At 45.1% G+C, this 72,089-nt stretch overlaps 1 protein-coding gene across 1 annotated transcript; it reads right to left on the minus strand.

Annotated features, from left to right (window-relative positions):
• Nucleotides 1-16,099: 16,099 nt before the first annotated feature.
• On the minus strand, nucleotides 16,100-51,364 carry LOC116819667 (exocyst complex component 3-like). Its single transcript, XM_032771604.2, has 11 exons — nucleotides 50,391-51,364; nucleotides 42,339-42,930; nucleotides 40,263-40,374; nucleotides 36,105-36,179; nucleotides 30,976-31,076; nucleotides 27,973-28,065; nucleotides 26,741-26,873; nucleotides 19,844-19,954; nucleotides 18,557-18,712; nucleotides 17,471-17,592; nucleotides 16,100-16,284 (listed from the first exon to the last, which is right to left on the minus strand). The coding sequence occupies exons 1-11, from the start codon at nucleotides 50,635-50,637 to the stop codon at nucleotides 16,101-16,103; spliced, it is 1,926 nt and encodes a 641-aa protein (XP_032627495.1). The 5' UTR covers nucleotides 50,638-51,364; the 3' UTR covers nucleotide 16,100.
• Between the last annotated feature and the right edge of the window lie 20,725 nt (nucleotides 51,365-72,089).

Consider the following 72,089-nt stretch of genomic DNA (forward strand, 5'->3'; position numbering starts at 1 on the left):
GTCCCTTCTGCCCTTGGAAATTATGAAAGCTGTGAATGTCTAGGGCAGAAGTTCATCTATAGTAAGAAATGCTTTTTGAAAATGAGGAGCTGACATTTCTCCGGTCAATGTATAAGCAGGGTCTGGGTTCTACCTTGTCCCAGAAACATATCTGCGAACAATGAGTTGCTCTCCACAGAATAACTTGATCATGTTCTACTGTTCTCTATATCCATAATTACGATTTGCAAGTTGCAGCATATTACATCTAGGTGAGACTTTCTTTCTACTTGATTTTAAACCAGCTCTGGTGAAGCAGAGTTCACTATAAGCAAGTTCTCTTCACAGAATGCCACACTGACCTGGAATATTAAATACATATTGTGCACAGTGGATATAGTGATGCATTTTTAAATGAAAAAGATCATGTATTCCTCCCTTCATTGCACAGGGGGAAAGTGGAGTATTAAGGCCGGGGTACAATCATACAGTGCTGGAAGAGAAGGCTGCCCTATTTTGAGGCAGTTTATTGTATTCTGTAGCTCCATCTAGTGGATGGTTTGCAATTTCACTTCAGTATCGAAGTTGTAGTATCATATGGATGACACCAATAGACTGGGCAGGCTTCCAGTACGCCCTATGGATTAAAATGTAAAGTAATATGTACCAATCATGCATTCTTTTCCACTGATTTTAATAGAGCCTTGTTTCCACTTGGGAAATTTGGACCCCAATACACCGGAAATGCATCATCTCTACATACAACATTTCTCTGCCTGGTGCCTAGGAATTCTCCCCACCACCTGGAGCCCAGCTGACCAGAACTTTGCTCTGAGCACAGTGAACCAACATGCAGTCCTCCACTGTGTCAATTTCTACTGGTGCAGATGACAAGCCTTCGTATAACGGCCCCAGCAGGTGTGGAATAATGAACAGTGGGTGCAGAACTTTTGGATGTGCAAGGCCATATTCCCGGGTCTGTGTACTGAACTCGCCCCACCCCACACCAAAATGAGAGCTGCACTGACAGCAGAGAAGCAAGTGGCAATTGCACTGTGGAAACCTGCAATGCCAGATTGCTTCCTGTCAATTGGGAATCAATTTGGAGTCAGGAAATCTACAGTGGGGTCAGTTGTCATATAAGTGTGCAGGCAGGGCCATTAATCACCTCCTGCTATGCAGGACTGTGACTCTTGGAAATGTGCAGGATGGAGTGGATGGCTTTGCAGCTATGGGTTCCTGAACTGTGGTGGAGCAATAGATGGCATGTATGTCCCAATTTTGGCACCAGAGCACCTTGCTGCAGAATACGTCGACCGAAAGGGCTGCTATTCCATGGTTATACAAGCATTGGTGGATCAGTGGGGACACTTCACCAACATCAGTGTTGGCTGGTCAGAGAAGGTGCATGACACACACACATCTTTAAGAACAAAGGACTGTTCAGAAAGCTACAAGCAGAGACTTTCTTTCCTGGCAATGTTGAAATGCCAAGTGATCCTGGGAGACCCAGCCAGTGTGTGGGTTCTGTAGTGTCTCTTGTAATAGACCGAAGATGGGACTCAAATGTGGTACCCATAGAAGGGATGCTCCACTTGGGATATTGTAGGCATTGAAGTTATTATTAATTCTTTGTATTACAGTAGTAAACGAGGCCCCAGTCAAGATTCAGGCCCCATTGTGCTGCATGTTGTAAAAACATAAAATAATAGTCAGGCCTTGCCCCAAAGAACTTGTGCAATCTAAGGCTCTGATCCTACAAGCTAGGGATGGGCTGTGCTGGAGTCCCGCTGACTTTAGAGGAACTCTGTGATGGCCGAGGGAAGAACGGCCATACTGTGGGTGGGGAGAGAGGACTCCCCTTAGCCCTGGGGCTGTGGCGGGGAGAGAGGCGGGATCTGCATTAATTACGCCCTGGTTTTTTGTTTCTATTGGTGGCGCACATCCGCACATCACCTTGATATTGGTACTGCACATAACAAAATTCATTCTGTACCTGGATGGAAAAAAATGAGCAGGAAATTTGTCATGGAAAGCAAAACTTAAGATGCTGAACTCACTCCCCTTGCGCCCCGAAAGTTTGAGGCACTACATTCCCACTTCTGCTTGGGATTGCTTGTTCTCAAGGCCAGTCACAGCACCAGCCATGGTGAGTATGGCTCTCTGACTTGAGGAAAACAGGAGGGAATTGCTCAGGTGCCCTATACTACTAGAATCATGTAATGTCACTGAACACTGGCACCATTGTCCACAGGCGGTGGTGATTTTGGCTGATATCTCACACCTGAGAACAACAGAGGCACAGCTGCTGATGGTGTCCCAAAGCTGCCCAGCTCTATATGCTGGTAGCCTGCGTAATGCAATGGTTCCTGCTGAAGTTATCGCTGAGGGTGTGGGAAAAAGTCCTACCACGGCAGAAGAAAAAAAGTAGGTCTCCCCAGAAACCTTCAGCAGAGCACCTCCTTGAAAGTTTCATCAAGATCTCCCCAGAGGCTTCACGGGATATCCCACTGCACATAAACAATCTGCTCCTTGTGTCCCGCCTACTCAAGAGGGAAGTGAAGAGCAGATAGCAACTCTACCTCCCCTGGTTATACCACTACCTCTTCTAACACAAGTAAATTAATAAGTCCAAAGATGTCTCTGGCTACTGTCAGGGGCCATCCCTGATACTGAAAATTAAACTACACACTTACCCGAGAATCGAGATTCCTTCCCCTGCAGCAGGCTTGCTCGTGCTCAACTGGCTGGACCTGCATTGGAGTCAAAAACAGGCCCTGGCTCATTGTGCAGCTGGATCCCATGGTCACCTGTCCCTCATATGCCTCCTCCTCTTCCTTGTCCACCTTTTCCTCCTCTCTGATCACAACAGAGCCCTGTGATTGGGCTCCTCTGAGGTATCCATGGTGCTGTGTTGGGATCTCTGCTGAGGACGGCATACAGATCTCTGTAAAAGTAGCAGGTCTGAGGCTTGGCTCCGGATTGATTGTTAGCTGCTCTGGCCTTCTGGTTTGCCTGCTGCAGCTCCTTGGCTTTCTCGTGGCACTGCTGCTGGTCCCTGTCATAGCCCTTCTCCTGCATCCCCTGAGCAATCCGCTTGTAGTTGTCCACGTTTCTACAGCTGGATTGGAGCTTTGTCTGTAGAGTCTCTTCTCCACACCAGCCCAGGAGATCTAACATCTCCTGTCCACTCCAGGCAGGAGCAGGTCTGCAGCCTACGGTCACCTGGATAGTTGCACTGAACAATGGATGGCTACTAGGCGTGCTCACCAAGTCAGGAAAAGAGATTTCAAAAATTCACAAGGCTTTAAATGGGGGGCAGGATTCCCTGGGCAGCGGAGTTCACAATGGTGACCAGATTTGTCAGTTTGAAGCACTGTGGGACAGCTGCTGGAGGACAGCAAGGGCTGATGTAAGTAAAGCAGTGTCTACACTGCATCAGCCTAAGTACATCAACCTTGGCTCTATGGCACTCGAGGAGGTAGTGTTAAATGGACATAACAAGACACACATGTCAGCAAGAGCCAAATGTAAGTGAAGACACATGCATAATTAGGTTGATGGCTAACTTTGTAGAGTAGACCAGGCCGAACACAGTGAAGAAGGCCTGAAGGAACAATAAACATCCATTTATAAGTGGAAACAGAACAGCAGATGGCACCCAATTGAAGTCAACCTTATAATCTGCTCCAGGGGCTCTCTGTATTTCACTGATAGGCCAGACGTGCCTGCCGTGAGCAGGTTATGGACAGGAGCGAACCCAAACAGTGAAATGCGTATTCTTTCTGGGCTGCCCTCTGGGGAAATAGATTTAAATTTTTCTCAATCAGAATATTTGATTCTTTGTTCTTCCAGTGGGATCAAATGGGGTCTCGGAAGGGACTGTTGTCATGCAAATGTAAATGTGTTTCTCTTGGAGAAACTGAGCTTTCCCAGCTCTGTGACTCATCACTTTCTCCCACACTTCAGCTGCTGCTGCTGGCTTGTCTGCACCTGCACTTTCCAAACTATGCAGTGGGTTTTGTCTTGTATCATGATTGATAAAGGAAAGTTTACAAGACAGACAGACACCATGTGATTTCCAGAATTGCTTCTTTTCCTGTACACGTCATGTCATAGGTGCTGACTCTGTGGGTGTTCCAGGGCTGGAGCACCCACGGAGAAAAATTAGTGGGTGCTCTGCACCCACCGGCAGCCAAGCTCCCGCCCTCCTCCGCCTCCACCTCCTCCCCTGAGTGCGCTGCGTCCTCACTCCTCTGCCTACCTCCCAGCATTTTCTGCCACCAAACAGCTGTTTGCGGCATAGCAAGCTCTGGGAGGGAGGGAGAGGAATGGGAATGTGGCGCGCTCAGGGGAGGAGGCAGGGAAGAGGTGGGGCCAGGCTGGGGATTTGGGGAAGGAGTCAGAATAGGGGCAGGGAGGGAACAGAGTCACCTGTTCGACAGAGTGACTTTTTTGGCACTTTTGACCAATCTCTGCTCAACACTGACGTTACATTAATAGATTCAGAGAGGATAATGCCAGCAGGGGCCACCGTGATCTCCCAGTCTGACCTACACAGCCATAGGACTTCCCTGAAGCTCAACTTGCAGACTTCAGGAATTGCTGCTGCTGGAAGTGGACACTCACAGAAACAAGAGACAATCCGAACCCCTGTTTTTACAAGGTAACTTTCAGGCTAACACATCATCTGCTGTTTCCTTATTGCCTCTTTATTATTATAGCAAATTCTAGTATCTAGTCAGCCCAAAGCAGGCACCCTTTGGAGACTGGGAGTTGTAATAAAAGGAATCATAACCTGCTAGTCCTCTCTCCTGCCCTCTCCAGCTCCACTAGATGGCAGCAATTGTGTATCTTTTCCACTTCTTTTTATTGCTCTCATTGCACTTTTGTAAGACACACACTAAATCAGGGGTAGGCAACCTATGGCACGCGTGCCGAAGGTGGCACGTGAGCTGATTTTCAGTGGCTCTCACACTGCCTGGGTCCTGGCCACCGGTCAGGGGGGCTTTGCATTTTAATTTAATTTTAAATGAAGCTTCTTAAACATTTTTAAAACCTTATTTACTTTACATGCAAGAGTTTTGTTACATTTTAACATTTCTATAAGTCTATAACATATATGACTGGCACGCCAAACCTTAAATTAGAGTGAATAAATGAAGACTCTGCACACCGCTTCTGAAAGGTTGCCAACTCCTGCACTAAGCTTTAAGGCAACCTTTAAGCTGTGTTTTGGGCTGTAGAGTGTCCTTCCCCTCCTGGTAAATAGTTGTCTTTATCACAATTTCTAATCAAAGGGCTCACTTTTATACTCTGCTACTTCTGGAATCTACCCTACAATGATGTCCTGGGGCCACAGCTCCCCACAATTTCCAGTTCCTCTTCCTTTGACCATATTAATCAAGCTGTGACACTCTGGGGACCTTTCCCAGACCTGAAGAGCTCCATGTAGCATGAAAGCTTGTCTCTCTCACCAGCAGAAACTGGTCCAATAGCAGATATTATCTCACCCACCTTGTCTTTCATATTAGTCACGTGTTTTGTAGAGTGTTTAACATTACTAACTTCTGTGGATGTTTGTTGTAATAAAGATTAGTTGACTTTGCACTCTTAAAGTGTTGTAATAACATGAGTGTATCATCCAATCTGGCCTTTCACTGTCTTGTCTGTCCTGTGTGTTTACAATTCTCCCCTGTCAGGAGACTGATGACTGGTCTGAGGTTTTCTGTTCTCAGCTGTAACCTGATCTGCAAAGTCACAGCTAAAGACAAAATCTGAAAGAAATTTCCACACACAAGTTATTCTGGCCAATGTGGTGACAGACGTGTCATGATGTTTGATTCACTAGCTCCCTGGATCCTCTTTTGTGAGATGGGGAGCAGGGGGAATCACAAATTAGTATAGTAACAATACCTGCCTCTGACAGAGTCCTTGTTGACAGTAAATCTTAAAGCAATAGAACCCAGTAGCAATAGAACCCAGCTCTCCTGCACACAGGCCAGTTTCCTATTCACAAGGCCACACTGCCAAGGGAATTGTTCCTAAAGAGGTACAACTGCTATGGGTCTTTTTTTCTTCCCCCAGAGGATGTCATATGGCTGATGAAACTGAAAGGCTGACACACACTTGCCTTAAGCACTATATTCTCCTTCCCCATACATCATACTGCCTTGGCAAAGCTATTGAATAAAGCCATGATGTGCATATGGCTCTGAGCATCTCACTAAGCCTCTATTGAGATCCTCTGCCTCTAACTTACATCTAGAAGGTGCATTAGTGCTTGCAGTACAATTCAGGGGAGTTAGGGTATGTCTACACTATGAGATTATTCCGATTTTACATAAACTGTTTTTTTAAAACAGATTCTATAAAGTCGAGTGCACGTGGCCACATTAAGCACATTAATTCGGTGGTGTGCGTCCATGGTCCAAGGCTAGCGTCGATTTCTGGAAGCGTGCACTGCGGGTAGCACCCCATAGCTATCCCATAGTTCCCGCAGTCTCCCCCGCCCACTGGAATTCTGGATGAGATCCCAATGCATGATGGTGCAAAAACAGTGTTGGCGGGTGATTCTGGATAAATTTCATCATTCAATCCTTCCTCCGTGAAAGTAACGCAGACAATATTTCGCACCCTTTTCCCCTGAATTGCCTGGAAGAACACCATAGCATGGCAACCATGGATCCTGTTTTGCCTTTTGTCACTGTGACCATATGGGTACTGGATGCTGCTGACAGAGGCGGTACTGCATGCTACACAGCAGCATTCATTTGCCTTTGCAAGTTAGCAGAGATGGTTACCAATCCGTATTGTATCGTTTCTCCATGTAAATTGGCAATGAGATGACATTATCGGTCATTTTGCACTGTTGCAATTAGAAATTGGTGATGACAGTTATCAATCATTTGTTACCATCTGCTGCTGTCATGGGTGCTCCTGGCTGGGCCTCGCTAAGGTCAGCTGGGGGCACATGGACAAAATGGGAATGACTCCCTGGGTCATTCCCTTCTTTATGTTTTGTCTAAAAATAGAGTCAGTCCTGCTTAGACTATGGGGCAAGTTTACTAGAGAGCCAGAAGCACAGCCGCTCCGGGCCAGAGCCCCAGAGATCCTGCAGAAATGATGAGCTGGCTGCTGTTCTAGGGGTGCCTGCAACAACCTCATCCCGTTTGTTTCCTCTTCCCACACCCTCTGGGCTATCCATGGCAGTGTCCCCCATTTGTGTCCTGATTATTAATATAAGAATTGCAGGAATAAGAAAACACTGGACTTTTTTAGCAAGATAAAATTGAGGGTGGCGCCTCCAGCTGCTATGATGAGTCCATGGAGGTACAGAATATCTTTTCTTTAAGATACGAAAGGGGGGGGCTGATGGAGCTCATGCTCCAGCTTGCTATTGATTGAGGATGGTTACCCAGCATTTTTGCACATCATGCCAGGAATGACAGGGAGTCATTCCCATTTTTACCCAGGCGCCTCCGGCAAAACCTCATTGAGGCCAGCCAGGTAGCACTTGCGTGTGATGACAGTTTCCCACCATTTTGACGCTGCCATTAGGAAAAGGAAGTGAAAGGGATGCTGCTTCAGTGCTGAGCACGCGTCTGCCAGCAGCATGCACTAGACATACAGTGACATTGAAAAATGGCAAGAAACGATTTTTTCCCGGTTTCTTTCACGGCGGGGAGGGTGTAAAAGACGAGATTTACCCTGAAGCCACCCGACAATGTGTTTCACCCTACAGGACTGGGAGCTCAGCCAAAAAATGCAATTGCTTTTCGCGAGGACTGCGGGACTGTGGGATAGCTTGGAAGTCCTCAGTCCCCCCTCCCTTTCCTCCATTGAGCGTCCATTTGGATTCTTTGTTTCCATTATGCTTGTCACGCAGCACTGTGCTGAAGTCCCTGCTGTGGCCTCTCTCTGGCATAGCCTTGGAGGACTTTTTCAAATGCTTTCTCATTTCGGTCTTCGTGTAACGGAGCTGGATAGAACAATTTGTCTCCCCAATACAGCGATCAGATCCAGTATCTTCCATATGGTCCATGCTGGAGCTCTTTTTGGATTTGGGACTGCATCGCCACCCGTGCTGATCAGCGCTCCACGCTGGGCAAACAGGAAATGAAATTCAAAAGTTCGCAGGGCTTTTCCTGTCTATCTGGCCAGCGCCTCCGAGTTCAAATTGCTTTCCAGAGCGGTCACAGTGGTGCACTGTGGGATACCACCCGGAGGCCAATACCCTTGATTTGCAGCCACACTAACCCTAATCTGACATGGCAATACCGATTTCAGCACTACTCCTCTCGTCGGGGAGGAGTACAGAAACTGGTTTAAAGAGCCCTTTATATCGATATAAAGGGTCTCGTTGTGTGGACGGGTGCAGCATTAAATCGGTTTAATGCTGCTAAATTAGGTATAAACATGCAGTGTAGACAAGGCCTCAGTGGGATACCGCCCGGAGGCCAATACCGTCGATTTGCAGCCACACTAACCCTAATCCGACATGGCAATACCGATTTCAGCACTACTCCTTTCGTCGGGGAGGAGTACAGAAACTGGTTTAAAGAGCCCTTTATATCGATATAAAGGGCCTCATCGTGTGGTCGGATGCAGGGTTAAATTGGTTTAACGCTGCAAAATTCGGTATAAACATGTAGTGTAGACCAGGCCTCAGTTTCATGGCATCTCAACTCTCTTGTGAGCCAAGGATAAATCCTTTAAGGTGGTCAGCATAGCTCATCTGACTAACCTGGAGGGTCAGAAGTCTCTTGGAAATACAATGTGATTCGTAACTACACTATGTCACCCCCACTGATAATTAAACGGAGCCCCTACAGTAGCTGTAAGAGGGTTATCTGCCAAGTTATTCTGGGAACAGACAAAACTAGAGCTGGTCTCAAGGCACAAAATTCAGATCCAGCTCCCAGCAGCCCTATATGAGCTTGCAGCCTCTGTCTGTAGAAAGCCCCTCCCAGGTGGGGAAGGTAGGCAACTGGTAACAATGAGGCAACAAAACCCAGTAACCCTTTCCCATCACTGAGGACTCAAACCTGTTAGCTGGGCGAGTGGTTTCAGATTAACATTGTCAGCCTGTCACTGGGCTGTTTCACATGCCTTCCTCAGCAGTTCTTAGTAGACGCTCCCTCGGCATCCCACGGGATTTGTATCTCTATGAATGATATGGGGTGGAATTGTGCTCACCCACACAGAGCTTAAGTATATGTGAAATGTACAGGCGACCTACAGGAGTTTGAGGCCCTCTAGCCCTTTAAGTAGTGAACAGAGAAGATGCACAGCTGGGCTGTGACTGCAATGTACACCACCTTCACTGGGATGGGAACCAGTTGATCAGCACAGTTCACTGCCAGTGCCCTTTCCCATCCCCAGCCTGTCCCCTGTCCCAGAGCCCCTCCCTGCTGCCATAGAAAGATGTTGTGGCAGTGCTCCATGGTACACAAGGGGCACAGGTTCCCCTCCTTTGGGGCCTCCTGCCAGGGTTTGTTTGTCACACAAGCAGTGCAGGAAGCTGAGTTATTCTTAGTCCGTGCAATGGCTTTGGCAAACGCAACCCTGGTTTACTGTAAAAATCCTGCCCCGCCACATGCCCCTCACCAAAAATCTCCAGTCCCAATGCTGTGCTCTAGTTCCAGAATCATGAATTACAGAGATGGTTCCAAAAAGTCTGTCACAGCAGAACGTGAGGGGCTCCACCTCCAGCCAAACAGCAGCCATGGAACACACACGAGGCATTGTCTTTTAGCAATCAGTGATTCTATTCCGTGCAAGTCACAAGAGGAAATGAGAAAAAAGGATCTCTCAGAAAAGCTGAGATATTTAAACCTGTTTAAATCCTAGGAACCAATGTTATCTCCCTTTTAAAGTCCTGGTGCCAGTGGTCTCATGGGGTGACTTTAATGGGAGCAGAACCCCTGCGCCTGATGTAGGGAGGGGCTGAACAGCCTCTGTTCCCATTGACTGGTGTGAATTGAGAGGAGGAATTCCTCATCCACTGCAGCACCTATATCCCACACAAGCATCATAAGCCCCACAACCAGTGTATCAGGGGAGTGGAAGCAGTTCATTTTCGGGGGAGTCTGGAGTGCTGAGAGCTACAGAGATTCTGTGCTGCCATAGACCGTGGAGCAGCCCCCTGGCAGCTCCGGGTTGCTCTAATTTAGCTCTAAGGTACAGGACGTCCTGGCTGCTTTAAAATTTATCAGCAAGACAAGATGGAGAAGGTAATATCTTTTTATGGGACTTTCTTCAGATCTGGGAAACTAACTCAGAGTGTCACAGCTAAGCACAAGAGGGAACACCTTGTTTAGCACAGTCAGTTAATACATATTGCAAGGGGCCATTCCAGGTGAAGTGGCCTGTTAATACTCCAGTCATAGGAAGGGAAGGGGGGAAGGGCAGCTGAAGGGGGTTGTTTAGTGGATTGTAAATTGTAATAAGCCATAAATCCAGTGTCTCTACTATTCAATCCATAATTTTAAGTGTCTAGCAAAGTTATGAATATAAGCTCCCAGGCTCATCATTTGAACGTGCTGTGCAGGTTTCCTATGAGGATGAGGACTGGCAGGTCACACACAGAGTGATCACTTTGTGAACAGTTTTCACCCACAGATGATAGGGTGTTTTTGTCTTTTATCATTTTTCTGTACGAGTTCATCTGAGTGCATAGCGAGTATCTCATTTCAGCCACTTAGTTGCTATTGGGGCATTTAGTGCACTGGATGAGGTACACCACATCTTGTGATAGGCCTGTATAGGACCCAGGCAGGGCTGGCTCCAGGCCCCAGCGTGCCAAGCACGTGCTTGGGGTGGCATGCCGCGGGGGGTGCTCTGCCGGTTGCCAGGAGGGCAGCAGGCGGCTCCGGTGGACCTCCCGCAGACATGCCTGCGGCAGGTCCACCAGAGCCACGGGACCAGCTGACCGTCTGCAGAAACGCCTGCGGGAGGTCCACCGGTGCCGCAGGACCGGCAAGTGGCAGAGCGCCCCCCGCGGTGTGCCGCCGTGCTTGGGGCAGCGAAATGGCTAGAGCCGGCCCTGGACCCAGGGATCTTGAAAGGTGCATTGTCGGGAGTGTTGATCATTGTAGAAGCAGAGATATGTTTGCAGGTTTTGCATCTGTTGCTGTGGCAGGGTCTGGTGCTGCTTTGAGTAGGTGTGTCCTGGTGTGTGGGAAGCTTGTTTCTGATGATGAGCTTTGAGAAGCTGAGGGGGTTGTTTGAAGATCAGAAGAGAGGTTCAGGAAAGATTTCTTTCAGGATGGGGTCCTCATCAAGTATGGGTTGTAATTTTTTGATGATACCCTCTATGCATTCCATTGTGGGGTGGTAGGTGACAACTAGGGGTGTATGGTTGGAGGCGGGGGGTTATATCTCTATTGAAGTATGTTTTCTCAGGTTATTTGTGTGGCCCATTCCATGATGTGATCTTCTTCTCTGGTGGAGTGTCCTTTGGTGCTTCCATTGGCCCCTACGCAGTCCAGAAATAACAGAAAAGCAGGGCAGTTAAAGCCACCCTTGTCCCCTATCCTCCTGGAAGCACAGCACAGATGGGTTTAAATATGTCACAGGATTATGTCTAGAAAGTTCATAGGATTGAGATCTTTATCAGATCAGGGCAGATTCACCTCCAAACTCTGCAGTCCAATATGCGGCGAATAAGTTTAAGTGTGCATTTTTCTTCATTTAAGTTTTATTTGAATATTTTATGGCTCCATTGTAAAATAAGAAGAGAAATTTACAACGAAGATATATTATTTAAAATAAATATATTTCCCATACAGCTATATATTACGTAACACGTTGTATATACATACACAGACAGGACTTACTTACATTACACTGTGTTCCAATACATATCGGTTCCCAATTTACATGTATTTATTTAGTAAGCATAAAACCCTTCTCTGAATGTGACTATCAGATAGAGTAGAAGCAACTAATTATCAAAATTTATTTGGAAGAAATCTTTCCAGTGCTGTGGAATGTATTTTTAAACCAACTACAATCCAAGGGGTTTTGTATGTTTTTATTTATTTTCTCTGTAATGCTTGTTGATTTAAATATCAATAAACATGGGCTCACTATAACCCTGTCTCCAAGAAATTGTAGGTATAATGTATTCCCCGCCCCTGGAAATAAATCCATAAATCATAGCACAGAAGGATGACTACTGTGACTGGCTTGACATACCCAGCAAAATTCAGAGCCCAGCCCTGTATATTTTGACAAATGTCCATATTTCTTTGTGTGGCAAGAAGTTTGAGGCTGGATGAGCTGGGTGCAACATGCAGACTGTGTTGTCTTCCAACCTGTGAAAGTGGCAGAGAATTTTTTTTAATTGCTTTACTGAGTGGCTTATAAGCCAATTAAATATTTAGCTGGACTAAAAATTGCACATTTCTCTAATACCTGGACCATCTTAAACTTTAGAAACTCTGTTTTCAAACAGAGGAGTCAGCTGTCTTGGAAGAGTAGCCAGATTATTGACTTTTGTTAGAACGCTCTTCCTAATCTTTTAATAGCTGAAATTGACTTTTATGATTTTGAAGTTCTCACAATTCATTCAAAGCAATGAAGAGTCTATTGGGGATTACATCATTTGGTCAATGGGAATCGAAGACGTGCTCAGCATTGTACAAGACAAAAATTATATTAATACTCCCCCTCCCCCATTTCCTGTCCCTGTGAGGCTCACAAAGTAAAGGCACCATTCTGCAAAACCTTACAACCCAAAGAGGTGCTTACTACTCACCCCAGTAGTAGGTATTTGCATGATTGGGTCCTATAACACAGACATAGATCAGGACCAATTACCTCCACCAAAGCTCCCCTCGCATCTACCCTTGACAATTAGCGATATGGGAAGGACAGGGTGGTTGTGAGCCCCTGAAACCTGTTTGCAATCCCCAAAGAAAGATAAGGCTTTTTTTTTTCCTTCATCCAATTGTTTAATGTTGGGCTGCAGAAGGTATTTGGTCTTTACAGGCCTCAGCGAAGAACAGGTCTTTAGGAGGAGGTTAAAAAGGGAAAGGAAGGGCCAGCTGCCCTTGTATTGGCCATAGAGGAAGGCGTGAAGATGTGCCTGGAGAAATAAACTCAGAAGGCTGTGAGTGGAGCTGTGCGAAGAATGGATTTTCTGGTTCGTTGGCCATTCTGGAAAATTAAAAACACCAAACCGCTTGGGTTGAACTGAAACTGTTCAAAATTTTTGACAAAACAAAAAAAGTTGGGAAAAAATATAGTGTCAGGTCAAACAAAATGTTTGTTTCACTGCTGACCATGTCTGACTATTTTACACATTTTCAAAACAGTCATTTTGAGCTGAAAAATCAAAATGTTTCACCTTTTTTGAAAAGAAACATTTTGATTTTCTCTGAGTCCTTTTTAAGGGATTTTGTTTGGTTTTCTCACCAATTTGACCAAACCGACACAAATTCAAGAAATGTTTTTGAGTCCCTGAAGAGATGGGGCACATTGGATGACTGACATGGAAAGGACAAGGGCCATGTTAACAGATCAGATCCAAGGCATAGGCCAGGGCAGAGCTGCACAGGGAAAGGTGAATTAAGAGTTCAAGCTGAAATGGCAAACAAGGGAGAGCAACTTTTTGGTATGGTGTTGTGCCACCTGTAGACTAGTTAATGAACAACCCCTGTAACTCAGCTGATGTTTGTTGGTCCTTGAAAGGTCACTTAAAGCAGATTACATGGTAATTCTAAAGTTGTTTGACTTGTTTTTTAAAACCCACATATTTGCCTACTGTGTCTCACCTTACTTGGAACAGGTCTATTGGGACTACTTGTAGAGTGAGGTACCATTCACCAGGAGTAAGGCAGCAGAATCTGGCCTTTAAAATCTAGTTTATTGAAAAAATGAGCTTTCAGACTCAGCAAAGAGCACAGATGAGGGTTCATAGTTTTGTGGTGTGACACCTTTTAAAATTTCATTTGGATTTAGGGTACTTTCCCCCAAACATCTCACAGGGCAGCTTGATTACAAGTTTTTCATATGCACAAAAATCAACCAACTTGCTTCTCTTGTTCCATTGATAATTAATCATGAGTACGCTGAACTGTCAACAAAACAGGGGTGAAAGGCCATGTTTGAGGAAGCTGTCACTGATGCAGAATGGCTGCCTATAAGAGTTGAAGAGTGTCTGATATAGCAGTTCTTTTCTGCATGGCTAATTTGTTTACACTTGTCAGAGAGCACCAGAATGGCAGTGACCTATATTAACACAATAGCAAATGAGGCGTTGAACCAAATCCAGCTCTGAGATTATGACCAGCCTATACATGGGCAAAAAGAAGGGCTATTATTTTCCCATACTGTGCTTCTTGTCTATTCACATCTGAAAGCAGTTCACACCAACCCAGAGGATTAGCGGAAACAGCTATTTTAATTGTCCACTGCACATGAGATTTCCACAGCAAAAATTCCCACGTTAAAGAAATTAGAGCTTTACAGCAGGGGAAATTTTCAGTAAACTGAGTTATATGAATGGAAAGCCAAACTTAGCTCTGAAGCCAGTTATAAAAATGAAGATACTAATTGCACTATGTCCACAATCCATTGCAATGGGCTACTAGGGACTGAGAGAAGTTCTGTGCTATTAGTATGGCTTTCCATTCAAGCAACTGAATGGGACACAAAAGCTACGTGCCACATCCTGCTTCCTCTCTGTGGGCGCACAAGGCCCCAACTGCTGTAGAAATGCCAGCTGAGCAGGATGCTAGTTGGTAACCATGTGCCAGAAGGGTTCCGCAGCTCTCTGCATGCCGCAGAACATGCTACATAGTGGCTCTCTGTGCAGGACTGTGGAAAGGAGCATTGTGAGATAAGTGGGGAAATGGCAGGGGCTTACTGACCCAATCGCCTACCAAAGCAAGATGTGGCTCTGTCCGGTGCTTCTCTCCCTAGCAGCCATAGCCCAGCTAAGCAAGAATCTAGCTGCAGGTTTCAGGGAGGATTCTACCCCACTAACCATGTGCATTCCCCCTTTCAGTCGGACTTTGTGCAGGGAACCACAGTTTGGGTTTATGTGATCTTCTTGTCATGAACACTCTGGCACATGTTCTCGCATGGCCTACGGGTTGTTTTCAGCAGACAAATACTGTTTGCTATTCCTCGTAACTTTCAAGTAGCTGTGATCTAAGATGTTGCCTGATGATGATGATGGAGCCTTTGTGATCCAGGCTTCTGACTTTCCAGTATTAGACTTGAGTGAAAGAAAGGAAATGTTTGTGAAACTGAAATAAAACAGTGTGTGTGTGTGTGCGCGCGTGTGTGCGTGCACGCACTCTCAGTACAGAGCGAGGAGATAAACCTACATGGGGAGAGGGTTCTAAGCAGCAGCCAAAGATTTAACAAGATCCTATGGCGTGAAGCTGAAGCTAGACAAATTCAGACTAGAAATAAGACGTAAATTATTCCAAGTGAGGGTAACCAACCATTGGACTGAGTAGGCATTGGCCATCACTTGAAGTCTTTAAATCAAGACTGGATATCTTTTTAGAAGATATGGACCAGTTCTTCCAGAAGTTATGCAGGAATCATGGTGAAACTATCTGGCCAGTGTTAAGGAGGAAGTCAGACTAGATGACCGTAAAGGTTCCTAATGCCCTTACAATCTATGAATCTATGAACTCTGTTGAAATGCATTGGACTAGGGGAGATTTATGGAGGGACCAAATGGAAAAACATTAAGTATTTGTTTAAAAAGAATAGGGATTGTCACTCCTAAGCAGGGCTGGTTGGACTGTCCGACCAGGCCCTGTGCTCTGCGATTCACTCTGCTGTCTCCAAACAGGAAAAGAAAATTAGACAAGGAGCCAAGAGTTCTGGGTTCTATTCCCAGCTCTTCCACTGACCTGCTGTAACTTGGCCAAGCCACTTAAGCACTCTGTACTGCAGCTGCACTATCTGCAAAATGATATTTAAAGACACTCAGAGATCTACAGGTGGAAAATGCTATTCAAGAGTTAGTAATGCAGATTTGTATTAGAAATCTAAAAAAGTGGCATTACAGTCACAGCAATTATTACATTATCTAGCTATAAATCTATTTACACACACCTATATGCACATGTACTCACACACACTCACCTTTACTAACAGCAGAAGCAGCAGCCGCAGATGCCATATTTTCCAGTCTTTATTTCTATCGCTTCGAAAAAGGAATTGTGTCCTCTTTCAATTCCCACACAATTATCATAAACCACCTCCAACACAGCATTTCTGTCTGTCCCATTGAGAGATCCCTTGATGTCCAAGATTATATTCAGATGTTCTTTCCTTTCCAAAAGTACCAGGAATCAGATCAGTAAAACAGAGGAGACAAATATGTCTGCTTGATAAGACCCAGTTACACAGGGCCAAGACCAGAGTCTTAGAAACTGTTAAACTCCAACTGCTGATAAACTGGTTTCTAACACCAGTGGCCACCCAGCATGTTATACCTGTATTTAAAATTATGATCTCACCTAGCCAAAGCTGCTCCTGACCCAATTCTCTGCTAAGAGCAGAGCAGGACTGTTTGATTGTTTGGCAGGTTGGTTTTTATGGTGACTCCACATTTTATTTTTAAGAGCATTGTTTTTACCCTTTCTGCAAAGAGATGGTGACCTCTTGGTCACCTGGAAGATGTTTTTTTCCCCTTGTGTGGTAGTTGCTTGGCTGAATGGGACTGTCACTTATCACCCAAGTCAGAACCCAAGTCAGATGTGATGTGAGCAGGTGTGATGCCATTGAAGTCAATGACATTGAACCAGCTCTAACTTTGGCACTGAGACTACAATCAGAATGGGTATTTTTCCAAGTATTGTCTGTGCATATAAGTTAACTTGGAAAAAGACAGTTACTAGAACAGAACATGAGAAAAACAATGGAACGAATTGAAGGAAAAAAAAACAGAACAGTTTGACAAACTGAGATTAGCTACCATTGCATTTTAGGAACTAAAAGTCCATTTTAGTTCCTACTGTCAGTTTCCTGTGTGAAATGTAAGTGTTGAATGCGTGCTAGATAATGTAGAATTAATGACACACAAGAACTACGTTAACAGAATGTTACGGTTGCCAAGTTAAACATTCAAAAGTTAAGAAGTGCCTGAATTAAGGTTGTTCGTGCAATGCTAATTTGCACCTCCCATGCATGTGCATAATGATGTAGTTTTTAATTACATGATCATATACAACTTCTTTCCCCTGGACCCATGCCTCCTTCAGTGCACAGAATGGGAAATTTCAACCCAAATGGTCAACGTTTGATAGTTATAAGCAACTGAAAACAGGATCTAATAATGGAGGTGTTAGGGAGCCTTAATTATAGATGTTGGTACCAGCTTTGACTATAATAATCCCAAAGCACAGCCAAGAAGGTGCACAGGTAGTATATTGGAAAACAAATATTGTTACAGGATTTATGGCTGTAAATAATCAGCTAAGCAGCCTGAATAACTATAATCCATGCAGTACCTTACCTTATATCTGGAAACTTGTGGAGAAGAAGCACAAGCTGTATTTTCATTGCTTCGATGTCAGAAAGAAGAATAAAATCTAGGATACCTTTAATAGGGTCATCCAATGAAGCAGCTCTGGGGCCCTAGGGATATAAGAACATATGCATTCAACTGAAGTGGTAGAGGAAGCAGAGTGCAATGTGAAGATCTGGCTTCAGGATCAGACTTGGGTTACCTACCTGTGGACAGGAAATAGCTATGAGCATTGCAAGGATTGTGTGGTATTTCTCACCCCCAATGAAGGAATAAAATGGAATCTACTTTAGCATTAACCCCTACTGGCCAATACATGCAACTGCATTATGGCTGGCTTTAAACAAGCCCACCAAAAGAGTGAGGCTATTTGATTGGGAAAATGTATCAGGTAGCCAAGAATTACAATATTTTTAATTATAATACATTACTAGGCCCTCACCCATCTCTCTACATGTGCTTTACAAACCTTCATGTTAATCCTAATCCCACTGCGATAAGTCAAAGAGATACAGCAATCCCTTTACCCACCCCTGAAATTCAGTAACTTCTGTAGTGGAACACAGAAGCATCCAATAACCTGTCACAGCAGGAAGTGAGAAGGATAGCGTATCCCACTGAAACTATACTACAGCAGACCTTTGAGTAGAGTGTAGGTTCTATAGGACTATGCATTGCCCAGCTGGCAAGAGCTGCATGGTAAAGCAGCATGGACAACATCACGTGTTCTACTGAGGCAACTGCCCCATGAAGTGCAACAGGCCTAGCAGGTGTAATTAAAACCCCCCAATTTTGAGTCTCTCGCTGTTTCCTGTTGCAAGGGAAAGAGTAGAAAGCTTGGGGTCCCCCTACATTCCAAAGCTACAAACTAACAATATTTTGCACCATTGATAGCAGATTTGAACTGCCAACATGATGTCTTGAAGCATGACTTATGTTTATGTATGGAGAGCTGGGTATCAGTTTGTTAAGTGCTCCTGTTCCATTCAGAAATGTGCCGCTCATTGTCCAGGTTCTTGTACTCGGTGGTGGAAAGAGTAAACATAACACTGCAAAGCCAAATCAAAGACTTACGAAGCATTCTTCAAAGAGGGTTTGAATTGCCTGGTGATCCACTTCAATTTTGTTGGCAATTTTCCTCCGCTTTGCAGAAGATGATTTCCCTGAAGGAGTTCGGAGAGCCTGAACATACTCAGTAACAATGATGTGATGGACAGTCTGGATGAGGGTCTGTTCCAGACAAAGAAACAAAGATTAGCCTCTTTGTGCTGAATGTGGCTATGAGTAGAGGCCAGATTCTGGCTAGAAAGACACTGGCCACTTTGATTTCACTCAGAAACAGGCCCCAATCTTCCCCTTCTGAACCTTTTAAAGAGTCTAGCAGTGCTAATCTAACACATGGATGTACTAAGGTTGGCACAATCTACTTAGAGACTATGGGTAATGAAGGCCATGTAAGTACTTAAAGGGAGTGAGAGAGATCTAGTCCTCAGTAAAAGACAGTTCATTGGACAAAACTACATTTTACTGCCAATTTAAATCAGATCAGTTTTAGGCTGCAGTCAAAGCACACAGGAAATCTCTATCCCTGCTTTCAAACAAACTTGGCAACACAGAGTCAGCTCTAAAGAGCAAACAGAATAGCTCCAAAATTCTATGTTGCAATGTGTTTTCTAGCTTTGAACTGAAATTAGTGGTGCTGAAAGGTGCCGTGTTTACAGATGTGGAATTGGAAGTCTTTTTTTCAACCACAGGACACACATAGCATAGGCAGCAGCAATGCAAACTTCCCCCATAATGAAAGAGAGGCTAGCCTAGTGTTTAAGGAACTAGCTTTCTACATAGGAGACCCAAATTCAAATCCCTGCTGTGCCACAGACTTTCTGTGAGACCTTAGGGAAGTTATTTAGTTTCTCTTGGACTTCATTCTCCACCAGTAAAATAAGGATAATAGAAAGTCTCTACTTCATAGGGATGTTCTGAGGATAAATGCATTAAAGATTATGAGGGTTCAGATTCTACAGTAATGGGGGCCTTATAAGTGCTTAGCTAGACAGATTGCTACAGCCATGACCGGGAGGGGCACCTTTTAAGGTAGTTCAACCTCCTCTCCCCCCCATTTCCATGCCCATTCATTTCCTGGCTTCTCTGATAAGATCACAACAAGAGTTGTGATCTTAATACTGGTTTTTGTGATGTTGACACTTGTCTGTTAGGAACTGGACTGAGACCATCAGGTCTTCTTCTAAAACATTTGGGGCTAATGGGAGTTTGGGTTAACTTTGAAATACTTAGCAATCCCAACATCCAATGGTGTGGTTTGTGGTGGTTTTTCTTAGTAATATCTTGCTTATTTCTTACCTCATAGGTCTCTGTATTTTTCATCTCAAACTTTGAAAAACTTGACCGTAAACAGTCTAGAAATTTGTCAAAATCACTATTATCTTTTCTGAAGTGATCCTTCAATGCCACCTGAGGAATAGGAAATAATTGAGGTCAATGCTGGGCCATTTAGAAACATCACAGAGGCATCATTTCTGTTTGCCCCATCCACTTTTAGAGGTGGAGTCATTCAAGTGCTGCAGCATCTTCTTTTCATTTCTTTGTTTCAACTAATAAGCAAAACAATGAAAGCAGGACACAATTAAAACCCAAAATGGACTAAATTAACATGTTGAGCCCCAACACTGGAAGACCTCAGGCTGTGGAAGAGACAAGGTGGGTGAGATAATATCTTTTATTGAACCAACTTCTGTTGGTGAGAGCGACAAGCTTTTGAGCTTACACAGAGCTCTTCTTCAGGTGTGGGAAACGTACTCAGAGTCTCACAGCTATATACAAGATGGAACAGATTGTTTAGCATAAATAGTTAACACATATTTCAAAGGACCATTTAAGGTGAAGTGGCCCATTAACACCCCTCCAATCATAGGGAGGAATGGGTGAGGAGGAAGTGGGGGGGTTGTAAATGGGTTATAGATTTTTTGTAATAAGCCAAAAATCCTGGTCTCTACTCAGTCCATGCTTTTTAATGTCTAGCAAAGTTATGAATTTAAGCTCCCAGACTCATCTTTTAAAGTGTTGTGCAGGTTTCCTTTGAGGATGAGGACTGATAGGCCAAATATAGCATAATCGCTTTGTGAAAAGTGTTCACCGACAGATGATAGGGTATTTTTGTCTTTTATCATTTTCCTAGGTGAATACATGCAAGACTGTAGTAACTGTCTGCTTTCACCCACATGGTTGCTACTGGGGCATTTAGTGCACTGGATAAAGGACACCACCTGCTGCGATAGGCATGTGTAGGATACATGGATCCTGAAAGGTGTGTTGTAGGGTGTGTTGATCATTAGAGCAGTGGACATATGTCTGCAGGTTTTGTATCTCTTGTTCTGACAGGGTCTGGTTCTGCTTTAAGTTGGTGTGTCCTGATCTGTGGGGAGCTGAAGAATACCTCTGAGTAAGCGCCAAAGCTTGTTTCTCTCATCAACAGAAGTTGGTCCAATAAAAGATATTACCTCACTCACTTTGTCTCTCTAATATCCTGGGACCAACACGGCTACAACAACATTGCATGCAATAATGGAAGATACATAATTTTGCCATCTGAAATGGAAACTCCACAACAAAGAAAAAGGAAGCAAAACTTACCATAACATATATTTCCCAAGCAAATACAAGAAACAAAACATTATCCCCATAGGTCTCATCATCTAACACACTCTGACCACTACATACAACTCCAAATATGCTGAACAGCTCAGCAGATGGACTTCAGAAAAACTGAGGAACCACTTACTGCACCTCACATGCTTCAGGAGGAACCACCTCAACCAAGAAATCATCACATACTCACACACTAAAAGAAAAAAAAATAAGGAAAGTTACCTGGAAATCATGCAAGAAATTCAAAACCACTATCAATAAAACCTGATGACAACCATCTAACACAGAAACAAAAAGTGGAACCAACTACAACTACTCCACAACATCACCATCTCCAGGAAAAACCTAAGCACTAGAACCCATATGGAAACTACATGACATCCAAACAACTATTTATCAAGACTACCCCTAAATGGAGCTGAATTATCTGTACTCTCCCAGGGACTAAACTTCTGCCCCACCACAGAATCTAATTGTGACTTTGCACTCAATATGATTTTATGAAAGTATGCTGATGAGTGTGAATATAATGTAACTAAAATATGCTTCATGCAAAAGGTATCCTGTAAGGTATCATTACAAAGCTTATAATCCCCCACAAGTGCAACCCAGGGGCCTTCTAAATGCATCTCAAGATACACAAACAAGGGAACCTAGGCAGACCTAGCCTAGGCACTGAAGAAATATCAGGACTCATAGGGCATGTCTACACTTACTCCAGAGCAATCGCTCCAGCAGGGGTCGATTTATCATGTATAGTGAAGATGCGATAACTCGACCACCGAGTGCTCTCCAATCAACTCCGGTACTCCACTGGGGTGAAGACACCACGGTAAGTAGATCTAAGTATGTCAACTTCAGCTACATTATTCATGGAGCTGAAGTTCCGTAACTTAGATTGATTCCTCTCCTGCCCCAGTATAGACCAGGCCATAGAAACCACCCTCAAACCACTCACCTTACAAAGGGCCAGCTTTCTCCATGACACAGCCGACTTCCTCCACAAACCCCGCAACATTAACAAGCTCCCTCAGAACACCATTCTTGCCACCATAGATTTCACCTCCCTGTACACCAACATCCCTCACAATGATTGCATAGCTGCCTGACTCAAATATTTACAAGGCAATGGACAACCCTCAGATATCCACCCCAACACACATCACCAAATTCATCCATTACACCCATTCTCACTGTAGAAGGGCTCGGCCGAGGCTTGTCCCTCCATGGGGCTGTGGGGCCTCGCAATAGTTCAATAGAAGCCCAGGCCCTGGGTCAGTGTGGGGCAACAAACACACAAACAGGAGCTCAGGCCCTTAGGCAGGGGCTGAGCCAATAGTTCAGTATAAGTCCAGGCCCTGGTTCAGGGTGGGGCAGCAAACACACAGCCAGGAGCTCAGGACCTTAGGCAGGGGCTGAGCCAATAGTTCAGTATAAACCCAGGACCTAGATCAGGGTGGAGCAACAAAAACACAGTCAGGAGCTCAGGCTTCTGAGTGTCTGGTGCGAGGGAGAGACTGCCACCCATGAGTAGGGTGGCAGTGGGGGCACAGGCCCACCCACTCCACTGCATCCCAGCCAGGGGCCCTAGCAGCGGCAGGAGACTTGCTGCTGTGTCACTGGGGATCCTGATCGCAATACACTGACCTGGGTTTGGCTGGCCTGCAGCCAGACCAGGGTCGACTGCCCCTGGGCTACTTCCAGAGTCCCCCTTGTAGAGTACCTGGGTTAGGGCGGTGTCCTTGGAGGTTTCCATTGGTTCCTCCAGGTAGGGGGAAAGGGGTAGGCCGGGCTGCTCCTCGGGGTAGCTGGCCAGGGGTAGGCTGGGCTGGCCTGGCCAGTCCTCGTGTTGGCCGCAGCCTGCCGGCATGTCCCAACCCAAAGCTAGGCCACAGGCATCTGGCATCTCCGGCAGCTGGCCTCCAAGTGAGCTCTGCAGCTGCTCTTTTCTACTTCCTGTTCTGCGCTCTGCCCTCTGGGGGGCAGGCTCAGGACACGCTGGCTCAGCCCACGTTGGTGCTAGGGGAGGCTCGTCCCACCACGGGGCTGTGGGGGATCTCCCCACCTTGCTACACTCACCCATAACAATTTTACGTTAAACAACAAAGACTTTGTCCAAACCATGGGAACATCCATGGGTACTAGGATGGCTCCCCAATATGCCAACCACTTCATAGCCAACCCTGAAGAAGAATTTCTGTACAAATGCACCATGAAACCAATGATACACCTGAGATATATCAATGATATTTTCATCCTCTGGAAAGACGACCTACGTGACTCGTAGATTTCCACCACAACTTCAGCTACCACCACCTGTCCGTTAAACTATCTCTGGAACACTCCCACACCAGCATCAACTTCCTACACACCACAATCAGCTTCAACAATGGAACCCTACTAACAACTATATACAAGGAACCCTTAGAATACTACACGGACCTTCATAGATCCAGTCATCCTCCCAAACACACCAAGAAATCTGTAATCTACAGCAAGACACTCAGGCCATGTCTACACTTACAAGCTTACAAGTGTACAGCTGTACCAATACTGCTGTGCTGCTGTAAGATCAATGGTGTAGCCATATTATGCCAATGGGAGAGATCTCTCCCATCGGCATAATAAAAGCAGCTCAACAAGCTGCTGTAGCGCTGTGCACATAGCACTGACATACCACTGTGAACATGAGCACTTATGCCGGCAAAACTTATGTCACTCAGAGGACACATTCCTGAGTGACAGAAGTTTTGCCGACATAAGTGCTAGTGTAGATATAGCTTCAGATACCACAGAATATACTCAGAGAAAAGAGTCTAGGATATACATCTTAACATACACCGAAAACCACCTTCACCAAACAAGGACACTGCACCAGACATGCAGATCGCATCATGGAATGGACCACCCAAATATCCCAAGAGAACCTGCTCCAATACAGAAATAAAACTCCTTCTAACCACATATCCCTAGTTATTATCCACCACCCCACACTGGAACCCATATGGGGTATAAACAAATAACTACAACGCATACTCAATGGAGGACCCTGTCCTGAAAGAAATCTTTCCTGAACCCCTTCTTCTGGCCTTCAAACAGCAGTGTGCCCTCGTTGCCAAGAAGGCTAACGGCATATTGGGCTGTATTAGTAGGAACATTACCAGCAGATCGAGGAAAGTGATTATTCCTCTGTCTTTGACACTGGTGAGGCCACATCTAGAGTATTGCATCCAGTTTTGGGCCCTCCACTACAGAAAGGATGTGGATGAAAGTCCAGTGGAGGGCACCAAAAATGATTAGGTGGCTGGGGCACATGATTTACGAGGAGAGGCTGAGGGAACTGGGCTTATTTAGTCTGCAGAAGAGAAGAGTGAGGGGGGATTTGATAGCAGCCTTCAACTACCTGAAGGAAGGGGGGTTCTAAAGTGGATGGAGTTAGGCTGTTCTCAGCGGTGGCAGATGACAGAACAAGAAGCAATGGTATCAAGTTGCAGTGAGGGAGGTCTATGATGGATATTAGGATATTTTACTAGGCAGGTGGTCAAGCACTGGAATGAGTTACCTAGGGAGGTGGTGGAATTTCCATCCTTAGAGATTTTTAAGGCACAGCTTGACAAAGCCCTGGCTGGGATGATTTAGTTGGTGTGGTACTGCTTTGAGCAGGGGGTGGGACTAGATGACCTCCTGAGGTCTCTTCCAACCCTAATTTTCTATGATTCTATGACCTCTGAGTCCTCATCCTCAAAGGAAACCTGCACAACACTTTCAAAAGACAAGTCTGGGATCTTAAATTCATAAGACACTAGACACTAAAAATCATGGATTGAATAGAAACACTGCATTTATCGCTTACTAGACCAATCTGTAAACCACTAATAATACCCCCTTCCCCCAGCTGCTTCCTTTCCTCTCTCTGAGTGGAGGGGTGTTAACGGGCCACCTTCACCTTCAATGGTCCTTTGAAATATATGTTAACAATTAAACTAAACAATCTGTTCCATCTTGTATTTAGCTGTGACATTCACTCTGGGGGCTCATCTACATGTACAGCACTGCAGCTGTAGCACTTTAGTGAAGATGCTATTGCTCTGATGGGACAGCTTCTCCTGTCAGCGCAGTTAATCCACCTCCATGAGAAGCAGTAGCTAGGTTAACTGGAAAAGCTCTCCCGTCAGCATGGTGCTGTCTATACAGGGGTTAGGTTGGCATAACTATGTCGCTTTGGGGTATGAATTTTTCACACACCTGCGCAACGTAGTTATACTGATGTAAGTGCAGGGGTGATAAAACAATTTGTATAGTGGGGGTGCTGAGAGCCATTGAACCAAACTGTAAACCCTGTCTATGAGGGAAACCACTTCAAGCCAGGGGATGCTGCAGCATCCAACCCCCACCCCCGCGCACCCTTAGTTCCAGAGCCTATGTGTAAGTTTGTAGTGTTGACCTGGCCTGAAAAAGATTTTCAGTCCAGAAAAAGAGCTCTGTATGAGCTTGACATTTTGTCTCTCACTAGCAGAAGCTGGTCCAAGAAAAGAGATTACCTCACCCACATTGTCTCTCTGATATCCTGGGACCAGCATGGCTATAACAACACTTCATAAGACTGTGGAGGGCAGACAGCCTCTTAGTGGAGCGATAGCTATATCAGTGAGGCTATGCAGAATGTGCCCACACAGATTAGGATCACAGGAACTGCCAAACTGGATCAACCTTGTGGTTCATCTAGTCCAGCATCCTATTTCTAACAATAGCACCAGATGCTTCAGAGGAAGGTACAAGAACCCTGCAGCAGGCATATGTGAAATAGTCTGCCCTCCATATTAAGTGTCATCCTGATCTCTAACTGTCAGAGACTGACTTAAGGCGTGAAGCATGAGGTTTAAAATCCCTTCCCAAACTTTGTTTCCGTCAGCTATTATAACTCTGGAAATTCTTGATCTCCAGATAAGTATCCAGGTGCTTTTTGAATCTTGCTAAATTCTTGGCTTTAATGACTTACTGTGGCAACTAGTTCCACAGTCTAATTGTGCACCATGTAGAAAAATATTTCTTTTATCAGCTTTGAATTTGCCACCTTTCAGTGTCACCAAATGTCCCCTCATTCTTGAGTTATGAGATATGGAGAACAGAAGCTCTTGATCTACCTTCTCTGTACCGCGCGCACACACACACACACACACACACACACACACACACGGGCTTGGACAGCCATCTGATATGTTTGCAGTGGTCTTCATCTTTGTGAAGAAGTGAACAATACACCAAAGATAAATGGCATCACATTATTTAACTTTGTTCATTGAGAAATTCATAGCCATTAGAAATTAATATTTTTCACTTCAACTCTTGGGATCTGAATACAGTGGGCAGTCGTTGGTGCACCTTTAGTAATAGCAGAAAAGATTATGGCTCCAAAAGCGGAGTATTAGAATCCTGAATGATTAAATAGACAGAAACACCAAGGTATAGATCTAAAATATATCAATTCATCAGTCCTGCAGACAAAGTCATACATCATCCCCAGAATCAAAATAGGAGGATCTGCCTGACAGCATGAAAACATCATTAAATGTTAACACTGGTCTCAGATACCTTGACTTTAGAAGTAATTGCCTGCAGAAGAAGTTCTCTGCTCTGTTCTTCTGTACTGTCTATAAATTCCTTCACTTTAGCATCAGTGTCAGCACTAGCACTGTAGATGTATGTTAGCTTATGCCAAGCAGCTCTGTCAAACAAAAAAAATAAAAACAAAAAAAAAAGTCACATAGGGCCATATTTTCAGTCCATTGTCTCTTTTAAGGCCTGATCCAACTCCCATCTGAGTCAAAGTGTTTTTTTCAAATGAGTAAAGGTTGTTACATGCTTAACTGCATCACTGGATGAGGGCCTAAGTGGACAATCACTTGTGTGTATATTACACAAACAAATGCCACTTGTACATGCAAATCAAACATAAATAGGTTTTGCAAATGCAAATTCTGTCATTTTCCCGAAAGAGAGGACACAAAAAATAGCACACAAACAGGATTTGCACATGGAAGACAGCTTGCAGATAAATGGAGACTGGGTCAGGAATCCTTGGTATGTTTGGCACATAACAAATGCAAATTGAATAGCACTGTACACTAAAAAGGCCAACACTTACAAGCAAAAAATGCAGACATCTATAATCAGAGCATTCTTCAAATCTACATAATCATGCAAGTCCTAGGTTAATGTGTTCACAAATCAGAAATCATGATTTTTATTTTCTGGAAAAGGTTACTGTGTAATTTTTATTTTCACATTTTAAAAGAACAATATAAATATTTTCTACTCAATGGAGCCAACATAAATCTTCAGTTTAGGATTCACAGTGTTAGCAACACATCATGGGACTCTTGCCTTTGCTGTGAGCAACATATTACAGTGCATATATTATAAAAGAAAAAATGACTTGTTCATGACTGACTCCAAAATTAAAGTAAACACTATGGCTATTTTTGGGGGTTAGGGTTTTTTGTCTGACTCCAGCAGACCCCAGGTAATCTTACATAGAAAACCCACCGGTGAGTCTGTTTTCACCACTGTCACAAGCACTACTGAATTGAGCATTTTGGTGTTTAGAACCTCTTCTCTCCTTTTATGCTTTGCTGCTTCCTGTTCCTTTTAAGAAAAAGAGGTAAGATGTAGGGTTCGTACAAGGCTTGATCCAGCAAAGCACTTAAGCTCTTGCTTAACTTTAAGCACTCAGGTAGTCTCATTGACTTCAGTGGGAGCTGGATGAGGCCCATAAAGCAGAAAATCCGCTTCACTTCACCTGTGAGGCTGGTCTGTTTTCTCACCTGAAAATGCAGCAGGTCTCAAGTATTTGCAGATTGCTGTAGGGCTCAGAAAAGGTGTCAAGTTGGAGAAGGCTTCTTACTTCATGTTTATAGCTAGGTAAAACAAAGTAACAAAGACATGTTTAAATAGCAAGATCTGCCAACATTACAGAATTGGAGAGCCTGGCAGCAAGCGGACTAAATATTACACTATTACTTTGATTCTTAGCGTGCACAGTTTTACTCTTCTAGATGCTTTCTAGAGTAGGAAAAAGATCCCGTCCCTGCCCTAAGTAGCTCGGAGGGATAGGGAAGTGTTAAAGTAATAAGACTGGGAAGTTATTCAGCTAAGGCATGTGTCATTGTAATGGTCTGGGGGGTTTGTGTGTTAATTTTTTAAAATACTTGCTCCTTGTAAGCGACAAAGCAAAAGGGACTTGCCCGAAATCTGGTGCGCTTCTAGAAGACTCAATGTGCATGAGTAACCAGTGAAATCTGGTGAGAGCTTGAGTCCCTAAAGGCCTCAGATTTATAGCATTGCCAGGCAACTCACTCTTGAACCTAATTCCTTCCCTCTGTTAATTTAAAGGGACAGTGAACTTAAAAAGAAAAAAAAATCACACTCCTTTCAGAAAATATATTGCCTACAAGTAGTAATACAGGACTCTCTGCTGGATGGGATACAGTGAGACCCATAGTGGAAAAAGAAAAGAAGGAAGGAGCCAGAAAAAATAAGTCCCCATCCCTGTTATAGAGAATGGCAAGTGGGAATACAGAGACAGAGCACCCTTCCTCCTCCAAGAAACAAGAGGAGGGACCAGAGCTCTGTCCTCTCAGCAGCTAGAAATGAGAAGAGAAATACGGGAGATTGTTGTCAGGGAAAAATTAACCCACCAACTACATACCCAGCAAAATAGACATAGGACAATAAATACTTAGCTATTTGGTTATCATTTATTCAGTATTCAGACAAAGCACTTTAGCCAGCAAAAGAAAAAAGAAAAAAAAGCACACCTAAGAACATAAAAATGGCCATACTGGATCAGATGAAAGGTCCATCTAGGCCAGTATCTTGTATTCCAACAGTGGCCTATGCCAGGTGCTTCAAAGGGAATGAACAGAACAGGTAATCACCAAGTGATCCATCCTCTGTCATCCATTCCCAGCTTCTGGCAAGAGAACCTACAGACACTTGTCCAATTTTCTGAAATATTAACATTTGTTATAAATGTCTTGTTTGATAAATGTGCAATCAGAAGTGTCTCTCAGCTTAATAAAACCACCAGAAACAACACACACTGTGCAGTGTGGTAAAAGCCTGTTAAATAGAGAGACCTGGTTATTATATTAATGTAGAATGTTTCTCTAAACAAAATCTCACTGTTGTACTGATTATTGTGTTGTCTCTGATACTTACATGGTAAGGATTTGTAGACCTATAGAAAGATACATACATGAGGGTGCAGTACTTTATTCAAGTGGGTAAGGGTTAGGTAGTGTCCTCTGCTTTTAGTAACTAAGAGTGGGAAAAGAGTCTTCTCTCCAAACAGTTAGGAAATCTTACTGGTAATTTAGTGAGAGTCGTATTCTGGGCCTGATCTCAAACCCATTAAAATCAATGAGTCTTTCCATTGACTTCAATGGTCACTGGACAAGGCCCTCAGACCCCAGAATGTGCTTGGCACTGGTACATTACTGTTACACACAGAACACACCTGGTCTGGTACAGTAACTCTTCACTTAAAGTTCTCCTGGTTAATGTTGTTTCATTGTTACGTTGCTGATCAATTAGGGAACATGCTCGTTTAAAGTTGCGCAGCGCTCCCTTCTAACGTTGTTTGACAGCCCTCTGCTTTGTCCATAGCTTGCAGGAAGAGCAGCCCATTGCAGCTAGCTGGTCAGGGCTTATAACCAGGGTAGACTGGCAGCCCCCCTATCAGCTCCCCTAAGTTCCCTGTGCTGCAGACGCCCAGCAGGCTAGCAATTGCAGGCTATCAAATGGCAGTTCAGCTGTCCCGCTTACCACTACCATGCGCTGCTCCTGTCCTCTGCCTTGGAGCTGCTCCCAGAGACTCCTCCTTGCTGTGCAGGAGGGGAAGGGGGGGGCTAATGTCAGGGTGTCCCCTTCCCCGCTGCTCCTGCACCTGCACCCCGCTTACCCCTTCTCCATATAGAGCAGAGGGGACATCGATGGAGAGAGACAGAGAGCTTGGGACAGCAGCTGCTGTCTCAACTTCCTGATTCACTTAAAAAGACAATGAACTTAAGAGTGGGTCAGCTTACTTGAAAGGGCAGTGTGCCTCTCTCTCTCTCTCCCACACACAAGGTGTGTCTCTGTCTGCTATGCTGTCTCCCCTCCCTTGAGTTTGTGCTCCCTTGCGTGAGATGCTACATTAACAACAATGTGTTAACCCTTCAGGGCTCAGCTCAGTGCTAGTTTATCATTTAGCAGTAAGGCATTCCCTGGGAAATATCCCTACCTCTTCCACCCTCTAACTTCACCACCTCCAAGCTCCACAATCAGCATAGCTGTGAACAGTATGAAACTGTTTGTTTAAAATGTATACTGTGTGTATATCTATATAATATACAGTTTTTTGTCAGGTAAAAAAAATTTCCCTGGAACCTAACCCCCCCATTTACATTCATTCTTATGGGGAAATTGGATTCACTTAACATCGTTTCACTTAAAGTCGCATTTTTCAGGAACATAACTACAACGTTAAGTGAGGAAGTTACTGTACTAACAGGGTGTGAAATGTCCTTTTCTATTGTTTCCCAGAATAAATGTTGACTCAAGTACTTAAGAAAACCAAATAAGTCCAGAGGAATAAAATCTCCAAGAAAGGTGATGAAACTTGAATCTGGCAGCTTGATGAGAACTTGCTGTAAAATGGGAAAATAAATAGGGAATTGGGAAATAAAAATAGGTTCAGACAAACAAAAAATCAACAATAAATCTGCTACCATTTCTTCTTTCTTTTACTGACAATGGGTCAATGTAGAAAAAGATGGGCCTCTTACCGATGCAGAAAATGCAGAAGTTCTTCCAAACATACAGCTTCCACCTTGTCTTTTATGGTATCACTGATATGCTGGGCTGCCTGTGCCCTCCCAGTTAATACCTGTCGATTTAAGTAATGATAGAACATTCTGAAATTATTCAAATACCATTCGATGCACATGATTTCTCATGCCTCCTTCACCTTTGAAAGTCCCTCCATCTTCTTAGGGAATGATTTAGTTCCTCATTTTAAAAATCCTCATGTGAATAAAAATACTCCCTATGGTCTAGATTTGGATACCCAGACTCACAGTGAATAGTATCAAGTATCAGAGGGGTAGCCGTGTTAGTCTGGATCTGCCAAAGTAGCAAAGAATCCTGTGGCACCTTATAGACTAACAGACGTTTTGGAGCATGAGCTTTCGTGGGTGAATATCCACGAAAGCTCATGCTCCAAAACGTCTGTTAGTCTATAAGGTGCCACAGGATTCTTTAGTGAATAGTATCTTACTCCACAAATGCTTCTGCTGAAGTCGGTAGGACTTCCTGTGCAGTAAGGTGCCACTCAGTGCGAATAAGAGTGGAAGAATCTGGCCTCACGTTTGGGCGTTACTAGTAATACTCAGCTGCAGGGCCCAATTCATACAGTATTTGCCATCTTCATTTCTGAGGGGTTTGCCAACAACTTTAGCAGGACCTTGTATTTGAATAGCTACCTCTATATAGAGAAATGCCATCTTTGATCATAAAAAGATGCCTATATAAAAACATGCACAGACAGTATTCCTGGGGGGAGATGCTTATTCTACCTAACAGCAGCAAGGAATAGGTGGGCTCCGTTTCATGGCATAAGATAATAAATAAAGTCCTGGCAATTTGCTCATGCTAATTCCCCCTGACGCCACCTTACACTTTCAAATGGTAAGCCAAGCGGAGCACTTAGTTTCTTCCTGCCAGAAGGATGAAAATCAGTCTCTGTTTAGATTGATTTGAACAGGTGTTAACACTACCAGCTACTCTTTTGAAATGGAGCCTTGTGGTAGGAAAGGACCAGATGGAAAAAGGAGACAGACAGAATAATATATTCTGTGTTCAGGCCATGATCTGCATAGTGTCAGAGAGACTAATGGTGACACACAGAAAGAGTGGGATTTTCCATGCACTAGCCACAATAAATGTATCAGTTCAGCAAAAAAGGAGGAAGAAAACACACTCCCCTAATCTGAGCACGAGACATGTATTGTGAAAATATTGATGATCGGTTTCATCTTTAGGCATAAAGAAAACAAAATTGCAGAAGTACTATTTTCATGATCTTACACAATGTGTATTACATAATAATATTATGCATCATCATATCTATATACCTAAGTGCTCCAGTGAAGGATCAGGTCCCTGTTGTGCTAGGCATGGTACAAAACACAGAACAAAAAGAAAGTAAATAATATTTTTATGATCTAACATTCATACAGTACTTTGCATTACAAAAAAACATCCCAAAGCCCTCTCCAAACAGCACCAATTACATATACCACTGAAATGCAGCCAGATCTAGCAGTTGTTAATCAGGGTACAGCAATCGCATGCATCAGTTTAGGACAGAGAGTGAAGAATGCTGTATTGAGTTGACATGTACAGAATGGTAGCTGGGTAATCACATTGCACCTGAGTCAGGAACTTGACCGGGACATCAAGTTGAACAACAGTGTCTCTTGGGGAAAGTGGTACACAGCATTCAAAAGGCAGCCTTAGACCTGCTCTGTAGTTAAATTTTGCTGGCATTGTTACTTCAGTTGGGAGTATGGGGGGAAAATATCACACTTGTAGCTGACATAGCTATGCTGGCAAAAGCCTTAGTGCAGATGCAGTCATACTGGCAAAAAAAAAAAAGTGCTTTTGCCAGTATGGGTTATTTCGTTTGGGGAACTGGTATAAAACATACTAGCAAAATAACTCTTTGGCTAGTATAAGCTCTGTCTCCATTAGGAGGCTTTGCCAGTATAGATATTATAGATCAGGGGTCGGCAACCTTTCAGAAGTAGTGTGCTGAGTCTTTATTTATTCACTCTAATTTAAGGTTTTGCATGCCAGTAATACATTTTAACGTTTTTAGAAGGTCTCTTTCTATAAGTCTATAATATATAACTAAACTATTGTTGTCTGTAAAGTGCAAGGTTTTTAAATATTTAAGAAACTTCACTTAAAATTCAATTAAAATGCAGAGCCCTCCGGACTGGTGGCCAGGACCTGAGCAGTGAGAGTGCCGCTGAAAATCAGCTCGCATGCCGAAGGCGGCATGCGTGCCATAGGTTGCCTATCCCTGTTATAGACAGTATAGATAGATATAGATAGCTAATCCAATATGCCTATGTGCCATGTTAAAGACAACATTTTCCACCTTGCCTTAACCAGGCCTGTGCAGTCATTTGTGGCCACACTGACTTGGATGGCTAAATACCCGATGGAGCCACAAAGCAGGTACTTAAACATCTGATCAAATTTCAGACATAATTTGTGCCTGAAGAGAAATTGAGGCCACCATCTGAAGATTTGTGTCTAAATATTTATTTCATGTAGAGATGGGCCTGAATTGGAACCTCAAGTCTGAATCTACAATCAGATTTGGGAGACAAAGTTGATTTGAATCTGAATTGGGTCTGAACCTTCCTATAAGCAGGTGGCTTTCTTACTGGCCCAGGGAAGAACCAGGATCATGCCATGCCTAGGAGCCTCGGCCAATCTGGGGGCCCCAGAAAAATCTGCCCCCACCAGGGCCCCAGGGCTGGAGGAGGTCTCTCTCCCAGCTGCAGAGCTTTTCCAATCTCAGGGCCCCAGTGTGTATGAAAGGAGCAAGCAAGCAGAGGACAAGGCCTCAGGGGAAGAGGCTGAGTGGGGAAGGAACATGGGCAGGGCTGTGGGGGAAGGGGCAGAATGGGATGGGGCCATGGATGGGGGTGTGGGTGAAAAGGGCGGAACAGGGGACAGGCTCCTAGCTCGGGGCTCCAACAAGGGCCAAGAGCTCTGCCATGGTCCCAACTGGGGTTGAGAGCTCGACTCCAGCCAGGGCTGAGCTCTAAGCCAACTCCCCCTCCCCGTGACCCGACCAAGTTCTCAGCTGCCCCCCACCCGGGGCCACAGGGGGGCTGAGAGCAGCGAGCAGGGGATGGCCTTGCCCAGAAGAGGTGGGGCCTTGGCCAGAAGAGGCAGCGCAAAGGGCTAGCCTCCCTAAGGGGAAGTTTCACAGGGCACACTTTCACAGACACAAACTCAGGAAGTTAACAAAACAAAGTGATTTCCCTGACCAAAGCAGGCTGCAATCCCCAGAGGTTTTCCCCCTGCCTCTCCTTAAATCCCCTGCACAGCCATGCGCCAGGCAGGCAGCCCTTAATTCTTTCTTGGATGTTTCACTCTGTCTCACTGCCCCTCTGGGACTGCTTCTGGATGCAGCCCCTGCTGGTGGAAATCCCGTGAAAACCCTTGAGAGATTTCATAGATTTATAGAGTTTAAGGCCAGAAGGGACCGTTAGGTGATCTAATCTGACTGTCTGTAGATTCCAGGCCAGTACATTTCACCCAGTTACCCATGCACTGAGCCCAATAACTTGTAATTTTAGTCCCATCAAATCCAAACTCCAGTGCTGTTATACTCAGTTAGATCTGCCTGCAGGCCAATATGAGTATTCTATGACAAGAGGCAGGCCATTTGTGCAGAAGACTGACAAAATAAAAGAAAAAAAATTTCAGCTCCCAGTAAATAGACTTTGATTGGAACATAAGTGTTAGTGTTTCTATCTTTTAACAAAGTTTATAAATCAACATTATTACCTGCAGTGCTTAATTTGTAATGAAAGAGATGCTGGAGCTCAGCCCAGCACAAATTAAGCACTAGCTGGGAAGCCGAATAGCGTCAGCTGCTGACTGGGCACCCAGCTCTGAAGGCAGAGCCACCAACAGCAGTAGTGGAGAATTAAGGGTGGCATAGTATGGTGTATATTGCCACCCTTACTTCTGTGCTGCTGCTGACAGCAGTGCTGCCTTTAGAGCTGGGCACCCGGCCAGCAGTCACCACTCTCCAGCTGCTCAGACAGAGCTTAATTGGCAGGCCACAGAGGAAACCCTGGCAGGCCAAATTTCAAAGGATCCTCAACTTGGCCTCTGTATGTGCCTATACAAATTTCCTTTATTAGCTATTTTTGCAGACTATCACTTGTACATTCCAAGGTAGGTTTGACATGATTTTTTCTTGACAAGTCCATGTTGACTATTACTTAGCAACTTATTGTCTTTTGGGTGTTTGCAAATTGATTTCTTGATTATTTGCTCCATTATCTTTCCAGGTACTGAAGTTAAGATGACTGGACTGTAATTCTCCAGGTTTTCCTAATTTCCCTTTCTTATATATGGGCACTACCTTTGCTCTTTTCCAGTCCTCTGGAATCTCTCCCATCTTTCATGGGTTTTCAAAGATAATCACTAATGGCTCCGTATCTCCTCAGTCAGCTCCTTAAATATTCTAGGATGCATTTCATCAGGCCCTGCCGACTTGAAGACATCTAACTTGTCTAAGTAATTTTGAACTTGTTCTTTCCCTGTTTTAGCCTCAGATCCTACCTCATTTTCACTGGCATTCACTACGGTAGACCTCTAACCTTTTTGGTAAAAATGGAAATAAAAAAGGCATTTAGCACTTTGGACATTTCCATGTTTTCTGTTATTATCTCTCCCCCTCTGCCCTGCATTGCGTAATGGGCCTATCCTGTCCTTGGTCATGTTAGGAAAATCTGGACCAGTGCCTCTACACCACCACTGTAAACATATTAAAGTTTCATGCGAACATGCATGCAGCACTTCAAGCATGAGCCTGCCCACAATGAAGTTAATGGCGAAACTCCCACCTTCTTTCGTGGGAGCAGGATCAGGCTATTGCTGAGGATATAGAGAAATATGGGAAAGTTCATTATTTTTCTTTTATACAAAAGAGGAAAAACTCTGCTCTCAGTGACACAGCTACAGCTGAAGTCTATAGGATTGCAGGTGTGCAACACAACAGACTTGAGCCTAGATCTGTAAAATTAGAGCATATTAGCAAATGCTGAAGATCTTGCGTGTAATGACGTGCATGCTACAAAGAACATCAGCTGTAGTTTACCTGAATGATTGTAGTGTCTGAACAGGATTTTTCCCCCACGGTAATTGCTTGTCTGAGTGCTTCTCTCACTTCCTTCTGAATATAACAAAGTTAAAATACAAACATTTACAATACGACCCAATTTGTTATCTGTTAGGCTTCCCTATCTCACCCCGCACCTGTGCATCTGAAGATCTTCTACCTTTGTGTTATGCTTATAGTCCAGCCCTGTTTAACCCAAGTGGACATCATGCAGCTGCCCTATGGGAAGCTGGCCAAGGACTTTTGGATACACCATAAACACAAAATCTGAAAACAAACCTGATACTGTAGAGAAAAGTTTCATTGCTTAAATGAGAACAGCAAAGGATTTATTTATAAATTGGGCTTGTGCCCTTTTTTGCTTCTTATGCTGAACAGAGAAGACCTGACATTGTTTAGCATTTTTTATGTTTTTAGATTTGTGGGCAGTTTTTTGTTGGTTTGGCTTAGAAATATCAAGAATGCAATATCTGGCCATCCCTGTTTTTGTGGGCAGACCTGGAAATTTATGGTGGGCCCTTAACTTGATTGAAAGGATGAGAGTGCTGAATCTTTAACAAAGTATTAATTCATTATTACACAGTCGTTTAAACATTTTAACCAAAACCAAATAAACAGTCTGATGAAAAGTCCGTCTCACTCTTCGTAGTTAAACTTTCATGTTTAGCTCCTGTGATGTTGCTAGTTCTCCAGTCACTGTAGAGTCTTCCAGAGTCTTCTAGAGAGGATCTGAACTTCCCATGTAAAAAACAAGCAAGAACCAAACCTCCCCCTCCACCTCATGACTTTCAGGCCTTCTTCTTTCAGCATTAAAAATAGAGAGGGAAAGATGCATGCTCCATTTTTTCCCCTTTGTGGGTCACTTTGAACTTGGGCCTCCTGCCAAGTTTACATCCAGCTGTGCATACTCTCGCCCTGCCCTGCCGTGTCCTCAATAAGAGGATGGATCAGCCGTTAAATGACAATCCACAATGCTATGGGAAGGAGTTTTGAAAATTGGCCCCAAGTGGGGATCAAATTCCCCACCATTGTACGTCAGCGCTTCAGGATGAATCCCTGACATCTGCACCAAAGAAATGCTGATAACTTGATAAATCTGCCCTCCAAGACAGCTAACCCACAGAGGCAGAAAACACCATCATACTAGTTATGAGAGTACTTAGGCTGAAGACCAAAGTAGGCTGAATAGGTCAAAACAGGGTTTGGGCAAAACCATGTATACACACTCTGAATGTCCATTTGATTTGATTGTATCTCTTGTTATTTTCTGTGTCTGAATGGCTGTGAAAACAGCCTTTTGTATGTGCAAATATTTGGGCAATACTCCTATCAGAAAACAAAGCAGGATGTCAATGAAAAAATTAGACAAGTCATTATTCATTCTTTCAGACACCCATGCACGGAGCAAAAACAATACCATGTGACTTACATGATCAGTCAGACACCAGGAATGTCATCTATTCAAAGACACCAGCTCATGAATAACCTATGGGCTGACATTTTTTCATGTCTTGATTATCATATAGTTATTTCACAAAAGAAATAAAAGGGGTGAGATTCACAATCAAAGTTATTCAGGATGGATAATTGCATGAGACCTGCCAATGATGCAGATGCATTCTTGGAGCTGGTCTTACAGTGTCTACCATGATTATAGTCACATCCTCATCTGAAACGCATGCTGAAGAGAGACATTAAGAGCATGAGGTCTTCCCTATAGTCCTGATTCAGGAAAGCACTTAAGCACGTGCTTAACTTTAAGCATAAACAATCCGACTTCAGCACATGCTTAGATGCTTTCCTCAACGGGTGCCTATATGAATATGTGCATGACTAAATAGGCCTTTTCCTTCAGAAATCATTCCTGAGGTGCTGCTGTGGAAAGTGTTATGCTCCAGAGTATTTCCTGAACTGATTCAACACATTGTTGTGGTTTCCCCCTCCCTCACTAGCTGGGTTGCAGGTGGATGTTGTCTGAGAGAGGCTGGGAAAATGGAAAGAGATAATGTTACAGGGCTCAGTGTCAGCTAACTGCAGCCAGTGCTAGGGGAAGTGGGCCCTGCCATGCTTGCATTCTAGCTACATTAAAAAGCACTGCAACGCGGTCTCACCTCCTTCATTTGGCTACCCCTGGCATTGCAATGTATACCCTGTCAGAAGCTCTTCTCTTTCCTTTGAAGGCCACACCACATTCCAACAAAGCAGCCTTCTAAGGGGGGTTTAATTAAAAAAATACTGTCCTGGAGGCCTTGGGAGCTGGAGTCATGTATTGATTGTAAGACCTTCTTCCCCATTCAAGCACCACTAATTAGGGCATGTCTACACTGAATGTAAGCCAGGAGTTAGTGGCACTCGAGCCAGCTGAACTGTGTTAGGGAACCCTGGGCTTGAGCATCTGCATTGTATTTAAACCCTATGTTAAGACTTTTCTAACCGATGCTCAACCCTCAGACTCTGGCGTAGCACACTGCAATACACAGACCCAAGTCAAAGTTACCATATCCCAGAGTCCCTCTGAAATGTGGCCACTTCTCTAGCCGTAAGACCATGGTGCACTGTAGGAAAACTTTACTGCCTGCCCTGCACATTACCAGGAAGCAGCTCACTTTGCAAAAGGCTTGATCAGTTTGCTCTCCAGGGCAAACCCAAGAGGGTTTGCAGATCACAAGGGAATGAGTTAACGTTGACCTGAGCTGCTGAGGACTAAGGAAGTTGTCCCATCAAATTGTGGGATACTTTCAGCTGACACCCGGGACCCAAGTCAAGCAGGGCTGTATCTATACTGCAGAACAATAGGGCTTGGACCCTGGGTCCTGGCTTAACTTGAGCTCAGGCAATGCAGGGTCCTAGGACCCTGCATCTGAGCCCTGGGCTAGCACAATCACAGTATCAGGGCTGCCCAGGGGTGGGGGGCAAGTGGGGCAATTTGCTCCAGGCCCCAGGCCCTGCAGGGGCCCCCACAAGAATATAGTATTCTATAGTATTGCAACTTTTTTTATGGAAGGGGCCCTCGAAATTGCTTTGCCTGAAGCCCCCTGAATCCTCTGGGCAGCCCTGCACAGTGTAGATGCAAGGGGGATTACGTCTGAGCCCAGGCCCAAGCACGGGCTTATGTTGTAGTGTAGACATGCCCTTAGAGGCTTTGTGGGGTATCTGCCAGCTGAGTGCTCCTGTATGCTTTGCGAAGGAAACTGTATCTATGTCAGCCCCAGAAAGGTTAGCATGGAAGGCCACTTTGGGGGTGACCAAAGATCCATATTACACAGATCCAGAGGCCCCAATATCTTGCATGACTGGTGCAAACGGTCTGTGACCCTTAGTCCAAACTATAGGCTGATTGGCATCCATAGGGAAAGGGGTACGTAATCCCATGAAACAGCCCTGGGTTAGTTGGGGGGTGGATTTCACCTCCACGGCCTCCCTGTACTCCACCTGGATAAAGTCCAAATACTCTGATCTTGTGTGTGTGTGGAGTGAGTCCCCCCATAGTGCAGGTATAGTAATAGCATGAAAAGAAGCAGCCAAAAGTTCCCAGCAGCCTCTTGCCAAAGTGCTGGAATAGGGCACCACCTATCAGTGAGGAATGCAGATGGCTGTGCGTTGACCTTCAGTTCTTGGCTTCTTTACTGAAACTACCAACAAATTGGGATGGGGGCTGTTTGTGATGTAGGCACCTGTCTGCTAGGAACCACACTGAAACCATCACCACATTTAATAACATTCTGTGTGTGGTATGCAGGAGCGGCTCTAGGGATTTTGCCACCCCAAGTACGGCAGGCAGGCTGCCTCTGGCAGTTTGCCTGTGGGAAGTACACCGAAGCCGCGGGACCAGCGGACCCTCTGCAGGCAAGCCACCGGAGGCAGCCTGCCTGCCGCCCTCACGGCACTGGCAGATTGCCCCCCACAGCTTGCCTCTCCAAGCACGCGCTTGGCGTGCTAGGGCCTGGAGCCAGCCCTGGTGGCATGTTTTCATTCCCCTACTAAATAAACAGATCAAGGAGTAGGGCCAGGGGGTAGCCAGCTGGGCAGGAATATTTGACCTTTTCTGTGCATGAGCCAAAATAACAAGGAAATGTATTGTTAAAAAGAGAACGATTTGGGGTGACAACCAGGTTTACTAAAACTCCATGTTCTTACCTGGGTGACTGTGAGCAGCTTTTCCTCCACATTTGAAAAAATCCACTTGAGAACATGTGCATCAGAACAGAGCCTCTGCTGTGGAGTCCAGTGCAGCATCAGCAGCTTCTCACTGTCATTGCACACAGAAAACAAAATCACAGTAAGAGTGGCAGCTTTCCAGTAGTTTTGTGGCTCTTCCAATCCCAGTACTGAGAGTCTGTGCTTGGCTATGGCCATATTTGTGACGTGTAGCTCACCTGGCTAATTGCATGCACAAAGCAGCATTCAGCTCTCATCTAAGGAACAATTGCGACTAGGTAAAATATTTTCTCGATCCTCTCCAGCCCCACCCTTTTTTGATTCTTCTCTTTTTGGCCCATTTTGTGGCCCTATTCTCCAGTTACTCTCTGATTCCCTCTCCTCTGTCCCCCTGCCGGAGGGCTGGTTACAGCAACCCAATTCTTTGTTCAGCTCTTCCCTAACGTGGTTAAAATACCATCTGCCAGATAAAGACAGATGGAGCACCATACAATCCAGCCACACCTCTTCCCTGTGCTCTGAGCCAGGGCTGCAGCAGGGCTAATGCAGGAGCCAACTGTGCTATCCCTACCACCACTGGGAACTCCCCAACACGAGGGGAATCCCTAGGTGACATGCAGGTGATTTCCAATCTATGTAGCACAATGTGAGCAGAACAGGGAAGTCAGTCTGTCCCATAATGCCTATTCTTTAGATTGTCTCTCTCATCAGTTCTGGGTGAAGTTCAAGGTTGTGCTCTACAGAGCCCTAGATGATCAGGGATTCAGCTACCATGATACCACTTATAAATTGGTAGGTATCTGAGGGCTCGTCTTCATGTACAGTGCTATGTACAGCTGTCTTCATGTACAGCTGCACTGCTGTAGCACTTTAGTGAAGATGCTGCTATGCTGACATAGCACTGTCTACACAAGGGATTAGGTCGGTATAACTACGTCACTCAGGGATGTGGATTTTTTCACACTCTTGAGCAACGTAGTTATTCTGATATAGGTCTGTAGTGTAGACATGGTCTAGGTCTGAAAAGGAAATCCATTCACTAAGAGCAAGCAAAATCAAACTGATAGAAAAGACATTGTTATGCAGGAGGCTGGGTGGCTCCCATTTAGTGAGTCTTTGGCCTATGGACAGTGCTGGTAGGCATGATAGCTGCCTTTCATTAGATTAAGCTAAAAGAGGGAGTAGTTAAATGCCCCTTTCATGAGTAGAAGCCACCACCCAAAATAACAGACCAGCATGGCAAGGCTGGAGTAGGAGTTGAGCCATGCGGTCTAAGGAATTTTTCCTGGGGCCTGAATACAAACGCAGGGAGGTGGGGCATGGTTTGGCAGAGCTGAGCATGTCTGTAGCCTGGTTTACACTGGGCTGGGGTGGGGGGGCGATGTAAGATACGCAACTTCAGCTACGGGAACAGTGTTGCTGAAGTCGACGTATCTTATTTCAATTACCTCCCATCCTCATGGCATGGGATGGACAGCCACAGCTCCCCTGTCAACTCCACACCGCCGCTAGTCCTGGTGGAGTTCCGGAGTCAACGAGAGCCCATTCGGGGATTGATATATCACATCTAGATCAGACACAATATATCGATCCCCAATAAATCGATCGCTACCCACCGATCTGGCAGGTAGTGTAGACATACCCTGTGAGCCAGAAGAAGTCAGAAGCAGACAGAAAGCAGCAAGAAATCCAAGGAGACAGTAAGAGAAGTGCTGGTAGTGAGACCATGAGAGAAAGTTAAATAGAGCTTTTGCGGCAGTGCGCTGACTGGAAAAGAGCTTGGAACTGTGAACAAAGAAAATGCCTCATGTTGTTTGGTTCCTACTGTGCTCATGGAAACAGAACTTTGTGTCCATTCTTTGTAAATAAACAGAACTGCACCAAAGAGATACCTATCATCAATTTCTCCTCCTAACCCACAAGGGCCTGAATATTGGCTAACCTTTCCCTTTATGTTCCTTCAGCATCACTGCCTTGAAGCTCAGGAAAGACCATGATCAGAACTAAGAGGGAAACTGAAAGGTATAAAGAAAAGGGGAAATATGCGGAACATACCTTCTGTACATATTAAAGCCCCATTCGTAAATGAGAAGACATTTGCTGAAGCTCATATCACCGTCTATAAGTGCGGAAAGATGAGAAGACAAACAGGCATTACAACATTTTGTATAGGTAGTGAGCAATCCTGCTTCTTTGAAGACATCTCTTTTACATCTCAGGTTGGGAAGAATTGTGGTTTCCAACTGACTTAGATGATCTTTTAATGCAGACTCATCTATGTTGCTAGCAGACACAAAGGAGGGAATCTGTGTTTCCATGCACACCATTAGCAGTTTCTCCAGATCTTTATTCCAGTATTTTGGGCTCCAAGTTGAAACAGATTCCATGTCTTTGACGCTGTCAAACCATTCTTTTTCTTTCTCTTTCTCCCACTTCAGTGATGCACCTACTGATTTCAGTGGCTCCAGTAACATACTATTACCTCCACTGATTTCTTCTTGCACAACTAACCACATTTTTTCTGCTACTTTTTTGTAAAGTGAGTCAATCTCCATTTCACTCTTATGCTCAGATTGTTCCAGGTCATAAATGTGATTACAAGCTTCAAGAAATTTTGCTTGATTTATCAATTCACAAATGGCTCGATCTGAAACAGTAAAAACACAACCAGAAGTTTATTGACTTATCTATAGACTTTTCTATGGCAATCATCATAGCAATTACTGAGCAACTCACAGAAAATAAGAATGTTTTCTCATAACAGCCTTGTGAGGTAGGGCATCATTCCCATTTTACAGGTGGGTAGACTGAGGCCAAGTGCGGTTAAGTGAGTTTCCCACGGTCATCTATAGTTAGGCTTGGCAGAATTATATCTTTATATATATATTAGTTTGACAAATAGTATTGATTTTTTTTCAACACTTTTCAACATTGTTATCCATTTAAACTTTCACAGTTGCACAAAATTATGGGGTTTAATCTTTTTAAAAAATTTTATTGATTTAAACTTTCTCAGTTCTGGGAAATTGGGCGAGTCAGACAATAATTATTTAATGGCAGTAGATGCTACAATTCAAAAAATTAAAACTTTATAACTCTTAAAACACAATTGTCAACGTCACAAGTCAAAATATACAAAGTGAATGGCCTTAAATCAAACTCTAATAAGTTCTCAAGCAGCAGCTTTCTTACTCTGCCTATCTGTACATTTTTATTATTAGTGATGGAAATATTTTTTGTCAGTTACTGTGCACACAGGGAAAACGAGGTTTGCTGACATTTACCAATAAAAATCTAACTCTTCCAAACCTAGCTACAGCACAGCCAGGAAGGGAACCTGGCTCTCATGGGCGCCAATGCTGTACAAGCTAGTGTGATTGGTGATTGGTCACACCCTGGAAACAAATTTCAAATACATCTGTGAAGAATGAGGGAGCTGTGTATTATTTCTATACATATCATGTGCACCTCAGTATACTTGTGCAGGGCTGGCTTTAGGCCAGTTCAACCAATTCCCCTGAATCGGGCCCTGCGCCTAAGAGGCCCCACGCCGAAGCCCTGGTACAGCGTACTGGCAAGAGCTGGTGTGCTGTATCGGGGTGGCCTGGCTTCCCCAGGGGGCAATTTAAAGGGCCTGGGGCTCTCAGAAGGGGTTGGAGCCCCAGGCCCTTTAAATTGCCACCAGATTCCCACTACTGGAGCCCTGCGGGTAGGGCTGCAGTTCTCTGGGGGCTATTTAAAAAGTCCGGGGCTCCCTCCCTCTACCACCCTGGCCCTTTAAATAGCCACTGGAGCCCTGCTGCTTCACCAGGGCTCCCGCAGCTATTTAAAGGGCTGGGACAGTAGAAGCAGTGGGGGCAGGGAGCAGTTGGGACCCACACATGCGCACACCACTAGGGTGACCAGACAGCAAGTGTGAAAAATCGGGATAGAGAGTGGGAGGTAATAGGATCCTATATAAGAAAAAGACCCCAAAATCGGGACTGTCCCTATAAAATCAGGACATCTGGTCACCCTAGCACACCCCCAGGGAGTGACGGGGACCCACACATGTGAAACGGAGCTCATTAATAACCGATCAACAGCATATATGACACAATGTACATAATATATAATTTTATTATTTATATAGTTATGGAAAGTAAATAATACATGGAAGAAAGGAAAGGCTTTTTTTACGTTTTTTTTTTTGTTAGTCATCCCTGCTGGGGCCCTGCCAAAAATGTTTGAACTGGGCCCGGCACTTCCTAAAGCTGGCCCTGCTTGTGCCTGATTACACAGAGTGAAGGGAGTATCCAACAGGAAATGGAATAATGGCAAAGATAAGGTACATTCCATAGACTACAAACAAACAAGGAGCCATTGATTGGGGAATACTCAATGCCTGGATCCAGCTACTATGGCAAGGTGCACTCTTCCCAGACCTAAACTGGGATCAAAGGGGATGTTAAAACCTTAAAGATGCTGGCCTAGGAAAGAAGGGAGTTGAGTGGGTTGTCATGATGGGGACCAGGGTGCCAGGATTATTGAGGGGGCGGCATTTTGTCGGGGGGGTGGCAGGCAGCTCCGGTTGACCTGCCACAGGCATGCCTGGGGAGGGTCAGTTGGTCCGCTGCTCCGGTGGAGCTGCCTCAGTCATGCCTGCGGATGGTCGGCTGCTCCCGCGGGTCCGGTGGACCTCCCACAGGCATGCCTGTGGCAGCTCCACTGGAGCCACGGACCAACAGACCCTCCGCAGGAATGCCTGTGGCAGCTCCACTGGAGCCACGGACCAACGGACCCTCTGCAGGAATGCCTGCTGCAGCTCCACCAGAGCCGGGGGATCAGTGCGGGTGGCGGCGAAATGGCTGTGTGCCTAGGGCGCAAGAAACCCTGGCTCTGGTCCTGATGAGGACAGACACACACATTGGGAGAGGGAGTCACAGAGCATGCTGCAGAATGCAGTGTCACTCTTCTGACCAGAGATGGGATTAACTGTGTTGAGTGGAGTTCATCAAAACTTGCAAGGAAAGATCAAGGTGTAGGCTGGGGGAATATGCACACAGGCATTTTTGCTGGGTACCTTTGCTCTGCATGCTTTGTACCTTTGGGTGAATAACCAATGCTTTGTTTTGAAGAAGCTGTTTCTGTGTCTCTGCAAATCCATTTTGTCACAGGGTCCGAGAGGAAAAGGACCTACAGGTGCCAAACTCAGTTGGGTCTGTCAGGTTAGCCAGAGGGCTCATCCTGAGATTTAGTGTAAGGGTGGTACAGCCCCATGGTTCCAACCTGGGAAGTGGTTTTGGCAGCCAGGTCTGTCATCTGAGGGGTGCACTCAAGAGGGATTAAGGGTATGTCTACACTGCACATTAAGTCCGGGCACTGACTCAGGTTTGAGCCCAAGACCGCAGGGCCGGCCTTAGGATTTATGGTGCCCTAGGCGAGATTATTAAACTGGTGCCCCTGTGCCTGATCTGCTCTTAGCAACACAAACATAAGCTTACAGTATTGGAAAACTTGCCCACATGTGCACGTATTATTTAAAAACCAGTTAACTTAATTACAAGGCACACTATAATGCTGATGACTAGCACTTAAAAGAAGCAGCACTATAGAAAATTCTGATATGACAGAATGATGCAAAATAATATATTTTTTTTAATTTATCAAAATGGTTCTATTGGCAAAATTTATCATGAAGAAGGTAAATTGAAAACATAGAAGATGTTTTTAATAAAAGGGCATCTTTCTGACTTTGTTTTGGCTCAAAATCTAATATAGGATGTCATCGTATGACAAAGACAAAGTCGTGTCGTTGTTCGATTGCAAGCGGCGGAATAGCAGACCAGTATAAGCGTTCCTGATTCATTGTAGAAGTGAGAGATAGTTTTTAATGGAGCTTTAGGTTTGAGAAACCTCCAGTTCTCCTGGATGCTCAACCTGTAGCTTACAGGAATTTCCAGTGTTAGAATACGAGTGGCAGATGTAGCCACATATAGAATTATAAGTGTGCAACAAGTTTCGAGTATGAATAAACTATGTAACAATGTTCCACCCCGTTTGCCGATGTGGAACATTGCATGATAGTGATGTACTCAATTCTTCGTACAGTTCAAGTCCAGTGTAATCAAACCACTATCAGCGCTGCTTCAGAAGTGTCGTCTTTCTTAAGGTTCTTGCGACCTTTGTCAGTGTGAGTCCTGCTCTGTTTTCCATATTCTTGAATTTGAATCTGTAGGTCTGCATGCGTTCTGCGAGTCCCTAACTTACAATCAATTGCGCGAGAACATGTTCATGATGAGTTACTGCAAGGTATTAAACTTTGATCAACAGCAGATAGCGGTGCTTTTTATCCATTGCTTAAACGATTAATAAGATTCAACCTCAAATTGCTTTTCCTTGGATCGGTTCCATAATGCGGACCTTTGCATCATGCTCCTCATAATATTATGTTGTCGTGTTTTTCCTGCGAAACTCATGTCACATTTGAGTGGAATTTTGTTCTACACGAGTGCGCTGTTGTCCCAAGCTACTCTTGCATGTAAACCTGTGCTCTTGTGAATCCGATGTATGCTCATGTATTTTTCACTAAAAAATCTGTGTGTTGTTTCCGTAGGTATATTTCTCTTCGAATCTAAGCTGCATCATTGGACTCTTGCAATCCATATTTCTACAGTAAACAAAGCTTGAGCAATTATGTTAACAAGGGTACTTACAAAGCGTCTAGTTGTCAAGATGTTAGAAACTGAAGCTGGATATTTCAGTGGCAATGACTGTGCTTCACTTTTAGCTTGTTGGATCTCTGGCTTCTTCCGAAATTAAACCAACGCTTCAAGTGTTAAACTTCCATCGCACTTTTATATCTGCAACTATTGTTTAGTGTATCTGATATTTTAGGAAGGTCTATGCCAGCCCATCCCAGCTTATCCTTGACTCAGCCTCGGTGAACTAGCCGCCACCTTGGGACGTTGCGCTTTAGGCGTAGTCGGACCAGGGGCCATCGAAGACTATGCGCTGTTCTGTTAGTGAAGGTTAAGGCCCAGGCAGGCGGACTGAGCTGCCGCGCATGAGTAATTCCAGCTATTCTGGGAGATCCGTCACCTCGTGCAGCCAAGCACCGTTGGAGAACCCCACGTACGCCCGTTGATAGCGGTGCCTGATGCTCGAACTCCCCAGCTGATACCTGCCCTTCGGATCTACCTTATGACTCATCATCACCTGACCATCAGTCACCTAGCCCTCGTGCTAGAACGTGCGTGAGATTTTGCCTTTTCGCTAGGTTGCTGACCCTGAACTCCTTTTAACACTCTAAGCTACAAGAGGCATGGTCACCGAATACCATCCTCAAGTTGTTGGAGGTTGCCTCCTAGGCTATTTGCCTTCGTACTTATCACCACAAGAACATTAACCAGTGCGGAGTAGAGGCGAGAGTCAGTCAACATTGTTTTGGTTATACATTCCCTGTGCATGACAAACTGCAGCACGCCCACTCGCCTGCCTCAAACCAACCTGTCACTAATTAGATTAGGCCTCAGACAGACTTAATTATTCTCTGTGTCCAGTGTTCTAATACTCCAGGATACTTGATTTTTTTACAAAAAATATTGAAATCTGTGATGCAGGATATAGTTAGCAAGACTTTATTCTGGTCAACCAAAGTTGTTAAATGACAATCTAAATTGGCAACACATACTTCAGTACTGGACTTTCATGGCTTATGGCTCGACCTCTGCGCTAATCTCCTCGTTCGGCGGCACACTGGGACTCACTGGCCATCGAGCTGCAGTAGAGAGGCACACGTAGACTAGCTCGTCGGAGACACACAACTGCAGGCCCCCCATAACTCCTTCCAACCTCCTCTTGTCGATGCCAGTCCCTCCACCCCACCTCCTCCTGCCCCACTCCTCCCACAATCCCCCCCCCCGGGGTGCTCCGCCCTGAGTAGAACCCATGGCGATACCACGCAGTACCTAGAATGCCCGCCAACCCACCTTCACCATCCCAATCACGTACGCCCCGCCATAGTCGACGATCGACCCACCATACACTACATGCCGATCGCGAGTGAGGATTCTAGAGAGGTTCTGTTGACGACAAGGCAAACAGTCCACCACTAAATCTATCCTCCTCCCTCTCTTGCCAATGAGAACCTCATACTAGGAGACCACGCGACTCCATGGAGCCAGCGAGTCTGCTCCCAGGCCTGCGCACCTAGCGCTGGACAGCTCGCCCCCGGGATGAGGATTATGTCCTCAGATAGGCAGATGCCATGCCCGGCGGTGCCATCTCCCCTGCGAAATAGAGGTGTGCCCCAGAATCCAGATGTCCTGATTTTACCTAATCTAGCGTCGACCCTCCCCCCAAGTCCCCTCGATGGTACAGGGTCCTTGGGCTTCTGATCTTACATGGCACAATCCCCACCTAGAGTTGACCAGACAGAAAGTGTGAAAAATGTAGGGGACAGGTGGATGCCCGCGAGGGGCGTAAAAGGATCGTTTCCAAATTATAAGAATAAGACCTCCAAAATTCGGACTGTCGCCCTATAAATAGAAATACCTACCTGATCCTATGTGTGGGACCTGGCCAAGGTCCCCTATCCTGATTTTTCACACATCTGGCTAGTCCCAGCCAAGCCCTGTGTGACATTCCAATCCTGGCTCACTGCCGAGGAATTGAGTTACTTTCACTTTCATTCCTCAGCAGGCAGACAGCCTGCCCTCCCCCCCACCTATCCCCCAGCACCTCATCCAACCCAGCCCTGATGGAGGGGAGGGAGGAGAGAGAGAGGGATGCTCCTGGGGAGGAGGGAGAAAGGAGGGGGTGCTCCATGGGGCAGGGGGGAGAAGAATGGATGTTATGGGGGACAACAAAGGATACTGGTTTCAGAGCCACAGAGCCTGCCTCACCTCACCTCAGCCGGGGGGGAAAGAGTCACACTCACAGGTGAGCTCCTTCCCCAGCCCTTACCCCCTTCCCTTCCCAGAGACCCCAGCCAATCCCATTCCTCAGACTGTGCAGCATTATGCTCTCTCTAGGACCCAGCAGCCCTGCTCCTACATGCTCCACTGCTTCCCATCTGTCTGGGCTGCCTGCAGAGTGGTGCCCCCAGGCAAAGTGAGGCCCTACGCATTTGCCTACTTTGCCTATGCCTAAGGACGGCCCTGCCAAGACCCCCTTCCATCCACACACAAATCAGTCTGACTCAGGTCAGCAATCACTTAGGACCAGAATCCTAGAACCCTGCTTGGGGGTGGGTCAGAGCATGAGACCCGTGTGATTCAAGTCCAAGCCCTGTCATTTTGCAGCCTGGATTCAGGTAAAGCTGCAGACCTGTGACAAAAGGTCTGCATAGTGCAGTATGGACATGTTAGCAAGGCTGTGAAACCCAGGTTTACAATGCAGTTTGTGGACGTGCAAGCATGGGTTTGGAAACACCAAGTCTCCAAGCACAGGTCCCACAAACCTGAGCTTGAGGGCATTGTAGACACACCTTAAAAGGGGTCTAAAGCCCAGCTCGTCCTGTAACTGTGTCTATAACTTTACTGTTTGTCATTAGAGTCGGGATCTAGGAGGGCATTGCAGGAAGGGATTCACATAGGAAAATATTTCCCAGAATGCAGCTTTCTAGTTAAAAAGCGTGCTTTTAACTCTCTGATTCTTGCAACAATCACTAAATATCAATTGCCTGAGGCAACAGATTTCTTTGCTATCGACATTTAAGGGCTCAGCACCTGCCAATAGATGGAGCGTGGAGAGGGAGCTATGTTGGCATAGGTTACCTACGCATGCTCCCCTGCACATTACTGGAAGACTAGATCACCATATGAACATTCTTACAACCAAACTCTGCTTTGTATCACATATTTCTTACAAACTAACCCAAGGCGCTTTGCAGGGATGGATAATACAGTTGCAAAGTGAAATACAAATGAGCAACAGAAAGGGGAGTAAAATTAAAAAACATAGGGAAGGAGGAATATGCATTTCAGAAAGGATTTGAAATGAGAGGTGAATACAGGAGGTGGAGAGAGATAGGAAGCCTATTCCAAATGGCAGGGGCTGATGAAAACAGTCTCCACGGTGAGAAGAAACAGAGGCAGATGGGGAGGACAGACTAGCAGAGAGTACCTGAGAGATACTGCCTCCCACCAGACTCTTTGTCCACAGGCTTCTCTTCAGTTTCCTCCTTCACAGAGGACAAATTCTTCAGCAATTTGCTTGCCATACTTTTCACTCTCTTTATCCTCTTTGATTTCTGCTTGTCTCTCTCCTTTTGAGCCTCTTTGGGAAGCATTGATGTATTCTCACCACAAGATGCTCCCTGCAGCTTTCTCCTTCCAAAGAATCGGCAGCAGGCATGCTTCATTTTCCTCATACTCCTAGCAAGAGCCAAGTGTTTGCTATCAGGTTGGGAGGGCTAACTGGAAAATGTTGGCACCACGGTAACTCAATGTGATTTTACAGTCGCAGCCTTAAGAATTCCTTTCTGTGAGACGTCTGTCCCCAGATTCAGTATCAGTGCTACTTCCTGCTTTAACTGACTTCCAGACTACTCAGCCAACTTCATATCATGGATTAGTCCAGTAGTTTTTATAAGCTACCAGTTCTATTATGTAAATGGTCCCCTGTAGCATTACAGCAGCAAATATTTAATACATAACCTAACCACAAGTGCTGGAGGAAAGCCACTGGAATTTTCAGCAGTTTCTAAATGACTAAAATTCCCCTGGATGCTGCCAATTCATTTAGATTCAGAGTCCTCTCAGTCCAAGAGATTTTGTTGTTGATAGTGTCCATGAATACACACAGAAGCTCAACACTGATGCACATGCCTTTCTACTGACTCTGTGTTATTTCTCAGCACCAAGATCATCGCTTGTTTTGGACCCAAATTTGCCTCCATCTTCAAGAAAATCAAATATTCTGCCCGTGGATGTGCACACCCCAAAAGGACTGGCATTGGTTTTTATCATTGATTCATATGAGGTTCTTATGTGATGAGAGTGACTTGAACTTGGGGGATACCCAATGGCTGCCTGGGCCTGCCCTCCAGCAGTTATACACAACCCAGCATTTTTAAATTAAGATAATGAAAATTTTAAAGTTATGGGGGAACTATCCCCTTGGTTATCTACCAACAAGCCTCTCTCATCTCTGTCTGTGTAAGGTATCGCACATAATTAGGGCCTTTCGTTTCATATATGCAAGAACAGTAACTCCCACTGTTATTCATGAGGATGGCTGTAAGTGTGGAAAGAGGAACAGACACATGAAAATGTATTTTTAAATGTATCCATTGTATTACTAAAAGTCTGTTGATCTATTGATATTTTACACCAGCTGAGGACCCAGCCCTGAATATTTAAAGGGCAAGGCAACCTGTGCCCCTATAAATGCTGATAATCCCCAACTTTCTTCCACTGCTATTATGACCCATAGAGCAGACCAAAGAATCTGGAATTAATAATTTTTTCAATTCATCAAATTTTGCCATTTATGTGTGTGTGTGTGAGAGAGAGAGAGAGAGAGAGAAATGTACATAAACAGACTGTGATTTTCTTGTAATTCAAGTGAATTCATTAATTGCATTTCTGCTAATAACTCTTGGGTTGCAGATAATTCACACATCGTGAATGTTAGTAATTTGTTCTATATAGCTGGCTTCCAGAAATCACACAGTATTGCTTTTCTTTCCCGACTGGCAGAAAGTAACCACAGAGTGTGAATTACAAAGCTGAGGATTCTATAACCGAATATGCAATTTGAAATTTGCTTTTGGCAAACACTAGAGAATCCAAGCAAGGTAAGGTCAAGAACTCAAATATTTGCAGCAAACCAAATCCTGCTCTCACTCACTTTCATGACACTACAGGAGTAAAATGATCAGGACTTGGATGGACCCACTTATATGCAGAGAAAAACATGTTTGACCTCATCATAAAGGGGAAAATGTTTTCCCTCCCTCTTAAACAGAACAGAAACAGTGAAGTTCTAATGCACTGTGGATGGTGGTAAAACTCATGAAGCCCAGAAAAGGGTCCTCAATATGGTGAACCACAGAGCTGTTCTTCATGACGTGTCCTTTACCCCAGCTAACAAAAGATCCAGTGGGAGGCTAACGTAGGTATAATGAGGAGCAGAATCCAATGCATATGCAACTATGTAAATCTGCTAGTCAAACTCCACACTGGGGGCAGAGGAAAATTCTGCCCCCTCAACACCTACAGACATTTTCTTGGGCCCAGATCTAGGAAGAGGTTCTGTGCCATGTTTACCAGACTAAATTCATACACAGTAAATCTAATTTAATGCATCAAATTTCAAAAAAGTATATTCATGTTTTAAAAGTCTCTCTCTAAACTAATAAGAAAAAGACAATTGAGGCACTAAACGAGCACTCAAGGAAGATAAGGCCATTGCGGAGAAGCTAAATGAATCCTTTGCGTCAGTCTCCACTGCAAAGAATATGAAGAAGGTTTCCACACCTGAGCCATTCTTTTTAGGTGAAATTCTGAGGAACTGCCCTAACTGAGGTGTCACTAGAGGAAATCTGGGAACAAACTGACAAATTAAACAGTAATAAGACCCCAGGACCAGATGGTATTAACCCAAGAGTTCTGAAGGAACTCAAATATGAAATTGCAGAACTACTAACTATGGTATGTAACCTATTGCTTAAGTCAGCCTTAGTGCCAAATGACTTACTCCTGGGGGAATTCTGTGTTACTGTGCATGCACAGAATTCATGTCCCCCGCAGATTTCTTTGCTTCCCTGCAGAAAAATGACTTCTGACAGAGAAGCAAAGAGAAGCCTCAAAACCGGTCATATGCCCCTCCTCAGCAGCTCAGGCAGGTCGGTTTGGGTGCCTGGAGCAGCCAGCACAAATGTAAATCACCGCCAGGAGGGAGGTGGGGTTCTGGGCACTCATGCGTCTGAGAGAGAAAGACATTATGTCCCTCTCGCATGCTACTGCGACATGCTTGGCGTGGAGGGGCAGGGCTTTGGGGTGTTTCTGAGCAGGTAGGCGTGGGGAAGGCTCTGTCCTCTCAGACAGAGCAGAATGTAGCAGCCTACCTGCTTAGTGAATTGTTCCCATTCTCTTTGTCAATTACCCAGGAGTATAAAACTGTTAAGGCTCCTTTACATTGCCAGAGTGGTGTAAAAGACCCTTATTGTAAGGACAATATGGCTTATGGTGCTTTAGTGATTAGAACTGGTCTAAATGTTTGGACTGAAAACATTTCCTATGAAAATATGTTCCATGAACTGTTTGCTACTGAGCTTTCTGGAGATGGTAAGTAGCCAATATAAATTGTGAGTTTGATTCATCAGCCTTCACTTCCTCTTCAGTTGCCTATGATGTAACACTGAGCATATGGCTGCATATATTTGTTGTTTAATAACTTGAAATAAAGGGTCAAACTTACCTACATTACTATTTGACAAAGAAGGTTTGGGGATTTCCTCTAATGCTGCCCACTCCCATTCTCCATCCATTGTACTGTAGTTTAAATAAATTACCAAAATACTTGAAACCAGGATGATTGTATTCTGTTAGTTAGACAAATAAAATAGGCAGAATTTTAAAATATTGTGTGCAGAATTTTTTATTATTTGGAGCAGAATTTTTAATTTTTTGGCATAGAATTCCCCAGGAGTAATGACTGGAGGATAGCTAATGTAATGTTTATTTTTAAAGAGGCAATGCTGGCAATGAAAGGTCAGTAAGCCTAATTTCAGTACCAGACAAAATGGTGGAAACTATGGTAAAAAACAGAATTATCAGACACATAGAGGAACTTGATTTGTTGGGGAAGAGTCAACACAGAATTTGTAAAGGAAATCACGCCTTCCCAATCTATTAGAATTCTTTGAGGGGGGTCAACAAATATGTGGACAGGGTGATCCAGTGCATATTGTTTACTTGGACTTTCAGAAAGCCTTTGCAAAGGTCCCTCACCAAAGGCTCTAAAGAAACGTAGGCAGTTTTGGGTAAGAGGGAAGGACCTCTCATTGATCAGTAATGGGATGTAAAATAGGAAACAAAAGATAGGAATAAATGGTCAGTTTTCAGAATGGAGAGCAATATATAGCGGTGTCCTCCAGCAATCTGTACTGGGTTCAGTGCTGTTTGACGCATTCATAAACGATCTGTAAAAAAGGGTAAACAGTGAGGTGGCAAACTTTGCAAATGACACAAAATTACTCAGGATAGCTATGTCCAAAGCAGACTGTGAAGAGTTACAAAGGGATCTCACAAACCTGAGTGACTGGGCAACAAAATGGCAGATGAAATTCAATGTTGATAAATGCAAAGTAATGCACACTAGAAAACATAATCCCAACTGTACATACAAAATGGTGGGATTTAAGTTAGCTGTTACCAAGATCTCAAGAAAGAGATCTTGAAATAATCGTGGATAGTTCTCTGGAAATATCTGCTCAATGTGCGGGTGGCAGTCAAAAAAGCCAACAGGGTATTAAGAACCATTAGGAAAGGGATAGATAATAAAACAGAAAATATCATAATGCCACTATATAAATCCACAGTATGCCCGCACCTTGAATACTGCATGCATTTCTGGTCACCCCATCTCAAAAAAAAATATTAGAAATGGAAAAGATACAGAGAAGGGCAATAAAAAATGATTCTGTATGAGGAAAGATTAAAAAGACTGACACTTTTCAGCTTGGAAAAAAGACAACTGGGGGGGATATGATAGAGGTCTATAAAATCATGATTGTGTGAGGATAGTGAATAAGGAAGTGTTATTTACTCCTTCATATTATGTAAGAACCAGGGGTCACCCAAAGAAATAAATAGGCAGCAGGTTTAAAACAAATTAAAGGAAGTACTGTGCTTCTTCACACAACACACTGCCAACCTGTGCAACTTGTTGTCAACAGATGTTGTGAAGGCCAAAAGTATAACTGGCTTCAAAAATGAGTTAGATACGTTCATGGAGGATAGGTCCATCAATGGCAATTAACCAACATGGTCAGGGATGCAACCCCATGCTCTAAGTGTCCCTAGCCTCAGACTCCCAGAAGGTGGGAGCCGATGACAGGAGATGGATCACTTTATGACTACCTGTTCTGTTCATTCCCTCTGAAGCATCTGGCATTGGTCACTGTCAGAAGACAGGATACTGGGCTAGAAGGATCACTGGTCTGACCCAGTTTGTCTGTTCTTATGATAATACACTCAGAGCTAAGCTGAAATTCCACTCTTAACTTGCTCTGTTTTGTTTTAATAATTGCAATTTGTTTTCTTTTTCCCTCATTACTGTTAATAAGGGGGTCAAGGAGCAATTTCCAGCAGCTGAGTATCTGGTCCCATTAATTATTAAAGCCATAATTGTTAGAAACCATATATCATTAAGGAAAGGTTTCACTAGGGATCAGAACTTTCCATGCAGCATTTAGAATGAATGGGATACATGCAGTTAAATCTCTGGGTATGGCGTCCAGAATTTACCCCCTGGGTGTTCCTACATTTCTATGCCAGGGAAATCCTGCTAGTTTCTATTTTGAAACCGTGTACATTTTATCCTGCTTTTTGTCGACATTTTCTATTTTTATCTCGGTATCTCACGTTTCCGGGCTCTTCCCTACAGTGCAAACCATCAGATAACAGATATATTCCTTAGCAACAAGAAGAGGGAAACAGGAAATAAAAACTTGTAAATACGTTTGATAGAATAAACATAAAAGAGCTCGTCAAAATCTGAAATTTCCATCACCTGAGAAATTCTGATTGTGACATACCCAGGTACAATCTAGACTGGTGAGTAGCTGTGCAACCCCGGCCTTCTAATCTGGGGTGTCCTTTACACTGCTGTGCTGCTGTAGCCTCCAGTCAGGACTGCTCACTGTGGCATTATGCCCCATATTCTTCATAGTAATATTATCATGATATGAGTATGGCATAATTATGATGTATTTTGGGCAAGATAAGGCATGTGAGATACCATTGAAAAGGTTATGATTTACTGAATATGATTATCCTACTTGTATGCATGTATCATTCTAGTATCTGAAGTTAGGAATATTGTCTATGCATCTATCACAAATGTGTTTACACGTGGGAAATGCCCAGAGCTGGGTGCAGGTGGGGTAGGGTGACCAGAATGCGAGTGTGAAAAATTGGAACAGGGGTGGGGGTAATAGGAGCCTAGATAAGAAAAAGACCCAAAAATTGGGACTGTCTCTATAAAATCGGGACATCTGGTCATCCTAGCCGGGGGGCCCCCAGCCAGAGCTTCCATTGCCCTCTGCAAGGTCAGATGCTGAGCACCACTTGCCCCAGCGCCTCTCAGGCTGGAGACAGGAGTTGGATTGTGAAGGGGCTTTGGGAATGGGAGCTGCTTTGGGTCTGCTGGCCCTGGGGGAAAACCTGGGGCATAGCAGGGGGGGAGGAGTGGTCTCCTCAGTCTCTTCTGTTTTGCCAGGCTGCTGGCTCATGCCACTTGCAGATGCTGGAAAGGGAACAGGGCTGAGGGAATTGCTATCCCACGGCTGGAGTCAGAGCTGGACTCTCCAGAGCCAGCATCACCCGAAGTCTTGCCAGGGCAGCTTACCCCTGCTCTGCGTCCCAGGTACCAGCTCTGCCTGCTGACAGGACTGTGAAGCCTGGGGTGGCTCAGCAAGCTGCGCTTTGAGCAAAGTGGCTAGTAATTTGTCTGGGGACAGGTGGAGCTGGGAGGGCTCCCTTCCCTGTAACTGAAGCTGGCAGATCTCCCCAGGGAGCCTGCCTGGGGGTGGAGGAGCTGCAGATTTCCCTACATAAACTGCCCTGGCAGGTGGGGAGAAAGGGGCAGTGGGGGTGGACTTTCTTTCCCCCTCCCTTTCTTTTCCTTTCCACCCACCCCTTTGGGGGAGCAAAAGGCAGCTGCTTTTCCCACTTCTGGCACCTTTTCTGGAGCCAAGTGCAGAACCTGGGCCAGTCTCGGCCAGTAGGGCAGGGAAGTGGGGAGTGGACTGTAGGCAGGGGGGAGGGGACACTGAAGATGCTGTGCCTAGGGGTGCATAAGGTGTAAATACGACCCTGATTAGAACTGGGAAAAGTACAGAGAAGGACAACAAAAATGATTACAAGTATGGAACCGTTTCCATATAAGGAGAGATTAACAAGACTGAAGAAAAGAGAAGGCTAAGAGGGGATATGAGAGACGGCTATAAAATCATGAATAATGTGGAGAAAGTGACCAAGGAAGTATTATTTACCTTTTCACATAACACAAGAACCAGGGGTCACTCAATGAAATGAATAGGCAGCAGGTTTAAAACAAAGACAAGGAAGTACTTTACATAACACACAGTCCATCTGTGGAACTCACTGCCAGGGGATGTTATGAAGGCTAAAATTATAACTAGGTTCAAAGAAGAATTAGATAAGTTCATGAATGATAGACCCATCCATGGCTATTAACCAAGGTGATCAGGGACGCAATCCCATGCTCCAGGTGTTCTAAACCTCTAGCTACCAGAAGCAGAATTGAACGATAGAGGATGGATCATTCAACAATTGCCCTGTTCTGTTCATTCCCTCTGAAGCCTCTTGCACTGGCCACTGTTGGAAAACATGAAACTGGGCTAGATAGACCATTAGTCTGTCCCAGTATGGCCATTCTTATGTTAACTGGTAACACACTAGTCACTAATATTAACTTCAGGACCAGACTTCAAAGAGAAACTGCTGAGCTTCAGTTCATCTGCAAATTTGACACCATCAGCTCTGGACTAAACAAAGTCTGTGAATGGCTTGCCAATTACAGAACCAGTTTCTCCTCCCTTGATTTTCACACCTCTACTGCTAGAACAGGGCCTCAACCTCCCTGAATGAACTAACCTCGTTATCTCTAGCTTGCTTGCTAGCATATATATACCTGCCCCTGGAAATTTCCACTACCTGCATCTGACGAAGTGGGTATTCACCCACGAAAGCTCACGCTCCAAAATGTTTGTTAGTCTATAAGGTGCCACAGGATTCTCTGCTGCTTTTACAGATCCAGACTAACACGGCTACCCCTCTGATACTTAATATTATTGTGTGATGTATGTATGGATGTTATAGGAAAAGTTATAAATGTGTGCTGAAAATATGTGCTAAAATGTGTTTGGCACAAAGGTTTAAATCACCCTGCCCTAGATAAAGGTGTGTGGTTCCACCTGGTTGAATGTTTCTCCAATATAAGGAGAGAAAATGGAAGTACATTTATATAAAAGATAAACCAAGCCATCAAACTAGTGAATGGGAGAGATCGCTAGTTAACTATCACAATGGGAGTGGAAACTGCAAAAACTAGCATGAGATCAGCTTCCTGGTGGAGACAGCTCCCAGGAGGGCTTCCTGACTTTGAAAACAAAGGAACACTTTGAGATTATAACAGGGCCGCCCAGAGGGGGGGCAAGTGGGGCAATTTGCCCCTAGGCCCCGGGCCCCATAGAGGCCCCCACGAGAGTTTTTCAGGGCCCCTGAAGAGGGGTCCTTCACTTGCTCTGGGGGTCCCGGAAAACTCTTGCGGGGCCTGGGCCCCTGGAGCATCTTCCACGGCAATTCAGCAGTGGGGGAGGGGTCCTTCCCCTCCAGGACCCGCTGCCGAAGTGCCCCAAAGACCCACGGCGGCAGGTCCCGGGGAGGAAGGACCTCCCCACCACAGTGCCGGGTCTTCGGCGGCAATTCAGCGGCAGGGGCCCCCGCCGCCAAAGACAGCAGGCCCCCTGAATCCTCTGGGCGGCCCTGGGTTATAAACAGAGAGGAAGGGTATGGCTACGCTTGAAACTTCAAAGCGCTGCCACGGCAGCGCTTTGAAGTGCGAGTGTGGTTGCAGTGCCAGCGCTGGGAGAGAGCTCTCCCAGTGCTGCATGTACGCCACATCCTGATGGAGTTTAGCTTGCAGCGCTGGGAGCCGCGCTCCCAGCGCTGTAGCACTGTTTACACTGGCACTTTACAGCGCTGTATCTTGCAGCGCTCAGGGGGGTGTTTTTTTCACACCCCTGAGCGAGAAAGTTGCAGCGCTGTAAAGCGCCAGTGTAGCCAAGGCCAAAGTCATTTTGGAGTCCTTCACCTGAGGAGAAAAGGAAACCAAGCACTTTGGGCTCTGTGTTGGATCCTGGTCAGGACCTGGCGAGCCCTGGTGGAAGAACGACTGTAGTGAGAAAAGCACTCTGAACAAAAAGCCCTACTGTGGGAAGTTAGGTTTTAGTCTTAGAAGCATATTGTTACTTTTGTTTGTGTGTAACCATTTCAATCCCAATTCCATCTGCTTGGTATCATTTAAATAGCTGCTCTTTGTTAAAAAACTTAACCTTGTTTTATTACACACCCATCTCAGTGCAGCATTTCAAACTGAAGAGTACAATCTTCATCAAAACTAATGGGCTGGTGATGCATACTGTCTCTTTAAAGGAACAGCCCACTTGAGATGGTGTTATGAGTGCTAGAGTGCGAAGGACTGGACACTGCAGGGGAGATGGTTTTGAAGAAACTCAGGACTGGAAGGGCTGTTGGCATCACCCTGCAAGGAGTAACCAGACTGGTGAACACCACGGTGAAGCCACTGCACTGTAGCAGACTGCTGGTGTCAGAGCTCTGAGCCAAAACAGCACAGCACAGAAGCACCCAGGGTTACAGGGCAGGTGGTGACATGACTTCTTACTGATCTGGGTGAACCCCCAAAGGGGCACAGCTGGGTGTGTTGATGAAAACCTTTTACTGCATTCCCTGCTTCCCACCTTCCACAGCCATCAGAGCCTGTTGTCTCAAAAGATTGACCATAGCAGTGGATACAATGACAGTAGAAAACTGATCTGAAGAAAATACTTAATAAATGTAATTCTGTTTCTTTACAGCCTCCTTGATTTCATGTGCCAAATGAGCACCTTCTTCCTCCTCAAAGCTCACTTCTTCCAGGCTGCAGCCTGGCCTATCAACTCTAATCCTTCACTGTACTGGAACTCATTGCTTCAGACATCTGATCAGATCTCTAGCACTATTTTATCCATAGTGCAATATTCTCTCTACCAAACCGGGGGGGGGGAGGAGGGAAGGGGGCAACTTTCCATTCTGCCCTGGCCCCTTTACACAATTCTGGACACTGAAAAAAGCAAATCTCCCCAGCATAAAGGGGTTCCCTGCATGTTGTAGCACTGCAGCAACAGCCCCGTGCTGCTGGGATGTGGCCAAGGCTCGGTACCCTTGCCATTTTTCAACAGTGTATAACCCCTTTGTCTTTAGGGGCTTTTTTTAAACAAATTATTTCAAATAAATTCCTTGCGGAGTTCCTCTAGTCATCTTAAACATTACCTTACTATCTAGCAGTTTCCCGTTTTCTGCCTGTGTACAAAAACAACTTTTTATAATAAATGGATTGTATGGCTAACTTGACCAATAATTTAGTCATTGGGTTTAGATACTAATCAGAGGAAGTCAGACTATCTGCACGTCTCTTACAATGCAATGCCTTTGTAAGACTCCAACTGCAACAATTAATATTCCAACTGCAGCAATTTAATGGTGCCCCACCTCATTTTGTAGAGACTGAAGGCAGGGATCTGTCATGTAAAGACACAATGATGACACGATGGACATTGTTCAATAGAAGCTGCTGTATAGCTTGTACATGAATGCTGCCAGAGTAGCTGGATTCAAGATATCCAGAGAGGGATATCTGGCCCCATTTGCTTGATTTCAAAACAATCTGACGTCACCACCACTTTGAACAGAATGCCCAAATACGTGACAGAAAAAATATTAATTGTGGTGACAAAACATTCGGAAGACAATATAGCAAATGATGCAGCAAGTTAGAATGTAAACTAATGCACAACCGCTTTTCAAAACTACACCATGTACTAACAGAAAAGTGTCATTTCACTCATAAGTAGAAAGGTCAATGATCAAAGAAATAATTATGCAAATCATTAGTGAGGCATACTTCTCTTTAGATTTGTACTTCTTGCTTTAGTTCTACAGCACAAGTAGAATTACTAGGTTTTGTGATGTTCCTACACAAGAGTTTGTTTTGTTAGTTATGCAGTACTAGTCATGTACAATGCTATGTGAACTAGAGTATTATTTTGTACTATCCCGTTGGGTTATTTAACTTCTTTAAATAAAGGAATGCAAATATTGATCCAAAAAAGTGTCATTGACCTGACCTCTCCACTTTCTCCTATCCCACAACAGATGGTTGCCAGGATCTGGTGGGGCTGGAGTTCTATGTTAGCACTGAAATCGCACCAAGGTGAATGATGGAATGTCACAGAGGAAGCAAAGTAGATAAAGCTGGTTGGGAATTTCTCAATTAAACCTTTTTTTTTCCATGGAAAAATGCAGAGTCTTCAAAACTGAAACTTTGTGAGAAAGGGTCAGTGTGACCCAGGGACCTCTTTCTGCCAACCAGCAGAGGGCACAGGATGAATAAAGGTTACAGAGATCCTCCAAGTCTGGGATCTACAGAGTAGTTTCACCAAAGGTCATGTATGCTCTCTAACGAAAGCCTGTGTCACATTGGTTATCACAATCATTGTGAAATGTAAGTGAAGATAATGTGTAAGGAGTGTGTGTGTGTGTGTGTGTGTGTGTGTGTGTGTGTGTGTGTGTGTGTGTGTGTGTGTGTGTGTGTGTGTCCAGATATATTTATATAATATAATGTTCTTCAGATCTGAGAGTTAAGGCAGGTCAAAAAGGTGGTGAGACACATACTGGTGTCAGGCAGGAGAAAGGGACGCTTATCTCTCTCTGGCAGGTCACGTGCAAATTAAGTATTGTATAGTTCACAATAGTTGACCGTTTGCAGTCTGAGCAAAATGCTAATCAACAGATTGTGGTGACTGCAGAAAAAATCTAAAACAGCAGGGGTCATTTCAGGAGAAAAGTCAATGAACTTTGGAAACTCTATCTGGGGTACAGCTGAACACCAAGCATCTCTCCTTGAGGAAATAAAATGACAGTGGATTTTGCTTCATGAAAAAGGGATATTAGCCAGGCTTGGCTGAAAATGCTGGAAAGAACTTTGGGTAAGATAAATTTCTTTAGATGGGAGCATACTTTGTGAGTTAAGTTTAGGCTGTAGCGAGCGTGTTATGATTTTGTTTTATATATAACCATTTTTCTCCATCACTCCCACTTGTTTCTTGTTGGATTTCTGTTCTTTTTAAAATAAATTTAATTTTCTTCTCCTATAATCAAACTCAAGTGCTGTGTGAGAGACACGGATACACTGTTTCTTTGGGAACAGAGGAGCTGGGATTTCTGTGGGTATCCAGTGATTGAGGCTGGACACCATAGAGGGTCACTTTGAAGCCACACAGGGGCTGCGGTATGTTTTTTGTCAACCTGCAGGGTAAAACCCAGAGGAGAGTCCTGGACGTGCTGGCAGGCTAGTTGTGTTGGAGGGGGGCTAACACTTAGCTGGCACAGACAACACTCCCTCATGCTGGAGGCAAGTGGAAACAAGGTGACTCACAGCCCTGGGTGCCCTGAGAAACATCCCAGTTGGGTTTGATAAATTTCCTGACTTGCAAAAATGTTGAGGTGGGGAAATTATCAAAATGGGACAATTGAACATTTTCAAAATGAAAAGTTTTCATTTTTTTTCTTTGAAACAACTTTTCATTTTGAAATTTAACTTAGTTTGTACTAAAAAAGGTTAAAAAATGAAATGGAAACATTTCAATTTTGACTGGACCCAATCAGGGAGACAGCTGGGGCTAGAAAGGTAGCAGGTCCAACCCCCTTGCCAATGATGAATGGCCTTACAGAATGCAGTTTGCCCCAGAGAAAGGGGGCTAGATGATGACTGGCAGTAGCCACTGAGGCAAGGTGGGCATAGGGGACATGCGTCCGACGAGGTGGGTATTCACGCACGAAAGCTCATGCTCCAAAACGTCTGTTAGTCTATAAGGTGCCGCAGGATTCTTTGCTGCTTTCACAGATCCAGACTAACACGGCTACCCCTCTGATACATAGGGGGCAGGGGTTCCCCTGGGAGGGGAGACCCAGAGTGTGGGGACACTGCTGTGCCGCAGAACTCCAAGGTAAAGTGCAGTGGTGGAGATCAGGAAAAAGCAGGTACTGGGAGGGAGACACCAGCCAGCAGGAGGCGCTCTGAGGCTGGATGAGCTAATTTCTGGACTGACCAGCAGGAGATGCTGTGGTGGTGAGTGCCCACCTTGCTACAGTAGGCAATTCACATAGCCATATTTTCTTCTTTTTTTTATGAGGAAATGACTTCAAACTGACATCAATTTTCATTTAATTAGTAACCTAGTTTATTGTTCCTTTGAAAATATTTTAGTTGTCTCATTCTGTATTTGTCTAGAAGAAACAAAGATCTTTAGTGTTTAAGTTCCCCCTTTAAAAACAAAGAATAAAAAACACCTAGGTTACAAAGATATATGGAAATAGGGCCAGAGCCAGGACTTTTAGAAGTTGTAATGAAAATATCAGTATCTTGCCCTCTCACTAATTCAAACATAATGGATTCATTGTAGAGGTTTTAGTTATCTCAAGAAGTAAACAAAGATACGGAATCAGAAATACCCTTTCACTGATCTCACACAGCAGGTCTCCAGTATTAACAAAAGAATATTGAAGCAATTTCAGCTTCCTCCTATTTTTCAGGGCACCATCAGAGCAAGAGAAAGATTTATCTGAGCAAGAATTCATGAAAGCAAAGGGGTGTCATACATACACCATAGCTAAGGAACTTAACATGTTTCCTTAGAGAGCACACACTGAACGCTTGGCCTAAGTCAATGCTTTTTTTTTAATGAAATATTTCAAAGTAAATGAATCAGGTTAAATATCTCTGAAGGTCATGTTAGGGGAGCTAGATTGTGTTTAGCTCTGCACAGGTGCAGAAGTGCCACAGAAGCCAGATGCGGTCTTGGTCCTTACACCACCGGTGGGCACTAAGAATGGCATTAAAAACCACTTATGGGTTGGGGGTGGGTGGAATAAAAGGCAGCACCGTGGTCCCACGGGCATATCACACTGGCCAGCAGAACTGGGTCAGGGCAGGAAAAGTACACAGCGCACCCTATTAAAGGGCATAAGAGATGCCATTATTTTGCACATTCTCCCAGCACTCAGGAGGCATTGTGTCTACCTCTGCTAAAATTCCCCTGGAAGCTGCTGCTGCCTGAGCACAACCACTACCTTTAATGCATGTAGTGACTTAAAGATTCAGTTTAGCCCTAGCAATATAAATAGTGGTCCCTGAAATAACAAGAAGGCACAAAGTCACCTTGGATTCTCCCTATCATTGATACACTCCTCCCATGGTGCTCTCAGATGCCAGCACAGATCCTGAAGTGAATTACAACCTTGAAAGCACTCCAGCACATTTGATATAAAGTAAACATGGGCTTTGCAATTATGTGGTATGCTCAGGACCGTCCTTAGGATTTATGGTGCCCTAGGCGAGATTATTAAACTGGTGCCCCTGTGCCTGTCTTGCTCTTAGCAACACAAACATAAGCTTACAGTATTGGAAAACTTGCCACAGGCATGTTACAAACAGTGTTAATCCTTAAGTTAAGCCACAAGCTGGAGAACATGTCTGATCGAACGAGCAGAAAAACTATGCACTATATGACAAAATCTTGATTTGAACAGAATGATGTAAATAATATAATGTTTTTAATTGTCAGACATTTTATTGGATATATATGAAGAGGTTAGGCAAACTTGTAACCCTTCTGGACCCCCAGAGTTTGGTACAACAAGGGCCGGTCAGTATCTAGGGTTCCGTTTCAATAACCAATGCCAAACCAGTCGAGCCCCCACCCAGTGACCTGGGAAAACACTTACACCCCACCCCTAGGGCCTCAAAGAGGCAATGTTTCCCTCCGCGAGCACAGAGTCGGTGTAGCAGAAAAGGTTTAATTACATGAAATAAACAACAAGCACTAAATTGGGAAACACACTCAACTAGAGTTCCTAGACCAAACTGTGAGCAAACACCACCCCAGGAATTGGGCTGTGTCCTTTTCCCTGGGCTCTTGAGTCCAACAACCCCAAATCACCCACAGTCCCAAAAGTCCCACAATCAAAATCTCTGTCCTGGGTCAGGCAGCCCCAATTCAAGAGTCTATCTGCAGAGGTCCTCCTCCCCCAGCCTGGGTAGAAGGGGCACCTTACGTGGTCCGGGGCCAACTGCCCTGCCTCTCCGTGGTTCTGCTTCCGCCTCTCCACAGAACTGCTCTGCTACCAGCCGCTTCCCACTCTGCTCCTCCAGCCGTCTCACAAACTGCTCCGCTCCACCAGATGCTTCGTCCACAGCTGCCCGTGAGCTCCCGATTGTCCCTGCAAACTGCTCGCTCCGCTCGCCCGTCCCATCAGACTCCGCTCTGCAGCCGCTCGCTCCACCAGATGTCTCGTGATCCGCTCCAGCCGTCCCCACAAACTGCTCCACTCCGTCAGCTGCTCTGTTCCGCAGTATAGCTTCAGCTCCCCACTATTAGCTCAGTAATTTCCAGCTCTTAGTGATTTCAGCTAGGATCTCAGCTATTAGTAGGGGAGCCCCAGTGCTAGTGCATCATTAGCCCCAAAGTGAGTTCAGCTCAGTAACCTGTATATAGAGTCTTAAGGGAATAAAAAATCATCTGACATTCCACAGTGGAGAGAGGAGGGGTGAACTGGTGCTCTTGGCTCCACAAGGAGGCTGCACCACCAGGCACAGATACCTATCCCCAGCCTCTCTCATTCACTGGTTTTGGAACCATGACCCTTGTCTAGCAAGTAAGACCAACTGAGGTTGAGTCATTTCGTCACAAAACAGCGCCACAGCTCGGCAACCTGGATGGGGTAGGCGTGCCTGCAAATAACACTCTCTGAAATTCTTTCCACCAGATGTCAGGGTAGAGCTCATCCTGACTCTGCTTACAAAAAAGATTATGTTTAATTAAAAGCAATCTTTCTGGCTTTTTTGGCTGCAAAATCAGTAATAAATGTCATCGTATGACAAAGATAAAGTGATGTCTTGTTCGATTCTAAGAATAGCAAGACCAGTCAAGTGTTCCTGACTCATTGTAGAGCGGAGATAGTTTTTAATGAGCTTAGTTTTGAGAAACTCCGTTTCTGATGCTACTGTTACAGGAATTGTCAGTAGAAATGGGTGGCAAGTTTGCTGGTGTGAATAAACTGTACAATGTCCACATTGATTTTGCATGTGGCAACAACTCAAATTCTTCGTACAGTTCAAGTCCATTAAATCAAAATGATCACCTGTGCTTCAGGAGGCTCTCTAGGTCAGGGGTCTACAACGTGGTGCCTGCGGCGCCATGGGCCCCAGGGGCTGTCAGTGCACCGCATACTGGCCGGAGGAGATGAGCATCTGCTAAAATGTCACCGAAATTCAGCGGCATTTGGCACCAACGCTCTGGATGACACTGCTTTGCCGCCGAATTTCGGCAGCAATTCGGCAGATCGCACCACCAAGGTTGGGACCACTGCCTAGGTTCTTGCACTTTGTCATTAGTTGCTCTTGTTCCTATTTTGTTGAATTTAGTCCATCTCAGCCCGTTGCAGCTGAGTGAATGGAACCCCAAGCCACAGCGGTTGAATGCTCAGCTGGGTTCTAACGCCGGCCTGCTCAACTGCTGCCAGTCTGGGGTTCCTGGGTCTCCAGGCCAGCAGCGGATGCTGAGTGGGACTGGCAACTGGGAACTCCGAGTGGCAATGGGGACAGCAGCAGACAGATCGCCAGAATGGCAGCCGTATGGCCTGACCCCATTCAGATCACTGTGACACAAGAGCTGTAGGCAGATTCACTGGCGCTGTGCTCCAAAAAATCAGTCTCGCTGCTTCCACCGTTGGCAGAATGGAGCTCATAGAAATTGGCCGACCCAGGCTTAGTACACTAGAAAAGATGAACAATATTCAGTTGGTAATGAAGGGCGCTTAGTCGCTAGTAAAACAGGCTATAATGAGGAATAGTGCACGGTCAATAAGATTTATGCGTGATCGGCTACCTGATTCAATGTTAAGTGTCCCAACTCTGCCTGTCCCCAGTACCAAGCACTTGTCACAAAATTGTCAACAACTTCCATTTTCTGATTTTGGCGTCAACCTGTGATTGATGCTTAAAACAAGAGAGGATTGAGAAACGTGACTTCAGGAGAGACTGCGAAGCAAGCATTCTTGCGCGAAAGTCACCAATATGCTGCCTCGAATACAAGCACAAACGAAACAGTACTTGCCTGTTCAAGCTGGCTTCATGCACCCCCCCCCCCCAGCTGCTGGTTCAACAGTTGACAGTGAGAAAAGGCGATGAGGTTGCTAAAGAAACGCAGCGTCTGGGGTGCGAGTGGGAACAGGTCACTAGGCAGAGCATCTCAGGCCGATACACACGCTAATGTGCACCATCCCCCCTCGCCACTCCGTCTATTTTGGAGCCCCTACCGCCTGCTCACGAGCCGCTTGGGTGATAGTATACAAAAAGAGCGAGTAGACTGATTCGAGCGACGCAGACAAAACTCGCAATGGAGTCCACAGCAAGCTCATCACTGCCTGACGTGGTGCCAAGCTTTCGACCCAGTGGACTCAGATCGATCACTGCCATCCGGGGGAAGATGCGCCCACATGCTAAGTGACCAGATCCAGATGTCCTGATTTATAGGCCAGTCTCGATCATTGGGCTTGTCTTTACTAAGGAAAGAGAAGATCCCGCCCTTCCCAACTAGGGTGACCAAGGACAGCAATGGAAGAGCAAATATCCAGATGGAGGGAGAAAAGGGGGGCAACAAGCTGTGTAGTCCTGACGTAGAGGAGAAGAGACACCCGACACCCAAACAAATGTGGACGCGTACCCGTGTAAGAAGTGGGACTTAGCGCACATAACCAACAAACATAAGCCCCTGCCTGAGTTTCGCTTACATGCTATGCGTTAGGGCTGGGCAGAGTCCTCCAAGCCAACAAGAACGTGGTGGTGAACCATATACCGAAAATCTCCTGGCTTCGAGCCGTGCGGGAAGTCGTATACTTTCCACGTGTCATTCCTCACAGGTAGGCTAGCCAAGCCTCTCACTTCTCCGCCAGCACCTCACCCAAACACAACTCTGACAGCCCTCACGGAAATGTCTTCCAGGAGATCAGAGTCACACTCACAGTAGCATATGCGGCAGGTTGATATAATTGTGGTGCCCAAAATGTTATTGTGCGCATGCACCGCCCCACCCACCACCCGCTGTCGCCCTGTAAGCCCGATCATGTAAAATGAACGCTCAATGCATTTCGGCGAACCAACCAGATTACAAGGGTCAAGTAAAAGTCGATAAACGTAACAGATAGCAGCACGATTGCCGTGCTCTCGAACTATACAGATTATAACCAGTCCCTTGTGATGCACTTGTGATAAAGTGTTAATGGATCTTAATGTTTCTCTGAATACTCTGTGGTCGTTCCGTTCCCCTGCAAGGTGCCAATTGAGTGCTGAGAAAAAAAGAGATCAGAAGAGATCCAGAGAGACTCAAAAGGCTAGAGGAGGGAGTGTCATTGGAGCTGGCTGGGTGAAATGGGAGAGGCCAGAACTTGGGTCTAGCTCCCCTCTCCAAGATGGACTGATGAGGGGGCGTTTTCTTACCTACAAGCTATATTTAGACTGTGATCCTGTTATCTAAAAACCCTTCTTTTTATTGGCTGCTGAGTTGGGTGCAGGACCTCGTGCTCACATGACCTCTGGGCCACACTCGCTGCGGAAAGCGCACAGTGTGGAAGGGCATGGTGAATGCTCTGAGGTCAGACCCAGGAAGGTGTAAGCGTCTTGCTCCGGAGACAGTATGCTCAGAGAGAGAGGCTCCCCAGAGTCCTGACTGGCTTTGAGGAGTAGTTCCAAAGCATCCCAGCATCCTCTTCACACCATGCACTTCCGAAGTCCAAACAGGCACTGACACTCTTTCCTCTGGCCTTTGTCTCTTTTCCAGGCATTAGAGGCCACCTGATCTCTTTGTTCTCCAACACTTCAGTGGCACCTTGCAGGAGAGCGACCCGGCATCATTGCCTGGATGACAGGGTTTCGCATTCTCTGTGCAGATGGCATCATACTGGCACTCTAGGGCTCTACAACAATCACACACATTATCCCACCACCTAGATCCTTGAAAATGCATAGGGAAACTGAGGCACCCACACAGTAGTCAGAGAAAACATTAAAACATTCCATTTTATAACACTGTATACTTTAACGGTAAAAAATAACAAGTTATGTGCTAAACACAATGATACTCCAACTGGCCACCAAATTTAAGTTGCACGTTTTTCCCCTCAGGTGAGGGCTCTGGGATGGGGCTGGGGATAAGGAACTTGGGATGCAGACAGGCTGCCCCAGGGGTAGGGCCAGAGAGGACTCTCCCCCCTCCTTACTGGCAGAAGCAAGCTCCAGGGGAGGGACCCCTCCTCTCCCCCCTCCCCCCACCCGCGGCACACTCACTCTGCACCACAGTCACTGCACATGTTCCTAGGGCCTCTCTCAGGTCCAGAAAGCCCACTCGCCTCCCCTAGGATGGGTACCGGGGCAGGGGGTTGCCATCATGTGTGACCTCCCCACCCCTGCTGCTGCCACTGGGTGCCGCGGGAGAGAGCTCCCAAGCATCTGTGCCCCTCCTCTCTCCCTCTTCCCCTCCCCCGGTGCTCCAGGAGGCTGCCTGCCACTCTTTCTAGCCTTACACAAAAGCAGCACAAACAAAAGGAGAGAGGCATTGGCTGTTTTCTTTCAGGCAAGGCAGCTCCGAGGCAGGGGCAGGGGAGAAACCCAGCTCCAAATATTGGTGGAGCACAGCCCCCAGCCTTGAATATTCCTGGTGCTTGAGCACCTGGAGCCCAGCCTCTGCAGGTGAGTTCCTTCCCGCACCTTTCCCAGAGACTTCCCAGCAGCCTCTCCCCTCCCTCAGACTGTGCTGCATTCGGCTCTCTCTAGGACCCAGCAGCCCTGCTCTTACATGCTCCACTGCTTCCCGTCTGTCTGGGCTCCCGGCAGAGTGGTGCCCCCAGGCAGAGTGGTACCCTACGCGGCTGCCTATTCTGCCTATGGCTAAGGACGGCCCTGGGTATGCTAGGAACTCAGGAGCACAAGACAGACACCAGAGGGGAGGGTTTTTCTGAGCTGTAGTAAGGAAATGGCATTTCTGTGTTCCAGATGGATCATCTGGATGGGAGGGCCCAAATCAATGAATTCCTCAAAATGGTGCAGTTTAGCAAAAGCCCCAAATTAGATTCTAATGCCCAGCACAGTTAGAAATATAGGCTGTTTAAGAGAGAATGAATATTTCATTCCTTAGGTGCACAAGAGCCTTCACAAATGAGGAGTGATCAGGGAGATGAATGGACATGGAATATGTAACGGTTGCAAACCATGTCCTGCTAATGATAGGCCCAATCTTCTGGAGGATGTGCTTCCCCAATATCTCCACAATTGTGGGTAGGCACCATGTGACAAGATTCAGGGATTATCTACCAAACACTTAGTTCATGGCAAATTGGGATGTAAATCTATCCTGAGCTAGCCTGCTGCCAAGCATGTATCTGTGTGGACCCTGCTGTTGTGCACTAAAAGTTCCCCAGTGTGCTTTAATCTACTCCTGTTTCAAAGCATAGTAGGTCAAAGTGCACTATGGAATTTTAGGGTCCACCTGGATAGCGAGGGGTAGATTTACACCCTACTTTGCTGCAAACTTCGTGTCCATGTAGCCAAACCCAAGGTCTAACCTTGCTCCTCACTGTACTTGCCTCCAGCCAAACCAAAAGACAATGTATCCACACTACACTTACCAGTGTACAAGAGGTTCAGAAGACTCCTCTCCCAGGTAAAAGAATAGCCTACTGGGCCAGGCTAAAAAGGGAGCAGGAAAGCAGATCCTGAGGAAGGAGATATCATGAAAGTGAGCTTTTCACCCCCTATATCCTGCTATTTCCTGCACTCATTCAGCATCACCTCTGCCTCTTTCCAGAGTTCATATGGGCTCCTTCGGCAGAAAGGAAGGGGGCAAATCTCAGCTGGCCTCAGAATGCCACTAGGAGCATCTGATGAAGTGGGTATTCACCCACGAAAGCTCATGCTCCAAAACGTTTGTTAGTCTATAAGGTGCCACAGGATTCTTTGCTGCTTTTTTAGGAGCATATGTTGCTGGAATATAACCGAGAGCAGCTTTTATGCTGCATCCCCAGAAGCCTACGGCAGTGTCAGTCTGGATAGCATCCCTGCAGGGCAAGCAACCCAGAGCAAATTAACTTTGCGAAGAGGTTAACAAGGCTTCTAGCTTCCACCTTAGTAAGTGTTAGGACTGTTATTGTTAGAGTTATCCTAATGAGAGCTCTTATCTGTAGAAGTTTACCACGGTAAAATTAAAACATGGATTAGTGTCCCTAGTAATGTAAATGATGGGTACTATTTGTTAAAGATATAAATAACATTTTAACCCTCTCACTGTTTCTCCTTTTAATGGCTCAGTGAACTAGCCTGCACTTTTTAAAATAAAGCATGTTTTAATAGTGTACAGTGTCCATCTGTGCCCAATATAACCTGTCTTTTTAGCCCTGTTTGGATAGCTAGAACTCCTCTTGCACATTTTTCATATGCCACCTAGTGCAATAAATAATTCAGGTTTGATTTTGCAAGCCCTGTAATAAACTTCTTGAATATCAAAGCTGTAGCTCAATATGGCCAATATATAGTCAGGACTGACAACTCACATTATGGTTTCCAAAACTGTTTGCGTGTTTTCTTCTGCTGCCACAAGGGGCCAGTGCTTCTTTAATTTTTAATTACCAATATTTCTTTGGCACTGCACTGCTCTCTCTTCGCAGGCACAGCTGCTAAGAA

Source organism: Chelonoidis abingdonii, chromosome 4, assembly GCF_003597395.2.
Source record: "Chelonoidis abingdonii isolate Lonesome George chromosome 4, CheloAbing_2.0, whole genome shotgun sequence".
Lineage (NCBI taxonomy): Eukaryota > Metazoa > Chordata > Testudines > Testudinidae > Chelonoidis > Chelonoidis abingdonii.

Coding starts and splice junctions, on each gene's coding strand:
- LOC116819667 (XM_032771604.2), bottom strand. CDS start 50,637: ATGAGGAAAATGAAGCATGCCTGCTGCCGATTCTTTGGAAGGAGAAAG. Junction 36,180..40,262: donor AGCTGCTCACAGTCACCCAG/GTAAGAACATGG, acceptor TGTTATATTCAG/AAGGAAGTGAGAGAAGCACT. Junction 26,874..27,972: donor GAGACCTGCTGCATTTTCAG/GTGAGAAAACAG, acceptor TTTGTTTGACAG/AGCTGCTTGGCATAAGCTAA.